Raw genomic sequence first — 72089 nt, forward strand, 5'->3', positions numbered from 1 at the left:
TTAGGTGCCTCCCTCTGGGTATCCGAGTTCCACCAACGTCAGGTGGTCCTTGGTAGTGCTTTCAGGCACGGGTACCTCCTGCTTAGTAACCGGGTTCCAGTAACGTCAGCTGGTCCTCGGTAGTTCCATTGGCTCTTGGACCTTCGGGTAGCCATCCGAGTTCCAGTTCCATCAGCTGTTTCTCGGCATTTTCTCAGCCTTCTTGTACCTTCTGCTACATTTCCAAGTTCAAGAGACTAAACACGATGACCCGGAAGACCACCCCTAAGATGACGACGACACCAGAGACGACAACCACCGTGATGACGAAGACCCTGGAGACGATGACCCTGAAGACCACCCCGATGACGACGACCCCGGAGACGACGACCCTGGAGACGACGACGACCTGGAAGACCGAGAAGCAGAAGAACAAGAGGCTGCAGAACAAAGAGCAGAAGAACATTAAGCATAAGACTAAATATCAGAGCAAAAGATATTATCTAAATTATAAGCAGAAGAAGACTAAGCAGTGTATGGGGGTGAGTCCGTTCCTCCTCGTGGTGCCCCTGGATAAAGCCTGATGCTGCAGGCCAAACTGAACGCGGACAAATGTAACTCTTTTGTGACAGGCAGAACGGAAGGTGTAATCTTCAAACTTTTATAGATAACAACTACGGGAATGCCTGTCACAAATAAGAATATGATGAAGAAGTTGAATATGAAGAAGATAATTGTAAAATAAAAAGAATATGAACAATGTAACAAAAAAAATAATAGGTAGAAGATGAAGAAGAAGATAAATAAGGTGAAGAAGTTGATGTCAAAGAAGCTGATGATGAGGATAATGAAGAAGAAAGTGTGGGAGAAGTAAAAAAGAAGGTGAAGGGCGTGGAAGTAGTGAAACATCAATATCTGACAAAATAAAATAAAAAAAAATAACAGTCAAAATCTTTCTAACGCCGAACGTCATAAAAAAAAATAAAAATCCTGCTATTCTATTTGATTGGGCTAAACCTCTGTGCCTTTAATGTCTCCGCCACCTCCCCCAATACATCCTACATTATTCTTAGTTGTTTTCCTTCATGTAGAATGAACCTACAAGTTTATAAAGGGTTTATTTTAATTCCGATATTTTCATCCCATTGACTTGCATTGGGATCGGGTATCGGTATCGGATTAGATCCGATACTTTGACGGTATCGGCCGATACTTTCCGATACCGATACTTTCCGATATCGGAAGGTATCGCTCAACACTAGTTGAGAGACGTAATATAAAGGAGAAAGCTTGGGATGAACAACCACGATTTATATCTACCTTTAACCACAAATGGAACGAAATGCAGAGTATTCTAGTAAAACACTGGCCTGTTTTAACCACTGACCCGATACTTGGCAGATGTTTGTCTGATCGACCTTTAATGACGGCTCGGAGGAGCAATAATTTTAGGGATATTTTGGTGCATAGCCACTATGTGGCCAAAATACCGGATCCCTTCCGGGCAGGGAGACAAAAAAATGGCTTTTTTCCATGCGGTGGCTGCCTCGCATGTAAGAATCTCACTAGATCTCTAACTTTCTCCTCATCAAATGGCAGGCGGCAATTTCGAATCAACCAATATATAACATGTAGTACAACACATGTTGTATATTATGCAATGTGCACCTGCAAACTTGTCTACATTGGACTAACATCAAGAGAACTACGTGTTCGCATTCGCGAGCACGTACGAGATATTGTAGCAGCACAAGATATTGAGGATGTAGAGAGTTTAAAACCAATTCCAAAACATTTTCGGAAACATCATAAATGTAATCCCAAAGACTTAAAGGCATGGGGTATTGAGAGGATCCATGTTGGCATTAGAGGTGGTGATGCCAAACAAAAACTGGCCCAAAGAGAGTGCCGCTGGATAGCGGTATTAAACACTCTAGCTCCTGCCGGCTTAAACGAAAGCCTGAGCTTTAGCTCCTTTTTATAGTTGTTCTCCAGTTTGTTTTTAAAATGCTTATTTAATTTCTGTGTTGTTGTCTGTTTTTTATTTTTGATGTTATTTTTAATTGTTGTTCTTCTTTGATTTATATACAGTTACCTTTTATTGGGTATGGCGCTCTTGTATACTGTCCCTGTATCATTGGAGATTCAGGACTTGTTCGCTGTTCATGCTGAAGTCTGACCCGCGGTCTGCCTTATATCTTCATCCTGGTACACCATGGCTCATCAATTGGTCTGGAATGAATAAGAAATCGGGAATCTGGTTCAGCACGAGATGCTTTTAAATTCTTATATTATACAAATCAATTTGTTCTTGTTTTTATATTTAAGTGTCACCTTTATGGTCGGCAATTTTTCTTTTTTATCATGGTCACCAACTGTACGTGGTAATATATACATTGTATTTATACACTAATCTGTACATATAACACTCCCTGTGTGGAGTCCTAATTATGGCTTGTGTTATTTATTCCGTCATTTTCATTTTGCACTCACTTTCCCCTTTCCCTCACCTTTTGGTGTTGTTCACCGCCGTATTTTTATTATTCCCCCTTTCTTTTTCTTCTTGTCTGCACTGTTTACTGCGGTCACTCCTCTCCAGTGAAAATCAACATACTATCCCGCCTCCTAATTGAGAGCGGCTGTCATTTGGTCCACTGTGCGCATGCCTAGTGACGTCTTAGTCCCGGGGCATTGTGGGAGGCGCCGCCGGATGACGTTTGCGGTTCAGTGGGGTCAGGTGACTGGCTTGCTGAACCGCGGCGCCATCTTGGATGCCGCTAGCAATGCAGCTCCTGGCAGGGCGACACGCGGCTATGCGCCGGTACAGGTGGACGTACTAAATGTAATTTGGGACATTATAAAATGAAGCGCCGGACAGTTAACTACACTGAGGAAGCAAGCTGACGTGAAACGTGCGTTGGGGCAATGGTGTGGTCCGGTCGTGGTGCCAGTACACGGGTAAGAGTCCGGGGGGAGGCTTTATGGTTTGACATGCGAGATATGAGTCTGTGTACAGGGCTCATGGCATTGGTACATATTTTGCTATACGCTCCCCGTATCTAGACCTATGTTATACTTTGCACAATGCAAGTGACCTATTTGTGGCATTTGGCATCAGACCGATTTCTGCACCATTTTTTGTCTGTGCTACCCCTACTCTTCCAATGTGCTTGATTTTTATCTTCATGTATCTTTATGTATTTGGAAATTATTGGTAAAAATGTTGTAATTTAATAAAATATTTATATAAATGTTTTTTGGACATGAAACTCCATTTCTTTTTTGCTTTATTATCCCCCAACAGGCAGGAAGAAGCAGTGTGGTGGCCACACAAAGAAGGCGTGCATCCATTCCCCGTAACACTAACATGAGGGACATTGCCATTCCAACTGTTAGATCTTCCCGAGTATGGTACCAGCATGATCAGGCACATGGCAGCAAAGCCCCGACTTTGTGGGCCAAACCCCAGGCTCCAGGACCACTGTCTGCATGTGACACCACTGCTTCTTCCACTGTTTTGTGTAGAAGCGAATCCCCAGTCCACTGTGCATGTGAAGATGCCTCTAGCCCTGCACCTGTTGTTGCCCACAGTCAAGCAGCACCATCATCAAGCCCGTCCACGTTCTTGTCCCAGCACAGCCTTCAGTTGTCTATAGCCCAGTCTTTGGAATGCAAGCGGAAATACCCAGCCAATGCCCCACAGGCCACAGTCCAAAATTCTAACATTTCGCTTCTGCTTGCGGTAGAAATGTTGCCTTTTAGGCTCGTTGAGATGGAAGCTTTCTGCAACCAAGGTACTCGGTCCCCAGTGTCCTCTATTTCTCCCAGTGTGCCGTACCGGTATTACATCAGCATGTGTCCCACATTACCCGTGCCCTCAACCATGCTGTTACAGGGAAAGTCCACCTAACCACAGACACATGGACAAGTGCTTGTGGGCAGGGACGGTACATTTCACTGACAGCACACTGGGTTAACATAGTGGAAGCCGGGATCCAGTCGGACCTTGGGATGGAACACATCCTCTCCATGCTGAGGATTGCTGGCCCTACGTCAATCAGGGTTGCCCCCACAGTATACAGCTCCTACACCTCCTCCTTCTCCTCTTCATCCTCCATCTCTGAAATCAACACATCAGTCAGAAGCTGGAAGCACTGCAGCACTGCCTCAGCCAAACGGCAACATGCTGTACTGAAGCTAATTTGCATAGTTGACAAACCGCACAATTCAGAAGAGTTGTGGACAGCACTGAAAGAGCAGTCAGATATTTGGATGACACCGCTGAACCTACAGCCAGGCATGGTTGTGTGTGACAATGGCCATAACCTGGTGGCGGCTCTGAGGCAAGGTGAGCTCACACATGTACCTTGCTTGGACCATGTGCTTAACCTCATGGTTCAACATTTTCTGAAAAGCTACCCGGAGCTGCCGGATCTGCTGGTGAAAGTACGCCGTCTGTCTGCCCATTTTAGAAAGTCAGCTACAGCTTTAGCCGCCCTTGCCGTGCTTCAGCAGCGTTTGCAGCTTCCAGCTCACCGATTGGTGTGTGATGTCCCCACACGCTGTAACTCTACGCTGCATATGTTGGAAAGGATTTTGAGCAGAAGAGGGCAGTTGTTGACTACCAATATCAACAAGGCCGTCGATATTCAGATCAAACTCCATACATAAGACCTCAGAAGTGGACATGAATGTCAGACATATATACCATCCTCCAAAACTTTGAGGACTGCACCAAGATGAGGAGCACCGATGACACCAAAATTAGCTTCACCATCCCACTTCTCAGCATTCTGAAAACCTCTCTGCTCACAATTAAAGAGGATGCATTGCAGGCAGACCACGAGGACATGGAGCAAGGTACCATACAGGGGATTACACTCAGCCCAGCCACATGACTTCTCAAAGTGGATTGGTAGGCAATGAGGAGGAAGAGGAGGAAGAACAGGAGCTACTTTCATGCTCTGTAGATGGTACTACAAACACATCTGTATTAGTGACTATTCAGCGGGGATGGCCTTATGACAGGGAGGAGGATGAGGAGGACAGCATGGTCAGTCGTCCTGTTGGTGAGGACATGGAAGTCTTGCCTGTTAGCAGTCTGGCACACATGGCTGGCTATGTTGCGCTGCATTTCACGTGACCCTTGCATTATAAAAATTTTGGGTGACACTCATTACTGGTTGGTGACACTTCTAGACCTACACTACAAGAAGAACTTTTAATCTCTTCTGCCTGAGGCAGAGAGGTGTACTAAAATGTTGCAGTACCAGAGGGCCCTTGTAGCGGAATTACTTAGAAAATTCCCATGTGAGAACGCTGTTAGCAGATGTCCGAGTTTGTTGTATAACCAAGGAGTCCAAGCGAGAGAGACAGAAGTACAATCCAGCTCAGGCAGGGGAACAATGGCAAAGTTCTGGGACAATTTTCTCAGACTCTCCCATTGTGATGGCACAGAGGCAAGGGGTGCTGTCACAAGAAGTGCAATGTTTGTGAAGATGGTGAGGGAGTACCTTGCAGATCCTACAAACGTCCACTGTGATTCCTCTGTGCCTTTTAATTATTGGGTATCCAAGCTGGACACGTGGCATGAACTGTCTCTCTACGCTTTGGAGGTCCTGGCCTGCCCCGCTGCTAGCGTTCTGTCAGAGCGGGTTTTTAGTGCCGCTGGTAGAATTATAACGGATAAGCGCATCCGCCTGTCAACTGAAAATGCTGACAGGCTGAATCTTATAAAAATGAACAAGGGCTGGATTGGGAAAAACTTCTGTACACCACCAAGTGAATGCATGTAGAGTAGCTGCGGAGACACCATCATGTGTTTCTCAACGCAAGCAGTGAATAGCCAGGCCTTTCCCTGGGAAGGAACAACCATGGGAAGGGCAGTTTCCAATAAAGGAAAACATCCAATAAAGGAAGACCACCTATGCCAAGCATGGTATCCATCCACAGACAGATGTTTCGGGGTTTTTGCCCCTCATCAGTGTGGAGTAGGAATCTGGCTATTAGGAGCAGTGCCTAGTAAAAAGGCTGTAAAGGCATGGATGATTGACCTCGGGGAGACCAAAACATCCAACACCGCGGAGACACCATCATGTGTTTCTCAACGCAGTGATCCAGAACACTGCCCCCAAATATGCAAATGCATGTAGAGTAGCTGCGGAGACACCATCACGTGTTTCTCAATGCAAGCAGTGAATAGCCAGGCCTTTCCCCAGGAAGGAACAACTACGGGAAGGGCAGCATCCAATAAAGGAAATCATCCAATACAGGAAAACCACCTATGCCAACCATGGTATCCATCCACAGACAGCTGTTTTTTTTTTTTCCCTCAGATGGGAAGTTCCACAGTCAGGTAGCCAAAACTATAAAGGAACTCATCTCCCAAAACAGCGTGCCACATACTTAGTGCAACCGCTATTCCCATCATCCTTGGAAAACACAAGAAATTTTTTTCATTAACAACCAAAAAAACACTTCAAGATACATTAACAAAATGTTTCCACTTCTTGGTCTTCCAAATTCCCTCTGCATCCACCTCCCCTCTCCTCCTCTGATCACACACAAAGCAAAAATACAATTTTCCCAAAATAATTTTTATACAGTTTTTAACCTCAATATCCTTCCTTTTAAACATATACACATTCCTCACATCCCACAAAACCTCTTTTATACATGCCATCATCAACCACAATACTCTCTCCTTTTCCCCACACATACCCATTCCAAACATAAAAAGCTCAAAAGACAACAGATTCACCTCACACAGCTCCTTACACAAACAACCCAGACCTGCAATCACACTTCTAGCATACTGACAATTCCAAAACAAATGCCCCACACTCTCACTCCCACCACATCCACTCCTTGGACACCTCTCACTCCTCACTAAACCCCGATTTTTGAGAAACTCCCTCACCGGCAACACCCCATGCAATGACTGCCATACAATCTCACTCTGCCTATTTGTCATACCATTCACACGTACCTTCTTCCATACTTTCTGCACATCATCCCCTCTTACCATTTTAAGATCTGGCAAGAACAGCCTATGGGCTCGTCCTACAATAATGTCACATTCCATCTCTCTACACTCAATCATCTTATATACAGCTTTCTTCTTTTCTAACAATCTCACATCCACATCACACAGTTCATACTTCACTAAAAATTTGTAAACCCACACATACCACACAGGAACCTCAAAAGCCATTGGGCTCCTAAGATCTCTTTCACGCCATTTCAAACGAAACAAGAAATTTCCAAACAAAAACCTGCACATACATGCATACTTCCCATCCATCCTAATCACACCTAATACAAACACCATAATATTCACGCCGAAAAAAACATTCAAATTTGGGAAACCCAGTCCCCCCTTATCCAAACTCTTCATAACAATCTCTCTCCTCGCACGCTCCATACATGAACCCCAAAAAAAGACAAAACAAAACCCTATTTAATCTTCTAATACACATGTAGCTTGGTGGAAAAACCATCGCAACATACAAAAAAATAGGTAACACAACACTCTTAATAACTAAAATTTTACCAAAAAACGTAAGATCCCTCAAACTCCAAAAATTAAACTTACGTTCCACTCTCTCTTTCACATCCACCCAGCTTTCCTCTCCATCCAATTTCTCTGAAAATTTCACACCCAAAACCTTTATCGATCCACTCACCACATTCACTCCAACATAATCGCTCAGACTCCTCCCCCCAAAATTCTTACACTCACTCTTCTCCCAATTCACTTTAAAAGCAGATGCTCCATAAAAATACATAGTTACATAGTCATTAAGGTTGAAGGAAGACTTTAAGTCCATCTAGTTCAACCCATAGCCTAACATGCCCTAACATGTTGATCCAGGGGAAGGCAAAAAAAACCCATGTGGTAAGAGTAAGCTCCACCATGGGGAAAAAAATTCCTTCCCGACCCCACATACGGCAATCAGACTAGTTCCCTGGATCAACGCCTTATCAAGGAATCTAATATATATACCCTGTAACATTATTCTTTTCCAGAAAGGTATCCAGTCCCCTCTTAAATTAAAGTAATGAATCACTCATTACAACATCATACGGCAGAGAGTTCCATAGTCTCACTGCTCTTACAGTAAAGAATCCGCATCTGTTATTATGCTTAAACCTTTTTTCCTCCAGACGTAGAGGATGCCCCCTTGTCCCCGTCACCAGTCTATGATTAAAAAGATCATCAGAAAGGTCTTTGTACTGTCCCCTCATATATTTATACATTAACATAAGATCACCCCTTAGCCTTCGTTTTTCCAAACTAAATAGGTTATTACACTTGGGGCTATCTTGGTATTGCAGACCCCCCAGTCCTCTAATAACCTTGGTCGCTCTTCTCTGCACCCGCTCTAGTTCAGCTATGTCTTTCTTATACACCGGAGACCAGAACTGTGCACAGTATTCTAAGTGTGGTCGAACTAGTGACTTGTATAGAGGTAAAATTATGTTCTCCTCATGAGCATCTATGCCTCTTTTAATGCATCCCATCATTTTATTTGCCTTTGTAGCAGCTGCCTGACACTGGCCACTGAATATGAGTTTGTCATCCACCCATACACCCAGGTCTTTTTCATTGACGGTTTTGCCCAGAGTTTTAGAATTAAGCACATAGTTATACATCTTATTACTTCTACCCAAGTGCATGACCTTACATTTATCCCCATTAAAGCTCATTTGCCATTTATCAGCCCAAGCTTCTAGTTTACATAAATCATCCTGTAATATAAAATTGTCCTCCTCTGTATTCATTACCCTGCAGAGTTTAGTGTCATCTGCAAATATTGAAATTCTACTCTGAATGCCCCTACAAGGTCATTAATAAATATGTTAAAAAGAAGAGGGCCCAATACTGACCCCTGTGGTACCCCACTACTAACCGCGACCCAGTCCGAGTGTGCTCCATTAATAACCACCCTTTGTTTCCTATCCCTGAGCCAGCTCTCAACCCACTTGCACATATTTTCCCCTATCCCCATTATTCTTATTTTATGTATCAACCTTTTGTGTGGCACCGTATCAAAAGCTTTTGAAAAGTCCATATACACTACATCTACTGGGTTCCCTTGGTCCAGTCCGGAACTTACCTCTTCATAGAAGCTGATCAAATTAGTCTGACATGAACAGTCCCTTGTAAACCCGTGCTGATACTGGGTCATGAGGTTATTCCTCTTCAGATATTCCAGTATAGCATCCCTTAGAATGCCCTCCAGGATTTTACCCACAGTAGAGGTTAAGCTTACTGGCCTATAATTTCCGAGTTCAGTTTTTGTCCCCTTTTTGAATATTGGCACCACATTTGCTATACGCCAGTCCTGTGGTACAGACCCTGTTATTATGGACTCTTTAAAAATTAAAAATAATGGTCTATCAATGACTGTACTTAATTCCTGCAGTACTCAGGGGTGTATCCCATCCGGGCCCGGAGATTTGTCAATTTTTGTGATTTTTAGATGCCGCCGTACTTCCTGCTGGGTTAAGCAGGTAACATTTAATTGGGAATTTTTATCACTAGTCATATTGGCTGCCATGGGATTTTCTTTTGTAAATACTGATGAAAAAAAGTCATTTAGCATATTGGCTTTTTCCTCATCCTCATCCACCATTTCACCCAAACTATTTTTAAGGGGGCCAACACTATCATTTTTTAGTTTCTTACTATTTATGTAGTTAAAGAATATTTTGGGGTTATTTTTGCTCTCTCTAGCAATGAGTCTCTCTGTCTCAATCTTTGCTGCCTTGATTTGCTTTTTACAGAATTTATTTAATTAATAGAAACCAACAACTTCACACGCCGTACCGAACACTCTGAATCACACAGCACACACACATCATCCATATAGCCACTCATCTTCCACTCTCTCCCCCCACCCCCGGTTACTTGCACACCCCGAATCACCTTATCTTTTCTTAACAGACATAACAAAGGCTCAATTGCGCAAATAAAAACGATAGGGGACAAAGGACACCCCTGCCGAACACCCGAAAATACATTTACTCTCCTCCCCACATTTCCATTCAACAACACACAACTATAAATATTCTTATACAAACTTCTCACTCTCTCAACAAACTCAGAAGGAAAACCCATCTTCACCAACACACTAAACAAAAAACCATGCGCCAATCTATCATACGCCTTCTCAAAATCCAAACTCAACACATACACCCCTTTCTTACAATTCATGCAGTCCCACAAACAATCTCTCAACATACACAAACTTCCATGTATTCGTCTTCCAGGTACCGCACAACACTGCTCCTCACCCACCACACTCCCAACCATGCCACGCATCCTGTTAGCCAAAAGTTTTGCATAAATCTTATAATCACAATTTAGCAATGTGATTGGCCTCCAATTTTTTAGATTTTTCAAATCACCTTTTTTTGGCAATACCACAACCACCCCTGCACGCATACCATTTGCCACCTCTGCATTCGCCCACATATACTTACATACATCCACAAAATCCTTCCCAATCACATCCCACATCACCCGATAAAATTCCACCGGTAGACCATCCTCCCCCGGTGTTTTATTCAGCGCCATACTGCACACCACCTTCCATACTTCTTCACCCGTCACATCACCCATCAAACTTTCCCTTTCTATCCTATTCAAACTATTTTCCAAAACACTCAACACCTCACCCTCCAAACCTTCATCCCTCCATTCCACAGCATACAAATCATCATAAAACTTTGCCACTTCCTCAAGTCCGCGCCACTAACTTCATTTCCATCCATCCCATTCAAAACACTCATACTTAGTGTTGAGCATTCCGATACCGCAAGTATCGGGTATCGGCCGATACTTAGCGGTATCGGAATTCCGATACCGAGATCCGATACTTGCCGCGTATCGGATACCGGAATCGGAAGTTCCCAGGATTCAAACTGCACAACTTTGTACGAAATCAGCCAATGAGACTGATTCCAAGTGTGGGCACATCCTGTTCAGCATGGAGGGCCTGAAACTACTGGCAAGGCTGTGATTGGCTGCTGAAATGATGTCATGATGCAGTTTAAAAGTCGCTGGCGCCATTTTGCGCTCACTCTGCTGTGAATTCAGTTAGTGACAGGACGCTGTTTGCTGACTGAGGGCCAGTTTAGAGATAGCGATTTGCTTCTTTGTGCTTTTCCAAGGCTAATTTAGCAACCGCTGTGTTCACCTACTAATCACCTTGCTTTTGCCTTGTAGCGCTGTTTTCACAGCGATCTGCAAGGTCTGTGTGTGTGTGTGTGAGTGCAGCCCACTCTCTAGTCTGAGTGCAGCCACATAGGCCATCCATAGCTGGTTGTATTCAGTTCAGGGAGGGTGGTTCATTGCCTCATACTGTTCTCTTTTTTTTTTTTTCCAAGTAGTGTAGTCTGCTGCACATTTTTTCAAAAAATTCCTATTAGTGTCTTTCCACCCGTCTCCAGCTAATTTGTGGAAAAACACTACATAGGATAACGTAGAGGAGGGTTTTTGGGCCTTGCAGCGCAGTTTACGGCTGTCTGCACGGTCTCCGTGTGACTGCAGCTCGCCCTGTAGTCTGTGAGCAGCCATAGCCTGGTTGACTCCAGCTCAGGGTTCATCACTGCGTCATACCGCAAAATCAATTTTCCTTTTGTTTTAAGTAGTGCAGGCTGCTGCACATTTTTTCAAAAAATTCCTATTAGTGTCTTTCCACCCGTCTCCAGCTAACTTGTGGAAAAACACTACATAGGATAACGTAGAGGAGGGTTTTTGGGCCTTGAAGCGCCGTTTACGGCTGTCTGCACGGTCTCCGTGTGACTGCAGCTCTCTCTGTTGTCAGTTCAGCCCCAAAAAAATAAATAAATAATAAAGTTCACCAAACACACCAGTGACACCACTTTACCTTTGTGTAGGCCACATTAGCTCATATTAAAGTCTAGTCCACACTTTAGAAAATTAGTGTTTCTTATACCTGTTAGGAGTTGTTCAGGAATAAGCACACAAAGCCGTTAGTACTTTTCTGCTTATCTTTATCAGTCAACCAAGATGAAGAAGGCAGTGAGTAAGGCACGTGGGCGCGGAGCAGGGAGGGGACGTGGGGATTCTGTGCCTGCTGCGGGCACCGGTGACTCATCAGCACCCACTTTCACCAGGGAACAGTCATTCATGCGCAGCTTTGTCGCAGAGCGCCGTACACCGCTGCTGCGTGAAGACCAAATTGAAGCCGTTGTTGGATGGATGGCAGCTAATGCATCAACTTCAATTAGTGCCACATCCTCTCAGACACAGAGCACTGGAGAGCAGCCATCTGTCTCTTCACCACCTGCCAAATTGCCCAGGCAGACAGAGAGCCCAGGACAGGAGCCGTCTCTACTTCTGTTCTCTGAATCTCTTGGCTTGGAAACAGGGGGCCAGCCAAGCAGCATTGGAGAAATGGAAGAAGAGGCCGGGTGCAGTGATGCCCAACAGCTTTTTCTCTCTTCCTCTGAAGAGGCGGGTGGGCCAGTGCCTCCGGTCACCACATCGCAGGACGCATCCGCTGATGATGACACTCAGGTGCCACTTTCTGGTGCGTGCTCTGCTGCTGAGACTACCCAGGAGGAGCAGTTGGGGGCAGAGGGTAGTGTAGATGATGAGGTCCTTGACCCATCTTGGCGTGAGGGACAGGAAGGTGGTGGGAGCAGCTCTGAGAAAGAGATTCCCCGTACGGCCCAAAGAGGGAGAGGGAGGGGGAAGACTGCGGATCCTGCAGCCTCCGCTTTGGTACCCATTAGGAGCATGTCTCTTCCAAAAGCCAAAAAGGGCGCTCCCAAGACTTGCAGTGCCTGGTCCTTTTTTGACACAGTTGCAGATGACATTTGCTTTGTCAAATGCAAGGTGTGTCATCACAAAGTCAAAAGAGGTCGAAATGTCAGCAACCTCAATACCTCCAACATGTGGAAACATGTGCGCACCAGGCACGCGGCGGAGTTAGAAAAACACACTGAAGAGCTAGGCCAACCAACAGCGACAGCTACCACCTCTTCAGCTCGTGTTGCCTCTTCCTCCAGCTCACACGCAGCTGGTTCGGCTTCCTCCCAGGATCGCCGTGGAAGAACCTCTGGCCTTGTTGTCCAGAGACCCGCTGTAATTCCACCCGCAGCACCACTTTCCCAGTCATCCACACACTCCCAGCCCAGTCTACAGCCATCGGTAGTACAGGCATGGGAGAAAAGGTGGCCTTTCTCGTCAAACCACCCACGAGCACAGGCTCTGACTGCAGGCATTGCCAAACTTCTGTCACTGGAAATGCTGTCATTCAGGCTAGTGGAGACTGACAGCTTCCGTGACTTGATGTCATTGGCAGTCCCACAGTACAATGTGCCCAGCCGCTTTTACTTCAGCAGGCAAGCCGTCCCTGCCCTGCACAAGCATGTGGAGGGACACATAAAACACGCACTACTGAATGCCGTCAGTAGCAAGGTCCACCTCACCACCGATGCGTGGACCAGTCAACATGGACAGGGGCGATACCTTTCCCTCACTGCCCATTGGGTTAATGTCATTGAGCCGGGTACAGACCGTGCAAGTGGCGCAGGACGTGTCCTGCCCACTCCAAGGATTGCAGGAATCCATTCTGTATGCATTGACTCCTCCTCTTACACCAGTTCCTCAGAATCATCGCTGCAGGAGCCGTCACAGTCCACCTCCACATGGACCCGTGATGAACGTTTACCTGTTACGACCGACATGAGCACAGCCATGGCCAAACGTCAACAGGCCGTCTTGAAATTAATTTCTTTGGGGAATCGAAGCCACACAGCGCAGGAGCTCTGGAATGCCATCAAGCAGGAGAGCGATGTGTGGTTTGTGCCAGCGAATCTCCAGCCAGGCATGGTAGTGTGTGATAATGGCCGAAATCTGGTGGCAGCTCTGGGCCTCGGCAACCTCACTCACATCCCATGTCTGGCACATGTGCTCAATTTGGTCATGCAGAGTTTTTTGAGGGACTATCCGGATCTTGATGCACTGCTGCACAAGGTCCGCCTAGAGTGTGCTCACTTGCGGCGTTCTAGAACGGCAAAAGCGCGCATTGCGGCTCTGCAGCGCCGACACCACCTGCCGGAACATCGCATCATATGTGACCTACCTACCAGGTAAAATTCCACGTTACATATGTTGGAGCGGTTGTGTGAGCAGCAGCAAGCTGTAATGGAGTACCAGCTGCATCAGGTGCAAAGAAGTCGCACTCCGCGCCGTTCAGACTTCACAACCACAGAGTGGGCCACTATGAAGGACGTCTGCCAGGTTTTGCGTCCCTTCGATTATTCCACGCGGATGGCGAGTGCAGATGATGCACTAGTCAGCATGACTGTCTCCCTTATCTGCCTGCTTGAAAAATCACTGCAAGCGCTAAGGGATGATGTTGTGGAAGAGGTGTAGGATGAGGATTCACCATTTCCATCATCTTCTGGACAGTCAGCGCCACGTGGTTCCTCACAAACGCGTAGGCAGGGGACAGTTTGTGAGGAGGATGAGGAGGAGTCAATGGAGGAGGAAGACATCCATCCAGAGGAGGGAGTTACACAATTGTCCAGTACTCAGTGTGTACAGCGAGGGTGGGGTGATGACGAGCGGGCAGAGATCACGCCTCCAGCAGGGGATAGCGTTTCTTGGGCAGTTGGCAGTCTGCAGCACATGGTGGATTACATGCTGCAGTGCCTGAGAAACGACCGCCGCATCGCCCACATTCTCAACATGTCTGATTATTGGGTGTTCACCCTCCTCGATCCTCGCTACTGGGACAACGTAGAAAGCCTCATCACACCGTTGAACCGGGAGCGAAAAATGCGGGAGTACCAAGACACACTGGTGAATTCCATCATCTTCTCCATTCCAACTGAGAGAAGTGCTGCTAGTGCATTACAAAGCAGCTCAGTGCGTCCAGGCAGTGGTGGAGGCTCTGCACAAAGAGGGAGCAGAAGCAGTGCCTCTGCCCAAGGCAAGACCAGTATGGCCGAACTGTGGCACAGTTTTCTGTGCCCGCCACAAAAGTCTACACCATCACAGACGGCTCCAGTCAGCAGGAGGCAACGGTTCCGTCAGATGGTGACAGACTACATGTCTTGCCCTCTTGCTGTACTCCCAGACGGCTCTTCACATTTCAAGTTTTGGGTCTCAAAGCTAAATACATGGCCAGAGCTAAGCCAGTATGCATTGGAGGTGCTGGCTTGCCCTGCGGCTAGTGTATTATCGGAACGTGTCTTTAGTGCTGCAGGTGGTGTTCTAACTGACCGTCGCATGCGACTATCCTCCGATAACGTTGACCGGCTTACTTTCCTGAAAATGAACAAGGCCTGGATCTCGCAGGAATTTGCCACTCCTCTTCCTGATTAAATAATTAGGTCACTGTCTACGTTATCCAGGTCTCCTGTTATGTTCATCTTTCTACCACCTGAACTTAAATTCCTGGGCTCCAACACCGCCAGTTGAGGCTCAGAAGTGCCGTCTGCACAGTCAAAACATACGACCCAGTGTTATTGGGTTTCAGTAACGTCAGCTGATCCCCAGCTGTGTAGCCGGCAATGTGTCCTGCGACCGCCACGCTGACACAACAACTGAAATTTAAGGGAACCTGTCCCCCCCCAAGGCGTTTGTTACTGAAAGAGCCACCTTGTGCAGCAGTAATGCTGCACAAGGAAAAGGTAGCTATTTTTGTTTAGCTCCTTGCACACGCAGAACTTAACACTTATAAAATGTGTCCACTGATACCGTAAAACCGTCCCGGAGGTGGGACTTTCCTTCGTAATATGACGCAGCACAGCCGTCATTCCTACCCCCTTGGCGCCGTGCCCCGGCTCCTCAGCGTTGTTTGATTCCGTCCCGGAGCCTGCGCTGTTATGTTATCCCTTGGCCAGGCACACTTAGCGCTGCCCATCTTCTGACATCATTTGTGTCAGGCTGGCTGTGCCTGTGCGGCCGCGCTGGCCGAGAGCCCGCCTCGCAGTGTCTTCTGATTTAATCCCACTGGGGGCCTGAGATCCATGGACATGCGCAGTGCATATCTGAACCTCCACCTCTCACTCATCTCCCTACGGCTTCTTCAGACTGTGCGGTGTCAGCTGGTCCCTAATAGCATGCCACGGCCGTGACACCGCACAGTCTGAAGAAGCCGTAGGGAGGGGAGTGAGAGGCGAGGATATGCACTGCGCATGGCCATGGATCCCAGGCCCGCGGTGGGATTACATTAGACGACACTGCGAGGCGGGCTCTCGGCCAGCGCGGCCGCACAGACGCAGCCAGCCTGACACCAAATGATGTCAGAAGATGGGCAGCGCTAAGTGTGCCTGGCCAAGGGATAACATAACAGCGCAGGCTCCGGGAAGGAATCAAACAACGCTGAGGAGTCGGGGCACGGCGCCAAGGGGGTAGGAATGACGGCTGTGCTGCGTCATATTACGAAGGAAAGTCCCACCTCCGGGACGGTCTCACGGTATCAGGGGACACATTTTATAAGTGTTCAGTTCTGTGTTTGCAAGCAGCATAAAGAAAAGAGCCACCTTTTCCTTTTGCATCCTTTGTGCTGCACAAGCTGGCTCTTTCAGTTACAAACGCCTTGGGGGGGGGTTAAAGGTTCCCTTTAGACTTTCTCCAATCAGGCTTCGGCCTACACTGTGTTCCTCTCCTCCTCCTCCTGTCCCTGGGCTCCAACACCGCTAGTTGTTGCCTGGTAGTGCTGTACGCACAGTCCCAACAGTCCCTCCTCTGTTATTGGGGTTCAGTAACGTCAGCTGTTCCCCAGCTGTGTGTGTGGCAATCCCTCCTATCTCCTCCACCTCCTCCTCCTCCTGTCCCTGGGCTCCAACACCGCTAGTTGTTGCCTGGTAGTGCTGTACGCACAGTCCCAACAGTCCCTCCTCTGTTATTGGGGTTCAGTAACGTCAGCTGTTCCCCAGCTGTGTGTGTGGAAATCCCTCCTATCTCCTCCACCTCCTCCTCCTCCTGTCCCTGGGCTCCAACACCGCTAGTTGTTGCCTGGTAGTGCTGTACGCACAGTCCCAACAGTCCCTCCTCTGTTATTGGGGTTCAGTAACGTCAGCTGTTCCCCAGCTGTGTGTGTGGCAATCCCTCCTATCTCCTCCACCTCCTCCTCCTCCTGTCCCTGGGCTCCAACACCGCTAGTTGTTGCCTGGTAGTGCTGTGCGCACAGTCCCAACAGTCCCTCCTGTGTTATTGGGGTTCAGTAACGTCAGCTGTTCCCCAGCTGTGTGTGTGGCAATCCCTCCTATCTCCTCCACCTCCTCCTCCTCCTGTCCCTGGGCTCCAACACCGCTAGTTGTTGCCTGGTAGTGCTGTACGCACAGTCCCAACAGTCCCTCCTCTGTTATTGGGGTTCAGTAACGTCAGCTGTTCCCCAGCTGTGTGTGTGGCAATCCCTCCTATCTCCTCCACCTCCTCCTCCTCCTGTCCCTGGGCTCCAACACCGCTAGTTGTTGCCTGGCAGTGCGGTACGCACAGTCCCAACAGTCCCTCCTCTGTTATTGGGGTTCAGTAATGTCAGCTGTTCCCCAGCTGTGTGTGTGGCAATCCCTCCTATCTCCTCCACCTCCTCCTCCTCCTGTCCCTGGGCTCCAACACCGCTAGTTGTTGCCTGGTAGTGCTGTACGCACAGTCCCAACAGTCCCTCCTCTGTTATTGGGGTTCAGTAACGTCAGCTGTTCCCCAGCTGTGTGTGTGGCAATCCCTCCTATCTCCTCCACCTCCTCCTCCTCCTGTCCCTGGGCTCCAACACCGCTAGTTGTTGCCTGGTAGTGCTGTACGCACAGAGCCAAACACCTCGCCATTAGTGGGGTTCAGCACCGCCAGCTATTCCGCTGCTGTGTATACGGCAACGTGTACTGCGACCGCCACGCAGGCACAACAAGTTAAATTTAAGGGAACCTGTCCCCCCCCAGGCGTTTGTTACTGAAGGAGCCACTTGTGCAGCAGTAATGATGCAAAGGTAAAAAGTGCCTCTTTTCGTGGTGCTCCTTGCACATGCTGAACCTAACACTTATGAAATGTGTCCCCTCCTACCGTGATACCGTCCGGTAGGTGGAACTTTCCTTTGTGATGTGACGCAGCACAGCCGTCATTCTTACCCCCTTGGCGCCGTGCGCCGCCTCCTCAGCGTTGTTTGAATCTGTCCCGGAGCCTGCGCTGTTAGGTTAGCCCTTGGCCATGCACACATTTTGCGCTGCCCGTCTTCTGACATCATTTGGTGTCAGGCTGGCTGCGCCTGTGCGGCCGCGCTGGACGAGATCCCGCCTCGTAGTGTCTTCTGATTTAATCCCACTGGGGGCCTGAGATCCATGGACATGCGCAGTGCATATCTGAACCTCCACCTCTCACTCATCTCCCTACGGCTTCTTCAGACTGTGCGGTGTCAGCTGGTCCCTAATAGCATGCCACGGCCGTGACACCGCACAGTCCGAAGAAGCCGTAGGGAGGGGAGTGAGAGGTGAGGATATGCACTGCGCATGGCCACGGATCCCAGGCCCGCTGTGGGATTACATTAGACGACACTGCGAGGCGGGATCTCGGCCAGCGCAGCCGCACAGGCGCAACCAGTCTGACACCAAATGATGTCAGAAGACGGGCAGCGCAAAATGTGTGCATAGCCAAGGGCTAACCTAACAGCGCAGGCTCCGGGACTGATTCAAACAACGCTGAGGAGGCGGCGCACGGCACCAAGGGGGTAAGAATGACGGCTGTGCTGCGTCACATCACAAAGGAAAGTTCCACCAACCGGACGGTATCACGGTAGGAGGGGACACTTTTCATAAGTGTTAGGTTCAGCATGTGCAAGGACCATAATTAAAAGAGCTAAGTTTACCTTTTCCAGCATTAGTGCTGTACACGATGGCTCTTTCAGCTACAAACGCCTGGGGGGGGGGGGGTTAAAGGTTCCCTTTCAACTTGCTCCAGTGTAGGCTTCGGCCTACACTCTGCTCCCTCTCCTCCTCCTGCTGACCCTGGGCTCTAACACCGCCAGTTGGGGCCCAGATGTGCTAGCTGCACAGAGAAAAACACCAGCCAATGTGTCAGTGGGGTTCAGCACCGCCAGCTGTTCCCCTGCTGTGTAGCCGGCAATGTGTCCTGCAACAGCCACGCAGACACAAGAACTGAAATGGAAGGGAACCTGTCCCCCCACCCCCAGGTGTTTCTACGTTTTACAGCCACCTTGTACGACAGTAATGCTGCATGTGTGCAAGGTGGCTCAGAAACGTATTCTCCTTGCCCATGTTGAACTGAACACGTCTAAAATGAGTCCTCTGCGACCATTAAAACGTCCCTCAGGTGTGATTTTCCTTTGTATTGACATGCAACAAGCTCCTTGGTAGCGCTGCCCGTCTTCTGGCATCATTGTTTGGCTGCCTGCGCCTCTGCGGCCGCCTTGCCTAACACAACGCCCCTCGATGTCTTATTTATTTGGACTGCGAGGGTGTGATTGATGGGCATGAACGGTGCATTTCTTCGCCTGTCCCTCATCTCCTTCCGCCTTCTTCGGACTGAGCGTCTTCATGGAAGTGGCATGCGATAAGGGATCAGCTGACGCCGCACAGTCTGAAGCGGGTGTAAGGACCCGAGTGTGAGAGGCGAACATATGTACTGCGCCAGGCCATGAATCCCAGCCCCGCAGTGTTTTAACTATGTAAAGACACTGCGGGGCTGGGATTCATGGTCATCGCAAACCGCAACGGCCGACATTACATGATGTCAGAGGATGGGCAGCGCTAACAGCGCAAGGCCAAGGGATAACACGACAGCGCAGACTCCTGTACAGCAAATAACAACGCTCAGGAGGCTGCGCCCAGCACCAAGGTGGGATTCTTGACATCTGTGCTGCGTCTCATTACGAAGGGAACTCTCGCCTCCAACACAGTTTGACTGTATAAAGGGCTAAATGTTATACGTGTTTCATTCAGCGTGTGCAAGGAGAAAAATTAAAAGAGCAACCTTTGACTTGTGCAGCACTACTGCTGCATAAGCTGTGGCTCTTCTAGTTTGGAACACTTGAGGGGGGGTTTAAGGTTACCTTTGAAATTGGTTCAATTAGGCTTCGGCCTACACTCCGCTCCCTCTCCTCCTCCTGCTGACCCTGGGCTCTAACACCGCCAGTTGGGGCCCAGATGTGCTGGCTGCACAGAGCCAAACACCTCGCCAATGTGTCAGTGGGGTTCAGCACCGCCAGCTGTTCCCCTGCTGTGTAGCCGGCAACGTGTCCTGCAACTGCCACGCAGACACAACAGACCCAAAGCTGCCGCCAGTGCAGGCTTCGGCCTACACTCTGCTCCCTCTCCTCCTCCTGCTGACCCTGGGCTCTAACACCGCCAGTTGGGGCCCAGATGTGCTAGCTGCACAGAGAAAAACACCAGCCAATGTGTCAGTGGGGTTCAGCACCGCCAGCTGTTCCCCTGCTGTGCAGCCGGCAACGTGTCCTGCAACAGCCACGCAGACACAAGAACTGAAATTGAAGGGAACCTGTCCCCCCTCCCCGAGGCGTTTGTATGTTTTCCAGCCACCTTGTACAGCAGTAATGCTGCATGTGTGCAAGGTGGCTCATAAACGTATTCTCCTCGCACATGTGGAACTGAAAACACGTCTAAAATGTGTCCTCTGTGTGACCATTTAACCGTCCCGGAGGTGTGACTTTCCTTTGTAATGACACGCTGCAACCCCCTTGGTAGCGCTGCCCGTCTTCTGGCATCATTGTTTGGCTGCCTGCGCCTCTGCGGCCGCCCTGACCCACACAACGCCCCTCGGTGTCTTATTGATATGGACTGCGAGGGTGTGATTGATGGGCATGAGCAGTGCATCAGTTCGCCTGTCCCTCATCTCCTTCCGCCTTCTTCAGACTGTGCGGCTTCATGGCCGTGGCATGTGATAAGGGATCAGCTGACGCCGCACAGTCTGAAGCGGGTGTAAGGACCCGAGTGTGAGAGGCGAACATATGTACTGCGCCAGGCCATGAATCCCAGCCCCGCAGTGTTTTAACTATGTAAAGACCCTGCGGGGCTGGGATTCATGGTCATCGCAAACCGCAACGGCCGACATGAAATGATGTCAGAAGATGGGCAGCGCTAACAGCGCAAGGCCAAGGGATAACACGATAGCGCAGACTCCTGTACAGCAAATAACAACGCTCAGGAGGCTGCGCCCAGCACCAAGGTGGGATTCTTGACATCTGTGCTGCGTCTCATTACGAAGGGAACTCTCGCCTCCAACACAGTTTGACTGTATAAAGGGCTAAATGTTATACGTGTTTAATTCAGCGTGTGCAAGGAGAAAAATTAAAAGAGCAACCTTTGACTTGTGCAGCACTACTGCTGCATAAGCTGTGGCTCTTCTAGTTTGGAGGTGGTCCTTGGTAGTGCTTTCAGGCACGGGTACCTCCTGCTTAGTAACTGGGTTCCAGTAACGTCAGCTGGTCCTCGGTAGTTCCATTGGCTCTTGGACCTTCGGCTACCCATCCGGGTTCCAGCACCGTCAGCTGGTTCTCGGCAGTGTCTTTTGCTCTTGTACCTTCTGCTCCCCATCCTGGTTCCAGTACCGTCAGCTGGTTCCGGGCAGAGCCTTTGGCTTAGGTGCCTCCCTCTGGGTATCCGAGTTCCACCAACGTCAGGTGGTCCTTGGTAGTGCTTTCAGGCACGGGTACCTCCTGCTTAGTAACCGGGTTCCAGTAACGTCAGCTGGTCCTCGGTAGTTCCATTGGCTCTTGGACCTTCGGGTAGCCATCCGAGTTCCAGTTCCATCAGCTGTTTCTCGGCATTTTCTCAGCCTTCTTGTACCTTCTGCTACATTTCCAAGTTCAAGAGACTAAAGACGATGACCCGGAAGACCACCCCTAAGATGACGACGACACCAGAGACGACAACCACCGTGATGATGACGACCCTGGAGACGATGACCCTGAAGACCACCCCGATGACGACGACCCCGGAGACGACGACCCTGGAGACGACGACGACCTGGAAGACCGAGAAGCAGAAGAACAAGAGGCTGCAGAACAAAGAGCAGAAGAACATTAAGCATAACACTAAATATCAGAGCAAAAGATATTATCTAAATTATAAGCAGAAGAAGACTAAGCAGTGTATGGGGGTGAGTCCGTTCCTCCTCGTGGTGCCCCTGGATAAAGCCTGATGCTGCAGGCCAAACTGAACGCGGACAAATGTAACTCTTTTGTGACAGGCAGAACGGAAGGTGTAATCTTCAAACTTTTATAGATAACAACTACGGGAATGCCTGTCACAAATAAGAATATGATGAAGAAGTAGAATATGAAGAAGATAATAGTTAAATAAAAAGAATATGAACAATGTAACAAAAAAAATAATAGGTAGAAGATGAAGAAGAAGATGAATAAGGTTAGTTGATGTCAAAGAAGCTGATGATGAGGATAATGAAGAAGAAAGTGTGGGAGAAGTAAAAAAGAAGGTGAAGGGCGTGGAAGTAGTGAAACATCAATATCTGACAAAATAAATAAAAAATTAACATAGTCAAAATCTTTCTAACGCCGAACGTCATAAAAAAATAAAAATCCTGCTATTCTATTTGATTGGGCTAAACCTCTGTGCCTTTAATGTCTCCGCCACCTCCCCCAATACATCCTACATTATTCTTAGTTGTTTTCCTTCATGTAGAATTAACCTACAAGGAAAGAAAGGGTTTATTTTAATTCCAATATTTTCGTCCCATTGACTTGCATTGGGATCGGGTATCGGTATCGGATTAGATCCGATACTTTGACGGTATCGGCCAATACTTTCCGATACCGATACTTTCCGATATCGGAAGGTATCGCTCAACACTACTCATACTCTGTCTCTTCCCAAAAACTTTCTTAAAGAAAAAACGCGAACACTTCTCATTCTTCTCCAAATTCTCTAATTTGGCCCTATACACAATATTCCTCCCTCTTTCTAACAAAAAATCATTCACTTCTTTTTTCACTTTCACTAAATCTTCACTCACATCCATCCCTCCCACCCTCAACTTATACAACACACTCAATCTTGCATTTAAAAAAACAAACCTTTCTCTCTTTGCAGCCGCACACTTGTACCCGAGTTTTTAAAAAAAACTCTTGGTTTTCCATTTAACCCAATCCCACCATTCACACACATTTCTGAAATCACTCCTGCGCCCACACCACTCTGCATAATGTTTTTCATACTCCTCTCTCACCCCCCCTCCTTCCAACAAACTCACATTCAACTTCCACACACCTTTCCCAGCCACCTCATTAACATGCAAATCCAATTCACACTTCATACACACATGATCCGAAAAAAACACCCTCTCCTGTGCATAACTAACAGGAATCAGATTTTTTGAAACAAAACAATAGTCCAATCTAGACTCCACCCTCCCACTGTCAGAAAAAAACGTATTTAACAACGGAGTTATCTTGCATGCCCGCTGCATATCTTTTAACCCCTTAACGACCGCCGATACGCCTTTTAACGGCGGCCGCTAAGAGTACTTAATCCACAGCGCCGTTAATTAACGGCGCTGTGGAAAAAGTGAATAGCGCCCCCCAGAGTCGGATTTTCTCTGGGGTCTCGGTTGCCGAGGGTAGCCGAGACCCCAGAGAACATGATTCGGGGGGTTTTTACCGACCCCCGAGTTGCGATCGCCGGTAATTAACCGTTTACCGGCGGTCGCAACAAAAAAAAAAAACGCGATTTACCGTTTAATTTCTCTGTCCTCCGATGTGATCGCACATCGGAGGACAGAGAAATTTGGTCCCCGATGGCCCCCAATAGCCCCCCAATACTTACCTACCTCCCCCGGTGCTCCTCGTGTCTCCCCATGGGCGCCGCCATCTTTTTTCCGGGAAAAAATGGCGGGCGCACGCGCAGTGCACCCGCCGCCCGGCACCCGGATGTTCTTTGGGGTCTCGGCTGCCGGGGGTAGCCGAGACCCCAAAGAACATGATCGGGGTCGGTTTGCACCAACCCCTGCTTTGCGATCGCCGGTAATTAACAGTTTACGGCGACCGCAAAAAAAAAAAAAAAAAAGCGATCAGTTATTTCTCTGTCCTCTGATGTGATCGCACATCAGAGGACAGAGAAATAGGGAGATTCGGGGACCCTATCATACTCACCCGGGGTCCCTGGGTCCTCTTCTGTCTTCTCCTGCCAGCCGGCTTTTTCATCATGGCGGGCGCATGCGCAGTGCGCCCGCCATCTGCTGCCATCTGCCGGCCGGCAGGAGAAGACAAGTTGGGGCTAAAATTAGGGTTAGGGTTAGGGTTAGAGTTAGGGTTAGGGTTAGAGTTAGGGTTAGGGTTAGAGTTAGGGTTAGGGTTAGAGTTAGGGTTAGGGTTAGGGTTGGGGCTAAATTTAGGGTTAGGGTTAGGGCTAGGGTTAGGGTTAGGCTACTTTCACACTAGCGTTTTTTGGCTTCCGTCGCAATGCGTTGTTGGAGAAAAAACGCATCCTGCAAAAGTGCTTGCAGGATGCGTTTTTTCTCCATTGGCTTGCATTAGCGACGCATTGCGACGGATTGCCACATGTCGCATCCGTCGTGCGACGGATGCGTCGTGCTTCGGTGGACCGTCGACACAAAAAAAACTACATGTAACTCCGCCCCCGCCTCCCCGCACCTCACAATGGGGCAGCGGATGCGTTGAAAAAACAGCATCCGCTGCACCCGTTGTGCGGCGCTTACAACGCTAGCGTCGGTACGTCGGCCCGACACACTGCGATGGGCCGAGTACGACGCTAGTGTGAAAGTAGCCTTAGGCTTCTTTCACACTTGCGTCGGTACGGGGCGGTCGCAATGCGTCGGCCCGATGTACCGACGCACGTTGTGAAAATTGTGCACAACGTGGGCAGCGGATGCAGTTTTTCAACGCATCCGCTGCCCAGTCTATGTCCTGGGGAGGAGGGGGCAGAGTTACGGCCACGCATCCGCAGAAATGGCGGACGCGACGTACAAAAAAAAGGTTACATTGAACTTTTTTTGTGACGACGGGGGCTAAAGTTATGGTTAGGGTTGGGGCTAAAGTTAGGGTTGGGGCTAAAGTTAGGGTTAGAGTTGGGATTAGGGTTAGGGTTTGGATTAGGGTTGGGATTAGTGTTACGTTTGGGATTAGGGTTGGGATTAGGGTTAGGGTTGGGATTAGGGTTAGGGGTGTGTTGGATTTAGGGTTTTGATTAGGGTTATGGTTAGGGTTGAGATTAGGGCTGTTTTGGGGTTAGGGTTGTGATTATCGTTAGGGTTGTGATTAGGATTATGGATCGGGTTGAGATTAGGGTTAGGGCTGTGTTGGGGTTAGGGTTGGAGCTAGAATTGGGGGGTTTCCACTGTTTAGGTACATCAGGGGGTCTCCAAACACGACAGCCAATTTTGCGCTAAAAAAGTCAAATGGTACTCCCTCCCTTCTGAGCTCTGCCGTGCGCCCAAACAGTGGTTTACCCCCACATATGGGGCATCAGCGTACTCGGGATAAATTGGACAACAACTTTTGGGGTCCAATTTCTCCTGTTACCCTTGTGAAAATAAAAATTTGGGGGCTAAAAAAATCTTTTTTGTGGGAAAAAAAATATTTTTTATTTTCACTACTCTGCATTATAAACTTCTGTGAAGCACTTGGGCATTCAAAGTTCTCACCACATATCTAGATAAGTTCCTTGGGGGGTCTATTTTCCAAAATGGGGTCACTTGTTGGGGGTTTCTACTGTTTAGGTACATTAGGGGTCTGCAAACACAACATAACGCCCGCAGACAATTCTATCAAAGTCTGCATTCCAAAATGGCGCTCCTTCCCTTCCGAGCTCTGCCGTGCGCCCAAACAGTGGTTTACCCCCACATATGGGGTACCAGCATACTCAGGACAAATTGGACAACAACTTTCGGGGTCCAATTTCTCTTGTTACCCTTGTGAAAATAAAAATTTGGGGGCTAAAAAAATCTTTTTTGTGGGATAAAAATATTTTTTATTTTCACTACTCTGCATTATAAACTTCTGTGAAGCACTTGGGCATTCAAAGTTCTCACCACATATCTAGATAAGTTCCTTGGGGGGTCTATTTTCCAAAATGGGGTCACTTGTTGGGGGTTTCTACTGTTTAGGTACATTAGGGGTCTGAAAAGGCAACATTACGCCCGCAGACAATTCTATCAAAGTCTGCATTCCAAAATGGCACTCCTTCCCTTCCGAGCTCTGCCGTGCGCCCAAACAGTGGTTTACCCCCACATATGGGGTACCAGCATACTCAGGACAAATTGGACAACAACTTTTGGGGTCCAATTTCTCTTGTTACCCTTGTGAAAAAAAAATTGGGGGGCTAAAAAATCTTTATTGTTAAAAAATGTATATTTTTTATTTTCACGACTCTGCATTATAAACTTCTGTGATGCACTTGGGCATTCAAAGTTCTCACTACACATCTAGATAAGTTCCATGGGGGGTCTAGTTTCCAAAATGGGGTCACTTTTGGGGGGTTTCTGCTGTTTAGGCACATCAGGGGCTCTCCAAACGCGACATGGCGTCCGATCTCAATTCCAGTCAATTTTGCATTGAAAAGTCAAATGGCGCTCCTTTGCTTCCGAGCTCAGCCATGCGTCCAAACAGTGGTTTACCCCCACATATGGGGTGTCGGCGTACTCAAGACAAATTGTACAACAGCTTCTGGGGTCCATTTTCTCCTGTTACCCTTGGTAAAATAAAAATTTGGAGGCAAAAAGATCATTTTTGTAGAAAAAATGTGATTTTTTTATTTTCACGGCTCTACGTTATAAACTTCTGTGAAGCACCTGGGGGTTTAAAGTGCTCACCACACATCTAGATAAGTTCCTTAAGGGGTCTAGTTTCCAAAATGGTGTCATATGTGGGGGGTCTCTACTGTTTAGGCACATCAGCGGCTCTCCAAACGTGACATGGCGTCCGATCTCAATTCCAGCCAATTCTACATTGAAAAAGTAAAACGACACTCCTTCTCTTCCAAGCTCTGCGGTGCGCCCAAACAGTGGTTTACCCCCATATATGGGGTATCGACGTACTCAGGAGAAATTGCACAACAACTTTTGTGGTCTAATTTCTCCTGTTACCCTTGTGAAAATAAAAATTTGGGGGCAAAAAGATCATTTTTGTAGAAAAAATGAGATTTTTTATTTTCACGGCTCTACGTTATAAACTTCTGTGAAGCACTTGGGGGTTCAAAGTGCTCACCACACATCTAGATAAGTTCCTTAAGGGGTCTAGTTTCCAAAATGGTATCACTTGTGGGGGGTTTCCACTGTTTAGGCACATCAGGGACTCTCCAAACGCGACATGGCATCCGATCTCAATTCCAGCCAATTCTGCATTGAAAAAGTCAAACGGTGCTCCTTCACTTCCAAGCTCTGCGGTGCGCCCAAACAGTGGTTTACCTCCACACATGGGGTATCGACGTACTCAGGAGAAATTGCACAACAACTTTTGTGGTCTAATTTCTCCTGTTACCCTTGTGAAAATAAGAATTTGTGGGCGAAAAAATCATTTTTGTGAAAACAAATGCGATTTTTTATTTTCACGGCTCTACGTTATAAACTTCTGTGAAGCACTTGGGGGTTCAAAGTGCTCACCACACATCTAGATAAGTTCCTTGGGGGGTCTAGTTTCCAAAATGGTGTCACTTGTGGGGGGTTTCCACTGTTTAGGCACATTAGGGGCTCTCCAAACGCGACATGGCGTCCGATCTCAATTCCAGCCAATTCTGCATTGAAACAGTCAAACGGTGCTCCTTCACTTCCAAGCTCTGCGGTGCGCCCAAACAGTGGTTTACCTCCACATATGGGGTATCGGCGTACTCAGGAAAAATTGCACAACAAAATTTGTGGTTAAATTTCTGTTTTTACACTTGTGAAAATTAAAAAAAATGGTTCTGAAGTAAAATGTTTGCAAAAAAAAGTTAAATGTTCATTTTTTTCTTCCACATTGTTTTAGTTCCTGTGAAGTACGTAAAGGGTTAATAAACTTCTTGAATGTGGTTTTGAGCAGCTTGAGGGGTGCAGTTTTTAGAATGGTGTCACACTTGGTTATTTTCTATCATATAGACCCCTCAAAATCACTTCAAAGGTGATGTGGTCCCTAAAAAAAACATGGTGTTGTAAAAATGAGAAATTGCTGGTCAACTTTTAACCCTTATAACTCCCTAACAAAAAAAAAAATTGGTTCCAAAATTGTGCTGATGTAAAGTAGACATGTGAGAAATGTTATTTATTAACTATTTTTTGTGACATATCTCTCTGATTTAAGGGCATAAAAATACAAAGTTTGAAAATTGCAAAATTTTTAAAATTTTCGCCATATTTCCATTTTTTTCATAAATAATTGCAAGTAATATCGAAGAAATGTTACCACTAACTTGAAGTACAACATGTCACGAAAAAACAATCTCAGAATCAGCGGGATCCGATAAAGCGTTCCAGAGTTATAACCTCTTAAAGTGACACTGGTCAGAATTGTAAAAATTGGCTCGGTCATTAAGTACCAAATTGGCTCTGTCACTAAGGGGTTAAACCAAAGTCACTCACCATATCCATTAACACTTTCCCTGATGCATCGACATTCACACTTCCCACATCACAGTTCATATCACCCACTATCACAACAGGCACTCTTCCTGGAATAAAAAACTTAATTTTTTCAAATAAAACTCTACGCTCCTGTTTATCCACAGGCGCATATACATTAATAACGCAAAAACGAACATTTCTAAACTCAAAATTAGCCAACACACACCTTCCAACCTCAATCACCATATAGTCACACAAACTCACATCATTTCCCTTCACCAAAAAACCCACACCATCATTTTTATTACAGGCACTCCCTGACCACACAGACGCACCATGAGGCCATTCACTCCCCTTCACACCATCCACAATCCCACACTCCTGCAGACAAAAAATTCCTGCATTCTGGGTTGCAAAAAAATCCAAAATGGCTGCCCGCCGCAACCTGCTTTTAAAGACCCTCACATTTTGTGATATGATTACAAAACCCATCACATACACAAAAAAATACTAAAGAAAACAACCTACGAACATGACATTACTCAACTTACATGAAAAACACAAAAAAAATAAATAAATTTTTTAAAGGCAAATGCAATGGCAAATGGGACACTTTCGACCTCCAGGCTCCTCTTCTGAGGAAAAAACGCCAATGCTTTCTGGATCAGAATCAAGAATCAACGACGCAGCCATCTCCTCCACCCCAGAAGTGTCAAAATCCATCAAAACACCCAACTCCTCATCTTTGGTAACTGGGGCCTCCTTTTTTTTCTTTTTCTTTTTCACCATAGCACGCTCTTCTTGCTTTGCGGCTCTCCAGAATAACTTGTCCTCCAGCTCCTCCTTCCTCCTTTCAGCCTCCTTGTCCTCCTGCCGTCTATCCCGCCGTCTCTCAACCATGGAGGGCGGAATTACCTCAGCGCTTTGCTGCGCAGATTCCTCGCTTTCCTCCCGCTTCCTCTCCTCCTCCCGTTTCTTAACCTCCTCCTCTCTCTTTTTTTTCTCCTCCTGCCTCCGCTCCTCCTTACGTTTCTTTTCTTCCTCCTCCCGCCTCTCCTCCTCTCTAGTTGGCCTTTTTGGCACACCATATGGACAGTCCTTATGCAGGTGCCCTATATTACCACACTGGTCAAATTGCCTGTTGTGATAGTGGGTGATATGAACTGTGATGTGGGAAGTGTGAATGTCGATGCATCAGGGAAAGTGTTAATGGATATGGTGAGTGATTTTGGTTTAAAAGATATGCAGCGGGCATGCAAGATAACTCCGTTGTTAAATACGTTTTTTTCTGACAGTGGGAGGGTGGAGTCTAGATTGGACTATTGTTTTGTTTCAAAAATCTGATTCCTGTTAGTTATGCACAGGAGAGGGTGTTTTTTTCGGATCATGTGTGTATGAAGTGTGAATTGGATTTGCATGTTAATGAGGTGGCTGGGAAAGGTGTGTGGAAGTTGAATGTGAGTTTGTTGGAAGGAGGGGGGGTGAGAGAGGAGTATGAAAAACATTATGCAGAGTGGTGTGGGTGCAGGAGTGATTTCAGAAAAGTGTGTGAATGGTGGGATTGGGTTAAATGGAAAACCAAGAGTTTTTTTAAAAAAAACTCGGGTACAAGTGTGCGGCTGCAAAGAGAGAAAGGTTTGTTTTTTTAAATGCAAGATTGAGTGTGTTGTATAAGTTGAGGGCGGGAGGGATGGATGTGAGTGAAGATTTAGTGAAAGTGAAAAAAGAAGTGAATGATTTTTTGTTAGAAAGAGGGAGGAATATTGTGTATAGGGCCAAATTAGAGAATTTGGAGAAGAATGAAAAGTGTTCGCGTTTTTTCTTTAAGAAAGTTTTTGGGAAGAGACAGAGTATGAGTGTTTTGAATGGGATGGATGGAAATGAAGTTAGTGGCGCGGACTTGTGTGAGGAAGTGGCAAAGTTTTATGATGATTTGTATGCTGTGAAATGGAGGGATGAAGGTTTGGAGGGTGAGGTGTTGAGTGTTTTGGAAAATAGTTTGAATAGGATAGAAAGGGAAAGTTTGATGGGTGATGTGACGGGTGAAGAAGTATGGAAGGTGGTGTGCAGTATGGCGCTGAATAAAACACCGGGGGAGGATGGTCTACCGGTGGAATTTTATCGGATGATGTGGGATGTGATTGGGAAGGATTTTTTGGATGTATGTAAGTATATGTGGGCGAATACAGAGGTGGCAAATGGTATGCGTGCAGGGGTGGTTGTAGTATTGTCAAAAAAAGGTGATTTGAAAAATCAAAAAAATTGGAGGCCAATCACATTGCTAAATTGTGATTATAAGATTTATGCAAAACTTTTGGCTAACAGGATGCGTGGTGTGGTTGGGAGTGTGGTGGGTGAGGAGCAGTGTTGTGCGGTACCTGGAAGACGAATACATGGAAGTTTTTGTATGTTGAGAGATTGTTTGTGGGACTGCATGAATCGTAAGAAAGGGGTGTATGTGTTGAGTTTGGATTTTGAGAAGGCGTATGATAGATTGGCGCATGGTTTTTTGTTTAGTGTGTTGGTGAAGATGGGTTTTCCTTCTGAGTTTGTTGAGAGAGTGAGAAGTTTGTATAAGAATATTTATAGTTGTGTGTTGTTGAATGGAAATGTGGGGAGGAGAGTAAATGTATTTTCGGGTGTTCGGCAAGGGTGTCCTTTGTCCCCTATCGTTTTTATTTGCGCAATTGAGCCTTTGTTATGTCTGTTAAGAAAAGATAAGGTGATTCGGGGTGTGCAAGTAACCGGGGGTGGGGGGAGAGAGTGGAAGATGAGTAGCTATATAGATGATGTGTGTGTGCTGTGTGATTCAGAGTGTTCGGTACGGCGTGTGAAGTTCTTGGTTTCTATTTTTTGTGGAGTATCTGCTTTTAAAGTGAATTGGGAGAAGAGTGAGTGTAAGAATTTTGGGGGAAGGAGTCTGAGCGATGATGTTGGAGTGAATGTGGTGAGTGGATCGATAAAGGTTTTGGGTGTGAAATTTTTTAGAGAAATTGGATGGAGAGGAAAGCTGGGTGGATGTGAAAGAGAGAGTGGAACGTAAGTTTAATTTTTGGAGTTTGAGGGATCTTACGTTTTTTGGTAAAATTTTAGTTATTAAGAGTGTTGTGTTACCTATTTTTTTGTATGTTGCGATGGTTTTTCCACCAAGCTACATGTGTATTAGAAGATTAAATAGGGTTTTGTTTGTCTTTTTTTGGGGTTCATGTATGGAGCGTGCGAGGAGAGAGATTGTTATGAAGAGTTTGGATAAGGGGGGACTGGGTTTCCCAAATTTGAATGTTTTTTTCGGCATGAATATTATGGTGTTTGTATTAGGTGTGATTAGGATGGATGGGAAGTATGCATGTATGTGCAGGTTTTTGTTTGGAAATTTCTTGTTTCGTTTGAAATGGCGTGAAAGAGATCTTAGGAGCCCAGTGGCTTTTGAGGTTCCTGTGTGGTATGTGTGGGTTTACAAATTTTTAGTGAAGTATGAACTGTGTGATGTGGATGTGAGATTGTTAGAAAAGAAGAAAACTGTATATAAGATGATTGAGTGTAGAGAGATGGAATGTGACATTATTGTAGGACGAGCCCATAGGCTGTTCTTGCCAGATTTTAAAATGGTAAGAGGGGATGATGTGCAGAAAGTATGGAAGAAGGTACGTGTGAATGGTATGACAAATAGGCAGAGTGAGATTGCATGGCAGTCATTGCATGGGGTGTTGCCGGTGAGGGAGTTTCTCAAAAATCGGGGTTTAGTGAGGAGTGAGAGGTGTCCAAGGAGTGGATGTGGTGGGCGTGAGAGTGTGGTGCATTTGTCTTGGAATTGTCAGTATGCTAGAAGTGTGATTGCAGGTCTGGGTCGTTTGTGTAAGGAGCTGTGTGAGGTGAATCTGTTGTCTTTTGAGCTTTTTATGTTTGGATTGGGTATGTGTGGGGAAAAGGAGAGAGTATTGTGGTTGATGATGGCATGTATAAAAGAGGTTTTGTGGGATGTGAGGAATGTGTATGTGTTTAAGAGGAAGGATATTGAGGTTAAAAACTGTATAAAAATTATTTTGGGAAAATTGTATTTTTGCTTTGTGTGTGATCAGAGGAGAAGAGGGGAGGTGGATGCAGAGGGAATTTGGAAGACTAAAAAGTGGAAACATTTTGTTAATGTATCTTGAAGTGTTTTTTGGTTGTTAATAAAAAAAAATTTCTTGTGTTTTCCAAGGATGATGGGAATAGCGGTTGCACTAAGTATGTGACACGCTGTTTTGGGAGATGAGTTCCTTATAGTTTTGGTTACCTGACTGTGGAACTTCCCATCTGAGGGGAAAAAAAAAAAAAAAGCTGTCTGTGGATGGATACCATGCTTGGCATAGGTGGTCTTCCTTTATTGGATGTTTTCCTTTATTTGATGCTGCCCTTCCCGTGGTTGTTCCTTCCCGGGGAAAGGCCTGGCTATTCACTGCTTGCGTTGAGAAACACGTGATGGTGTCTCCGCAGCTACTCTACATGCTTTTGCATATTTGGGGGCAGTGTTCTGGATCACTGCGTTGAGAAACACGTGATGGTGTCTCAGCGGTGTTGGATGTTTTGGTCTCCCCGAGGTCAATCATCCGTGCCTTTACAGCCTTTTTACTAGGCACTGCTCCTAATAGTCAGTTTCCTACTCCACACTGATGAGGGGCAAAAACCCCGAAACAGCTGTCTGTGGATGGATACCATGCTTGGCATAGGTGGTCTTTCTTTATTGGATGTTTTCCTTTATTTGATGCTGCCCTTCCCGTGGTTGTTCCTTCCTGGGGAAAGGCCTAGCTATTCACTGCTTGCGTTGAGAAACACGTGATGGTGTCTCCGCAGCTACTCTACATGCTTTTGCATATTTGGGGGCAGTGTTCTGAATCACTGCGTTGAGAAACACGTGATGGTGTCTCCGCGGTGTTGGATGTTTTGGTCTCCCCGAGGTCAATCGTCCGTGCCTTTACACCACCAAGTGAAAAAAGTGAAACATAACCTCAAATGCATTCTGTTTTGGGGACGTGTATTCTCATGCACCTCTTCACAACCACACATGGGTATACGCTTCCAGATTTGGTCTGTTTGTTCTTATCCTCCTCCTTATCCTCATCCTCATCATCCAGATCCACTAGATCACCAGGGTTAGCGTGCTCTGTACTGTTATAAGCCGGTGAATATTGGGCAAGGGGGCTGTGACGGCACTATTTTATTTATTATAAAAAGGACCCCCATTGGGACCGGGCAAATGTTTGTCAGCTCATGCACTCCATTAGAAGTCTTAGAGACCCACACCCCTAGCTCCTTTTTGTGTTGCCTGGTTGCTCACATTGGACACAATACACTTCATATAAATATGATAAAGCAATGCTGTTAGCTTGGCTCAGCAGTTCATTACAAATATTTTTTTGTCCACTATATTAGTTTCTCTCCTTGAGAGCCATAACTTTGGCTGCTTCAAATGTACAAATGGTGAATATACAAGTGGTGATTTGGAATCCAGGTTAAAATACTGTATACCGAATGCATTCAGACAATCACATAGCTGCATTTCTTGTAAAACATTTACAGATGTGACAGACAATGCTCATAGTGACACAATCTTGAGAAATGTTTGTTTATTCACTTCACAAGCAGTTCTAAGCCTCTATATGTTTGCTGTTTGCCATTGTAAAACATTAAGGTTTACTGAAACTCTGCCTGTGGTGGTTTGATCTAAATCCTTGTGGCTTTATATTCCAGGGGTTTATGGCCCCTCTTCTGATGACTCCATGATATCTCAGTTTCATACAACCTTGAAACCTGGCTGTTGTGAATTCCGTTCTTGGGCTCCATCCTGTGGCTATGAATGGTATTTTTAGGAGTTCTGCTCTTGGGCTCCCTCTGGTGGTTTCGAGTGGAACTTAGCAGCTGCCTTCACTAATCGGTTCCCTGGCCTTGTTATTTAACTGGGCTCTAGTCTGTAGTCAATGCCAGCTGTCAATGTTTTCCTGTTGGATTCAGTCCTCTCCTGGAAGTACTCTGTTGGCCAGTCCATTTCAGCTTAAGATAAGTTCTGCTAGTTCTTGGGTGTATCCCTGCTTTTGACCTTCTGTTCAGGTTTAAGTTATGTCTCTTTTGTCCAGCTTGTCATTATGAAATATTCAGGCTAGTTGGAAGCTCTGGGGTGCAGATTTGCCCCTCCACACCGTGAGTCGGTGTGGAGGTTATTTTTGTAAACTCTGCGTGGATTTTAGTTTTTATACTGACCGCACAGTATCCTTTTCTATCTCTGTCTATTTAGATAGTGTTGGCCTCCTTTGCTGAAATCTATTTTCATTTCTGAGTTTGTCATTTCCCTCTCCACTCACCGTTAATATTTGTGGGGGGCTATCTTTCCTTTTGGGGGTTTCTCTGAGGCGAGATAGTTTTCCGTTTCCATCTTCAGGGGTAGTTAGTTCTTAGGCTGTGTCGAGGCGTCTAGGCAGAGATAGGAACGTCCCACGGCTATTTCTAGTGTTGGTGTTAAGAGTAGGGATTGCGGTCAGTAAAGCTACCACCTCCTCAGAGCTTGTACATTTTACCCACCAGGTCATTTCTGTGCTGCTCCGTAATCACCAGATCATAACTGTGATTGTTGTCGGTGGAGCTGCCACCTCCTCGGAGCTTGTCCATGATTGGTTTTACCCACCAGGTCATCTCAGTGCTACTCCGTAACCACCAGGTCATAACACCTGGCCATGTGAAGGGCTGGGTGAAACTAGAGTTACTACATAGTGTAAATCCCTATATAAGACCAGGGAAACATAAGTAAGACAGATGCCAAAACTGGGGTACTGTTAAATATGCTTATTTCGCACATTTATTTAATCAGGACTCTTTACCAGGTGCGTTACTCTTAAAGAAAAATGTTATGATATTTTCATAAAAAATGTAGCGGTTTATTGAATTGTCCACAGAAAAATCACATTGCAGCAAAACATAAAATAGTTACGAACAGATTATCCATTTGTTCATATCAGCGCTTGTTCCTCATCGTTTCTGAGATGGAGTAGAAGTCATCTTTCTGTCATGGAGTAGAATCATGGCTACCAGCTGTTCATTCCTTGTGTGTTCTCTGTAGTCTGTGGAGAAGGCCCAAGGTGACAGGCCCCACATGACAGCCCCCTCCACCTCCTAAGAGACATTATTTATATGTCCCACAGACCACGTGTTCTCTCTATATGGTGTTAACTTATACTCTGAGCTTTATATACAGAAATAGCTTTTGTAACGTCAGCGAAAGACAATGTGTTCAGTACAGAATTGAGAATAAGTATAATTCAATTAATAATTAATATTTAACAGGTACCTGTACATGTATAGTGTGCTGATACCTGCATAATTGGGGATGCCCATGCAGTGTAGGTAATCTCCCAGGGGTTCTCAGTCATGGTGTTGCTTCTCTGAGACGGATGATGTTTAGAAGCCTCTTGTTGATGTAAGTATACTGTATGTAGTTAATCTTTATATATACGTAATCACTATATGTATTTAATCCTTATATGTACTTATTAACCTTTGTATGTTTGTTAACATATACAAAAGTGTATGCACTCACACTATTCAATCATACTATTCCTTGAATTTTGTACATTGCAATAAAATTGCGTTGTATTGCAAGTATTAGCCTTCTTTAAAGCCGCATCTGAACCTTAGTGTTAAAAACATGGCAAATAAAATTGCCAAATTTTCCTGTAAATAATTCTGCAAAGAGGGAACCATCATACCATTAAAAAATACAAGTGGATTTTCATGGGCCCATCCAGTATGTGGGTTCCAAGGCGTAATGGGGTGCATATGACTATGCAGCAGGGCTGGCCTTGCTGCCAATGTGTAAAACAAAGGATTATGGGAGTGCAAAATGAATATTGTGAAGTGGATTTTCATGGGCCCATCCAGTATCTGGTTCCAAGGCGTAATGGGGTGCATATGACTATGCAGCAGTGCTGGCCTTGCTGCCAATGTGTAAAACAAAGGAATAAGGGCGTACAAAATGAATATTTTGAAGAGGATTTGCATGGGCCCATCCAGTATGTGGGCTCAAAGGCTTATTGGGGTGCATATGAATTGGCAGCAGGGCAGGCCTTGCATTCAATGCAACAATTTTTCAGGAGGCCCTCCTGGACATCTTGTGAAACGGGTATTGTGGTGCGTCATAATTCTTGGCAGCCCATCCACTCACAGGATAGGCTACAACCATTTTAGGAGACCCACTGTTTAATAATGGCCCTTTAAGAAGATTAATGCCGCCTGATGCACCAGTAAAAATAGGCTCTGTGACTTTAAGAGACCCTCCTTCATGAATGAAACAAGATGGGTCTGCTTATGTGTCACACACCACATGGCCAGCTAGGGTTGTTAAATGTTACAATGACATTTCCAAGTGAATGCATTTGTAGTGGTTGAAAGCAATGTTAAAGTTGAAAAATGATTCAAAAAAGCTGCGTCTGAACTAAGCCTAAGTGGGGGAGGAAATTTTCAGTCTGGGGTTAATTATTTGGCCTTACAGGCAAATCATTAACCTTAACATATTTCCCAGAAAAATCGGTTTTGGTTTAGTTTTAGTGTGTTTTTTTGTGGCACCGGGAAAAATGGCATGAATCTTGGAAAAAATTGTTTAAAGCTGTGAACTAGGAGTCAGGAATGCTTCCAGGGGCGATCCCCATGATGTTCCTGTGTCATTTGAGCAGTGTTTCCATCATTTTCGGATGGTTTTAAACCTTAAAAGGACCCCCAGGGGGGATCACGGTAAAAATAGTCGGGTCTCCCATAGATTTACATTGGGCTCGTTGTTCTGGCCGAGTACTCGAGTATTCCAATCTGCTTGACCCGCCCAATGAGCAGCCGAGCATTTTAGTGCTCGCTCATCACTACTAATGATGATAAATATCATCCACCTGTGTGTAATCAAGTCTCCGTATAAATGCACCTGCTCTGTGATAGTCTCAGGGTTCTGTTTGAAGCATAGAGAGCATCATGAAGACCAAGGAACACAACAGGCAGGTCCGTGATACTGTTGTGGAGAAGTTTAAAGCTGGATTTGGATACAAAATGATTTCCAAAACTTTAAACATCCCAAGGAGCACTGTGCAAGCGATCATATTGAAATGGAAGGAGTATCATGCCACTGCAAATCTACCAAGACCCGGCCATCCCTCTAAACTTTCATCTCAAACAAGGAGAAGACTGATCAGAGATGCAGCCAAGAGGCCCATGTTCACTCTGAATGAACTGCAGAGATCTACAGCTAAGGTGGGACAGTCTGTCCATAGGACAACAATCAGTCATACACTGCACAAATCTGGCCTTTATGGAAGAGTGGCAAGAAGAAAGCCATTTCTCAAAAATATCCATAAAAAGTGTTGTTTAATGTTTGCAACAAGCCACCTGGGAGACACACCAAACATGTGGAAGAAGGTGCTCTGGTCAGATGAAACCAAAATCGAACTTTTTGGCAACAATGCCAAACAATATGTTTGGCATAAAGGCAACACAGCTCATCACCCTGAACACACCATCTCTATTGTCAAAAATGGTGGTGGCAGCATCATGGTTCTGGCCTGCTTTTCTTCAGCAGGGACAGGGAAGATGGTTAAAATTGATGGGAAGATGGATGGAGCCAAATACAGGACCATTCTTGAAGAAAACCTGTTGGAGTCTGCAAAAGACCTGAGACTGGGACAGAGATTTGTCTTCCAACAAGACAATGATCCCAAACATAAAGCAAAATCTACAATGGAATGGTTCACAAATAAACGTATCCAGGTGTTAGAATGGCCAAATCAAAGTCCAGACCTCAATCCAATTGAGAATCTGTGGAAAGAGCTGAAAACTGCTGTTCACTGTTCACAAACGATCTCCATCAAACGTCACTGAGCTCGAGCTGTTTGCCAAGGAAGAATGGGCAAGAATTTCAGTCTCTCGATGTACAAAACTGATAGAGACATACCCCAAGCAACTTGCAGCTGTAATCGCAGCAAAGGTGGCGCAACAAAGTATTAATTTAAAGGAACCGAATAATATTGCACGCCCCACTTTTCAGTTTTTGAATTTCCACAACAATTTAAAATAACCAATACATTTTGTTCAACTTCACAATTCTGTTCCACTTGTTGTTGATTCTTCACCAAAAATTTACATTTGGTATCTTTATGTTTGAAGCATGATATGTGGGAAAAGGTTGCAAAGTTCCAGGGGGCCGAATACTTTCGCAAGGCACTGTAGCTTGAGCGCTTTGTCCCTGCGGACTGCTGGGTAGACTTGGACAAGGCAGATTTTTGAACAGGATCTTCCTCTTGTGAGTCCCTTACAGATCTCCGTACATTGAGAGGTGACCACAGGGGTGTCTTTGTCTGTGTTCTTCTTCCCATTGTGCTCCTCTGCTTGTGACAACACTCGTGGAGACGGTCCAGGGTGCAAGGCTGTGTTGTGATCCGTGCTGCTGCATTCTGCACATTTCATGCTATCTTCACAGTTCCTGGCGAGATGAGAGGTTGTGGCACAGCATTTGAAGCAGATGTTGTTTTCCTTGAGGAAACCTTTGCGATCCTCCAAAGACTTCTCCCTGAAGGCTCTGCATTTCAGTAGAGGATGTGTTTTACTGCGCAGAGGACACTGCTTACTGACACCTTGAGGTTTGTTGTCTTCTGGAGGGGGCTTACTTGTATTGTGAGGAGGACCTGTGGAAACAATATTAGTTTTGTGGCCTGCCACGGGTGTCTTACTGGGTTTGACACCGGGGGCAGTGGAACATGACAGAGTGAAGTCAAAACTAGGGTCATTTCTGATTCTAACTTGTTGGGTGACAAATTCTACAAATACAGTGAAAGTGTAACGCCGGTGTCTTTGTGCCTTGTTTCTGCCACCCAGTGGGGCCTTGTGCCCTGGCCTGTACCTGTGTCTCTTGTTTCAGCCACCCAGTGGGGATTTGTACCCTGGTCTGAGTCCTTGTTTCTGTGTCTTGTTTCCCCGGCATTACTCTGCATGACTGTGCTCTTACCCTTTGCTCCTTTCCCCCTAACCAGCTGGGATACTGTTGACTGTTACCTGTATGAATGCTGCTCAGTTCCCTGCTGTGCTAAATTGCCATACATATGTTGTAAGGTCTTTGCTCCGCTGCACGACCATCCATGTGTGCGGTCCCTGGCTGCCACTGTGGAAGCTATCAGCGGTTTGCGAGGTCCTCTGCAGCTGGTGCATTACTATCCACGTGTGCCCAGGCTTGCAGACTCTGCCAGGTGCCTTAAGCCGCAGTTCCTGTGCTTGCTATGTTGTACTGGTTTCTGTCTGTGCTTAGGGTGCGCACAGCAACACCTTCCCCACTTTTATTAGGGGCAGTGTGTGTGCTTGAATTGCTGAGGGGCAGCTCCTATTTAAAGTTCCTCTTCCCTGTTGGGCATTGCCAGAGCTTCTCATTAGGTTTCTTAACCTAGCCATGTGTGTTTGGTCCTCCTGGTTGCTCTTGGTCTGCTTGGTCTGCTATCAATTCTAGGGAAGCTGATGTTTTTGTCCCTGGACCTGACCTGTCTATGTGTTGGTACCATGTCCTTGCCCTTGAATCTCGTTTCCTGCTGTGTGATTTTCCTGAAGTCCTTCCATGCCTTGAACCATGTGGAGCGCCCCCAGTGGTAGGGCAATGGGGTACTCGGTATCGGGTTTGTTACTTCGCAGGGGGGATGTCATTGTGGCTGACCCGGTCCGTGGCCCTTGTGGGACATCCAATAAAAAGGTTTGGGGAAATTGTTTGTGACGCCACCTGGGGTGATGGTGTGGCAGCCAGATGGTGTACTTTCCCACAGGTGAAGTGTGTCCCCAGGGCTTCCCAGTAGATAGATGGTAGCATGATGGTGAGAGGTGCGGTAAAGAATGAGGACACAAGTTTGCAGTCTTTTACCTGATTTACTGTAGACTTCAGGGATTCGCAGTCCAGAGCACCAGATCACAGGGCAGGCAGAGTGTGGCTGGTTTGGAGGCAAATCCACAGTCCCCTTATCCAGGTGGAAATCAGTAGCCTTCCCTTGCACTGCAGTGTTGTAGGTCCTTACTGCCTATGGCTTCACATAAGGTCCTCACAGACGTAATGTCTCTCTCTGTCCCCCATATAGGATAGGACATAACCCGTATGACTGGTGGTTTGAGGCGTTTTACAGGGACTCTATCATGCCCCAGCCTCTGTGCGTTGCCACCGTGCCTCCTGGGTGTAGATGCAGGCAGGTAACTTGCAATTAGCTGTCCTGCCTGTTGTGAATTTGCTTTTTGCTCCCTCTAGTGGTTACTAGTTTTTTGACTCTGGTTTTTCTGTCTTTCCTTTTATCCGCACCTGGGTTGTTAGTTAGGGGTGTTGCTATATAAGCTCCCTGGACCTTCAGTTCAATGCCTGGCAACGTAGTTATCAGAGCTAGTCTGCTGTGCTCTTGTCTACTGATCCTGGTTCCAGTTATATCAGCTAAGTCTGCCTTTTGCTTTTTGCTATTTGTTTTGGTTTTGTATTTTTGTCCAGCTTGTTCCTAATCTATATCCTGACCTTTGCTGGAAGCTCTAGGGGGCTGGTGTTCTCCCCCCGGACCGTTAGACGGTTCGGGGGTTCTTGAATTTCCAGTGTGGATTTTGATAGGGTTTTTGTTGACCATATAAGTTACCTTTCTTTATTCTGCTATCAGTAAGCGGGCCTCTCTGTGCTAAACCTGGTTCATTTCTGTGTTTGTCATTTCCTCTTACCTCACCGTCATTATTTGTGGGGGGCTTCTATCCAGCTTTGGGGTCCCCTTCTCTGGAGGCAAGAAAGGTCTTTGTTTTCCTCTACTAGGGGTAGCTAGATTCTCCGGCTGGCGCGTGTCATCTAGAATCAACGTAGGAATGATCCCCGGCTACTTCTAGTGTTGGCGTTAGGAGTAGATATATGGTCAACCCAGTTACCACTGCCCTATGAGCTGGATTTTTGTATTCTGCAGACTTCCACGTTCCTCTGAGACCCTCGCCATTGGGGTCATAACAGTTTGCCAGGCCAGTATTAAATGTTTAATGCATTGCAGAAGAGGGATTATAAGAAAGAAGATTCTGAGTTTTTTTTCTCTCCTTCCCCTTTACCTCAGAGTGGCTATGCTTGCTGCAGACATGAATGTCCAGACCTTGATTACAAATGTGGACCAGCTGGCTACTCGTGTGCAGGGCATACAAGACTATGTTATCAGAAATCCTAGGTCAGAACCTAAAATACCGATTCCTGAACTGTTTTCCGGAGACAGGTTAAAGTTTAGGAATTTCGTGAATAATTGTAAATTGTTTTTGTCCCTGAGACCCTGTTCATCAGGAGATTCTGCTCAGCAAGTAAAGATTGTTATTTCGTTCTTACGGGGCGACCCTCAGGATTGGGCTTTTTCGCTGGCGCCAGGAGATCCGGCATTGGCTGATCTTGATGCGTTTTTTCTGGCGCTCGGTTTACTTTATGAGGAACCCAATCTTGAGATTCAGGCAGAAAAGGCCTTGCTGTCTATGTCTCAGGGGCAGGACGAGGCTGAAGTGTATTGCCAAAAATTTCGGAAATGGTCCGTGCTGACACATTGGAACGAGTGTGCACTGGCCGCTAATTTTAGAAATGGCCTTTCTGAAGCCATTAAGAATGTTATGGTGGGTTTTCCCATTCCCACAGGTCTGAATGATACTATGGCACTGGCTATTCAAATTGACCGGCGGTTGCGGGAGCGCAAAACCGCAAATTCCCTCATGGTGTTGTCTGAACAGACACCTAATTCGGTGCAATGTGATAGAAAAACCGCAAATTCCCTCATGGTGTTGTCTGAACAGACACCTGATTTAATGCAATGTGATAGAATCCTGACTAGAAATGAGCGGAAAATTCATAGACGCCGGAATGGCTTGTGCTACTACTGTGGTGATTCTACACATGTTATCTCAGCATGCTCTAAACGTATAGCTAAGGTTGTTAGTCCTGTCACCGTTGGTAATTTGCAACCTAAATTTATTCTGTCTGTAACTTTGATTTGCTCACTGTCATCTTATCCTGTCATGGCGTTTGTAGATTCAGGTGCTGCCCTGAGTCTCATGGATCTCTCATTTGCTAAGCGCTGTGGATTTACTCTTGAACCATTAGAAAATCCTATTCCTCTTAGGGGTATTGATGCTACACCATTGGCAGCAAATAAACCGCAGTATTGGACTCAGGTTACCATGTGCATGACTCCTGAACACCGCGAGGTGATACGTTTCCTGGTTTTACATAAAATGCATGATTTGGTCGTTTTAGGGCTGCCATGGTTACAGACCCATAATCCAGTCCTGGACTGGAAGGCTATGTCAGTCTCAAGTTGGGGCTGTCGTGGTATTCATGAGGATTCCCTGCCTGTGTCTATTGCTTCTTCTACGCCTTCGGAAGTTCCGGAGTATTTGTCTGATTATCAGGATGTCTTCAGTGAGTCTGAGTCCAGTGCACTGCCTCCTCATAGGGACTGTGACTGTGCTATAGATTTGATCCCAGGCAGTAAATTTCCTAAGGGAAGACTGTTTAATCTGTCGGTACCTGAACATACCGCTATGCGTTCATATATCAAGGAGTCTCTGGAAAAAGGACATATTGTCCGTCTTCTTCCCCTCTTGGTGCGGGATTCTTTTTTGTGGCAAAAAAGGACGGATCTTTGAGACCTTGTATTGATTATCGGCTTTTAAATAAGATCACTGTCAAATTTCAGTATCCTTTACCGCTGTTGTCTGACTTGTTTGCCCGGATTAAGGGTGCCAAGTGGTTCACCAAGATAGACCTTCGTGGTGCGTACAACCTTGTGCGCATTAAGCAAGGTGATGAATGGAAAACCGCATTCAATACGCCCGAAGGTCATTTTGAGTACTTGGTGATGCCTTTTGGGCTCTCCAATGCGCCTTCAGTTTTTCAGTCCTTTATGCATGACATTTTCCGGAAGTATCTGGATAAATTTTTGATTGTTTATCTGGATGATATTTTGGTTTTTTCTGATAATTGGGATTCGCATGTGGAGCAGGTCAGGTTGGTCTTTAAAATTTTGCGTGAAAATTCTTTGTTTGTCAAGGGCTCAAAGTGTCTCTTTGGTGTACAGAAGGTTCCCTTTTTGGGGTTCATTTTTTCCCCTTCTGCTGTGGAGATGGACCCAGTCAAGGTCCGAGCTATTCTTGATTGGACTCAGCCCTCGTCAGTTAAGAGTCTTCAGAAGTTCTTGGGCTTCGCTAACTTCTACCGTCGTTTTATCGCTAATTTTTCTAGCATTGTGAAACCTTTGACGGATATGACCAAGAAGGGCTCCGATGTAGCTAACTGGGCTCCTGCTGCCGTGGAGGCTTTCCAGGAGTTGAAACGCCGGTTTACTTCGGCGCCTGTTTTGTGCCAGCCTGACGTCTCACTTCCCTTTCAGGTTGAGGTGGATGCTTCGGAGATTGGGGCAGGGGCCGTTTTGTCGCAGAGAGGCCCTGGTTGCTCTGTTATGAAACCTTGTGCCTTTTTCTCTAGGAAGTTTTCGCCTGCCGAGCGAAATTATGATGTGGGCAATCGGGAGTTGTTGGCCATGAAATGGGCATTTGAGGAGTGGCGTCATTGGCTCGAGGGTGCTAAGCATCGTGTGGTGGTCTTGACTGATCACAAAAATCTGATGTATCTCGAGTCTGCTAAACGCCTTAATCCGAGACAGGCCCGCTGGTCATTGTTTTTCTCCCGCTTTGATTTTGTTGTCTCGTATTTACCAGGTTCAAAGAATGTGAAGGCCGATGCTCTTTCTAGGAGCTTTGTGCCTGATGCTCCTGGAGTTGCTGATCCTGTTGGTATTCTTAAAGATGGAGTTATCTTGTCAGCTATTTCTCCGGATCTGCGACGTGTGTTGCAGAGATTTCAGGCTGATAGGCCTGAGTCTTGTCCACCTGACAGACTGTTTGTTCCGGATAAGTGGACCAGCAGAGTCATTTCCGAGGTTCATTCCTCGGTGTTGGCAGGTCACCCGGGAATTTTTGGCACCAGAGATCTGGTGGCCAGGTCCTTTTGGTGGCCTTCCTTGTCAAGAGATGTGCGGTCATTTGTGCAGTCCTGTGGGACTTGTGCTCGAGCTAAGCCTTGCTGTTCTCGTGCCAGCGGTTTGCTCTTGCCCTTGCCTGTCCCGAAGAGACCTTGGACACATATCTCCATGGATTTCATTTCTGATCTTCCGCTATCTCAGGGCATGTCCGTTATCTGGGTGATATGTGATCGCTTCTCCAAGATGGTCCATTTGGTTCCTTTGCCTAAGCTGCCTTCCGCTTCCGATCTGGTTCCTGTGTTTTTCCAGAACGTGGTTCGTTTGCACGGCATCCCTGAGAATATTGTGTCAGACAGAGGATCCCAGTTCGTTTCCAGGTTCTGGCGATCCTTTTGTAGTAGGATGGGCATTGATTTGTCGTTTTCATCTGCTTTCCATCCTCAGACTAATGGACAGACGGAGCGAACCAATCAGACTTTGGAGGCTTATTTGAGGTGTTTTGTCTCTGCTGATCAGGACGATTGGGTGACATTCTTGCCGTTGGCTGAGTTTGCCCTTAATAATCGGGCTAGTTCCGCCACCTTGGTTTCGCCTTTTTTCTGCAACTCTGGTTTCCATCCTCGCTTTTCTTCGGGTCATGTGGAGCCTTCTGACTGTCCTGGGGTGGATTCTGTGGTGGATAGGTTGCAGCAGATCTGGAATCATGTGGTGGACAACTTGAAGTTGTCACAGGAGAAGGCTCAGCGCTTTGCCAACCGCCGCCGCGGTGTGGGTCCCCGACTACGCGTTGGGGATTTGGTGTGGCTTTCTTCCCGCTTTGTTCCTATGAAGGTCTCCTCTCCCAAATTTAAACCTCGTTTTATTGGGCCTTACAAGATATTGGAAATCCTTAATCCTGTATCTTTTCGTCTGGATCTTCCTGTGTCGTTTGCTATTCACAATGTATTTCATAGGTCCTTGTTGCGGCGGTACATTGTGCCTGTAGTTCCTTCTGCTGAGCCTCCTGCTCCGGTGTTGGTTGAGGGCGAGTTGGAGTACGTGGTGGAGAAGATCTTGGATTCTCGCCTCTCCAGGCGGAGGCTTCAGTACCTGGTCAAGTGGAAGGGCTATGGTCAGGAGGATAATTCCTGGGTGGTCGCCTCTGATGTTCATGCGGCCGATTTAGTTCGTGCCTTTCATGCCGCTCATCCTGATCGCCCTGGTGGTCGTGGTGAGGGTTCGGTGACCCCTCACTAAGGGGGGGGTACTGTTGTGAATTTGCTTTTTGCTCCCTCTAGTGGTTACTAGTTTTTTGACTCTGGTTTTTCTGTCTTTCCTTTTATCCGCACCTGGGTCGTTAGTTAGGGGTGTTGCTATATAAGCTCCCTGGACCTTCAGTTCAATGCCTGGCAACGTAGTTATCAGAGCTAGTCTGCTGTGCTCTTGTCTACTGATCCTGGTTCCAGTTATATCAGCTAAGTCTGCCTTTTGCTTTTTGCTATTTGTTTTGGTTTTGTATTTTTGTCCAGCTTGTTCCTAATCTATATCCTGACCTTTGCTGGAAGCTCTAGGGGGCTGGTGTTCTCCCCCCGGACCGTTAGACGGTTCGGGGGTTCTTGAATTTCCAGTGTGGATTTTGATAGGGTTTTTGTTGACCATATAAGTTACCTTTCTTTATTCTGCTATCAGTAAGCGGGCCTCTCTGTGCTAAACCTGGTTCATTTCTGTGTTTGTCATTTCCTCTTACCTCACCGTCATTATTTGTGGGGGGCTTCTATCCAGCTTTGGGGTCCCCTTCTCTGGAGGCAAGAAAGGTCTTTGTTTTCCTCTACTAGGGGTAGCTAGATTCTCCGGCTGGCGCGTGTCATCTAGAATCAACGTAGGAATGATCCCCGGCTACTTCTAGTGTTGGCGTTAGGAGTAGATATATGGTCAACCCAGTTACCACTGCCCTATGAGCTGGATTTTTGTATTCTGCAGACTTCCACGTTCCTCTGAGACCCTCGCCATTGGGGTCATAACACCTGCCGGTCTCTGGAGCAAAGTATAGAGATCCTTACTCCCTCGGTGTTCCGGCTACCGGGATTCTGTGCCTCAGAAGGAGGCAGCACAGCTGTGCAGGGCTGGTCCCCCTCTGGTATCCACTCCTTTGCTAAGACTTCCTTCACGCTCGCTACAATACAGTACTTCCTTCTGTGTGTCTCTTTCTTGGATGCTGCAGCTCTCAGGGCATGCAAAACTCCATGGACCCTCGTCCTCCTCAGACTTCAGTCTGGAGCTGGCTGGAACTCACTCCAGCCAGCCCTAACTGGATCAGCTCCAGCCAGGTACTAACTTTCCCTCCAAACTACCAGTTTTACATATCTGTATGTGGGGAGTGCCCTAGTGAATAGAGCACAGGCTCTCCCTGGTGGCTGGAGTGTGAAATGTGTTGGGTGTTTGTGCTACCTGGATACAGTTATCCTTCTTTGCCTTCAAATGGAATATCACTCTCCCCGAGAGGAAAACGACATCACTGTGACAACCAGGACCCTGGGGAGCCGCACATGTACCCAGAGACTGTGAACTTTCTGTAACCTGTGTCTTGAGAATAAACCTGTGTTCGTCTTCTGAAGATGGAGTCCGAAGTTTCTGCTGAGCACTTACTATTCTGTGGTCAGCTTATTTTGTGAAGCTTGCTCCATCCAGCTCTGGTCCGTTGATGCAGTGCTTGCACCAGACAGCTCGAGTTCCTTTCTAGGTCAAGCCTGATGTCCTGCCGGAGTCCCTGATGTCCTGCCGGAGTCCCTGATGTCCTGCCGTAGTCCCTGATGTCCTGCCGGAGTCCCTGATGTCCTGCCGGAGTCCCTGATGTCCTGCCAGAGTCACTGATGTCCTGCCAATGTCCCTGATGTCCTGAGCCTGGAGCCGTGTCTGTTGTCCGGAGTCCAGATGCCTTGCCTTCTGTGTTCCTGGTAGTCCAGCCTGTGTCTCAGAGTCAGTTCCCACTCGTGTTCCTGGATGGGCTCCTCCTCCGTGTTTCTGGGGAGTCTCCAGTCTGACGGCTCTGCGTATGTGTCCTGGATCTGACCAGCTGATGTCTTGAGCTTCCATGTTGGTGTTCCTAGATCCATGCTGTCCATGTCTTGCCGTGTCCCGATGTCTTGTTTGTGCCCTGCGGTTCATCCTGTGAGGACGTCTGTCCGAGGTCGGTGTCCGATGTTCTCCTGTTGAGGACTGAGAGAGAGGTTCTCCTGATATTCTCATGCCAGTTGACCCTGGACTGCATTAACTCGTGAGGTCCTCTTGCCATCGTGTAATGTCTGCCGTCCTGTGATGTTTCGCCCTTCCTTGATATGCGGAATCGGGAGCCTAACATTATGTCCTGTGTTCTGTGTTATGAATTTGTTTAAGTAAACTTTGTTTCTTCATACCTGAATTGTGCAGTGTCATCTAGTCCTTCAATTCACCACCTTGTCTACATGCTCAGCTGCCACAGACCCCGGTCGCTGCCCTTCCCTAGTGTCACGGATCCCACTGTCCTGCCATCAATATGTCACGGATCCCACCGACTGTCAGGGACCCCTCCAATATGTCATGTTTCACAGGGAAGATACCTTTATCTTCCCCACCACTCTCACCAATTTGTCACGAACTGGGGTTGTTTGGTTGCCCCTGGTTCCTTCTGAAGGGGATTTATCTATATCCCACTTCCCAGTTCTGGTTTGGAATGTGCAGCTCTCTGGCGCCCCCCTTACCCTCAGGTCAGACTAGGTACTGCACCTAGGGTAATTAGACGCCAGAAAGGCTGCCTGCTGTGTACTGGCTATTGTGCACACAACAGCGAGGGTGATATGACTACTCCCACTCAGGCAGGAACAATAATTATCAACGCCGCCGTCGCTACAAAGCCTCCCAAACGCACAGAACAAAGTATGCTGCCACCAGCTCCAATTTCCTAAGGATTAATGGGCCCAGAACCAACCCAAATCAGTAGCGTAATTCTCTTCAGAGGACACAACAGTTTGTTTAGAGCATGGAGAGACAAGCTAGTAAATTATATATTTTACTCAAAAAAAAAGGTAGGCAGCGTTTACAAAGTTATAAAAGATATTATAAAGAAGACAAAATCATGTGTACAATACAAATACAAATAAACAGGGATTAAAATTGAAAGAAGAACACTTACATTTTGTTCAGATCATTTTATCTTTTGACTGTTAGTGTGCAAAGGAGGGTAGTCACATCTAGATGCATACCACATATCTAGACAGCAGCTAGACCTCGGACACAAGACACTCCCAGAATCCTGTCTCACTAAGTTATTCTAGCCCAAAACCCAGGCACTCCCCCTGTGGTGACATCACTTAGAGGCTGACACCTCCCCTTTACCCAGAGCTATGTTAACTATTTTTATGCTTAACTTGCTGTGTGAACCGTGCCTAAGTATGACACCATGCTCATGATGTTCCCCATGTCAAGGGCGTTCTTTTAAGTGTGAACACGGAGTAATTACGTGCACCGCTTACTGAGAAATCTGCACTTTTCACTCGTTGCGTTTAGCTGCTAGCGCTTTCAGTGAGTGATAGATCTATCGATGGACATCCGGAATATATAGTTCTTATAACCCTAGCCCCGATAGGTGCCCCTATATATCACATTAATAGAACAAAGAATCTCAACAAAGAAAGTACCAGTTTTGGCTGGCATTACGCGGGACGAGGGAATGAGTACTTTTAGGGAGAATGGTTTGCTTGCAGCATAGAACCGTAAAAATTCTTCTGGGAGGGGGAAATGAGGGGTTTAGGATTCACACACACACACACACACACACAGCAGGCAGAGTGAGAAGAGGGGAGGTTGGAATGGCCCACTGCGTGTGTCTTGTAAAGTTAGGTAGATACTCAAACATGCCATATTCACATTATCGTGACACCTAGTCTCGGTAGGCCTGGATCTCTCTCTGTGGTCCAGTGGGTCCACATTCCATTACCACCTGGGATGCATGCCCTACATTGTCGTGGCCTGGTGGCGTGTGAGGGTAAGCTTACTAAGCTAAGCTAAGCCTTGTCTTTTTCCTCTCCACTGTCCCCTTCCCCTCTTCGTGTGGGAGCGTGACAGAAAGGAGGGAATGGTACGTTGTGAGTTTGCTTATACCGTGAACCATGTGTAACCCACTTTTCTTGTAAGTTGTAAGGAAGGTTCTGTACTATCAGATTGACACCCCTAGCAGTGTCTAAGAATGCCAATCCAGGCAAGTGTCCTTCCTCCTTGGCAACCTGTAACTCTATCATAAATGACTCAATTATCTAAGCTTTTGATAACCTTTGGACCCTATCTTAGGGAAATCATCAATTCTTTTGGATAAAGCATGCTCTATGACTTCTATGAACACATAGCATTCATCAACTCTTTCTTTTGGCATGCTCGACCGACTCACTTCCGAGCCACTTTACCAGGAGATCTAACTCCTCACTACTAGAAAGGTCCAGTCCCTGAATGGTGTTCTGGAACAAGGCTCGCCATGATCTATAGTTTTCAGCTTTATCAGTGAACTTTACATGTCCTTTTGTAACCAGTTCTCGGCTGGCAAAGAACTTTGTAAAGTCAATGGTGGCTTGGTCACTGCTGGTATGAGCCATTGTGGTATAGTCATGTCTATCACCATACCTCCTGTGAGATGCTCCTGGCTTCAGATAGTCTGCATAGTACCTTTCTGGTGAAGAAGGTGTCTCTTTAAGGCGGGACAGGAGCTGTACCTTCTGCTCGGTGGAACAGTTGCTGGTGGCAACAACTCTTTCAGTAAACAGACTGTATGGATTCTTAAGTCTATATGTATTGAAATGATGAACAGCGGACGATAATGGGTAAAAACTACAAGGAAATAACAGCATGTCAGTACTTTGCACATTACAGCGTGATACAAATTGCAATAAAATGAATAACAGGGACATTATAGAGATGGCACATAACAGAATAACACAGAGATACAGTTATCATGGCTATCTAAAGCGAGTTCAGGCAGCCAGCCTTGTACTACTTATACAGACATGCATATATCTGCATACAGAGAAAAAAGCAATATGATACAAAGCACAACATGCCTAACTACACAATATGCTACAAGGTGGCTGCATCACTGTTCTAACAGAAACATGTAGGTACATTTGACTCTCACTCGAATCCGCTTGTCAGGAGCAGTGATTTGTAGGGAGAGAGAATCAGGAACACATGTGCAACCCTCCGTCAGGCGCAATAGATCTGACAGGCACACAGTAATTAGTTTCACTTCTCTCGCCTTGCCCACTTATCAGAAAACCCCACCCCTCCTAGTTATCTCCTGACTCTACAGGCTCTGTGAAACCTGATATCACAGTGACTCAGCAGACCTTCTAGTGAGCAGATATCAACACTTTGGCTTCTCAGGCACATTGCGCCTGATTTCAACACAAATTGAAAGGTTAGTATTTTCTTTTTTTATTCATCACAATTGTGTATTTAGCTTGTTTTATGAAGGATTAATGCTAAGTTAGTGTACATAAGTACTGTTTTCTTAGACAAAAGGAGGGTGGCTTCTAAGGCACATTGCGCCCTAACACATACTCTTTCTCTCTTGCTTCAGATTTTCTGCTGCAATGGCCAGAAAACAGTATGATTCATCTAAACCCCTTCATTGAGAAGAAATGAAGATTTTTTTGTTAGAAGATGATGAGGAAGAACCAGCAGTAACTGAGGATTTAGAGGAATCTAGTGACATTTCATCTGAAGATGAGGTAGCAGAATGTAACACTGATTCTGGAACAGAGCAGGATGGTGATGACACTGATACAGAGGAAACAGACACAGATCTAGCTTATTATTTGGGCAAAGATAAAAATACAAAGTGGAACAAAAAGGCACCCAAGAACAAACAGCGCAGAGAATCCCACAATATTATTACACACCTTCCTGGAGTTATTGGAAGTGCTAGAAAAGCTAAAACTGCAGTGGAATGTTGGAGTAATCTAATTACAGATAGCATGTTGGAAACTACTGTTCGGTTCACTAACCAGTATATTGACACAATCAAAGAGCAATTCTCCAGAGAGAGGGACATCAAAAACACTGATGTGATTGAACTCAAGGCATTTATTGGATTGTTATACCTAGCTGGTGCTTTCAGAGCAAATAGGCAAAGTTTGGAGGAGCTGTGGGGGACAGACGGTGATGGCATCGAAAAATTCAGCCTTGTGATGAATCTGAAACGATTCAAAGTCCTGATCCGTTGCCTCCGTTTCGATGATCGAAGTACCCGGACAGAACGAAAAGGTTATGACCGGCTTGCACCAATTCGGGACATATTTCAACAATTTATTATGAATTGTCAAAAAAGCTATTGCCCGGGGCAAAACCTCACTATTGATGAGATGCTTCCAGGTTTCCTTGGAAGATGTGGTTTTCGGCAATATATACCATCGAAGCCAAACAAATATGGAATTAAAATTTTTGCCATGGTTGATGCAAGGATGATGTACACTATGAACATGGAAGTTTATTGTGGAAGACAGCCACCAGGTCCTTTCAATGTGAGCAACAAGCCTAGTGATGTGGTAAAGAGAATTGCTGAGCCAATGTTTGGATCTGGTCGAAATATCACTGCTGACAACTGGTTTACTGACTTTGATCTGATTGATTTTTTAAAAACGAAAAAACTGTCATATGTGGGAACTGTTAGAAGAAACAAAAGGCAGTTGCCGCCAGATTTTCTATATACAAAAGGCAAACAACAGTATAGCACTATGTTTGGGTTCAGTAATGGAAAGATTTTAGTTTCTTACATCCCACGCGAGAGGAAAAATGTGATTTTGGTCTCTTCATTACATAATGATTACACCATTGATCCAGAGTCTGGGGAGCTAAGGAAACCAGAAATCATAACTTTTTATAATTTGACCAAAAGCGGCGTTGACACTGCTGACCAAATGTGTGGCAATTTCAATGTAAGTCGAAATACCAAACGCTGGCCGATGGTAATCTTCTTTACAATGCTGAATGTGGGTGGCATCAACTCACAAGTAATTTACCTCGGTAATGAACTTAAACAAATGCACAGAAGAATGTACCTAAAACAATTGGCTAATGAACTGGTGAGTGGAGAGCTAAGCCTAAGAAGTACAAAGACGGTTGGAATGCCCCTTGCCCTGCAACACCGGTTGAAGAGATATCGTCCCACGGACGTTCCAGAACAAACACCGACTCTACCACCTTCTAAAAGACGCAGTTGTACTACCTGCTCATTTGTATCTGGTTTCAGAAGGCTTTCTAAATATGACTGCAAAATATGTAAAGAATCAATCTGCCTTTCCCATGCAACTTTCGTCTGCCAGCCTTGCTTTTCTAAGTGTACCTGTGCTGCTTCTGCTGCAATTGAAACCACTGAAGATGAGTAGAAAATAATTAAGTAACATCTAAGTGCAATATCCTTTAAGTTTTTTTCCATAATTTTATATTTAACCCCTTCATGACCCAGCCTATTTTGGCCTTAATGACCTTGCCATTTTTTGCAATTCTGACCAGTGTCCCTTTATGAGGTAATAACTCAGGAACGCTTCAACGGATCCTTGCGGTTCTGAGATTGTTTTTTCGTGACATATTGGGCTTCATGTTAGTGGTAAATTTAGGTCGATAATTTCTGAGTTTATTTGTGAAAAAAACGGAAATTTGGCGAAAATTTTGAAAATTTCGCAATTTTCACATTTTGAATTTTTATTCTGTTAAACCAGAGAGTTATGTGACACAAAATAGTTAATAAATAACATTTCCCACATGTCTACTTTACATCAGCACAATTTTGGAAAGAATTTTTTTTTTGCTAGGAAGTTATAAGGGTTAAAATTTGACCAGTGATTTCTCATTTTTACAACAAAATTTACAAAACCATTTTTTTTAGGGACCACCTCACATTTGAAGTCATTTTGAGGGTTCTATATGGCTGAAAATACCCAAAAGTGACACCATTCTAAAAACTGCACCCCTCAAGGTGCTCAAAACCACATTCAAGAAGTTTATTAACCCTTCAGGTGTTTCACAACAGCAGAAGCAACATGGAAGGAAAAAGTGAACATTTAACTTTTTAGTCACAAAAATGATCTTTTAGCAACAATATTTTTATTTTCCCAAGGGTAAAAGGAGAAACTGGACCACAAAAGTTGTTGTCCAATTTGTCCTGAGTACGTTGATACCTCATATGTGGGGGTAAACCACTGTTTGTGGGCACGGCAGGGCTCGGAAGCGAAGGAGCGCCATTTGACTTTTTCAATGAAAAATTGGCTCCAATCTTTAGCGGACACCATGTCGCGTTTGGAGAGCCCCCGTGTGCCTAAACATTGGAGCTCCCCCACAAGTGACCCCAGTTTGGAAACTAGACGCCCCAAGGAACTTATCTAGATGCATAGTGAGCACTTTAATCCCCCAGGTGCTTCACAAATTGATCCGTAAAAATGAAAAAGTACTTTTTTTTCACAAAAATTTTTTTTAGCCTCAATTTTTTCATTTTCACATGGGCAACAGGATAAAATGGATCCTAAAATTTGTTGGGCAATTTCTCCTGAGTACGCCGATACCTCATATGTGGGGGTAAACCACTGTTTGGGTGCACGGCAAGGCTCGGAAGGGAAGGCGCGCCATTTGACTTTTTGAATGAAAAATTATCTCCATCGTTAGCGGACACCATGTCGCGTTTGGAGAGACCCTGTGTGCCTAAACATTGAAGCTCCCCCACATGTGACCCCATTTTGGAAACTAGACCCCCCAAGGAACTTATCTAGATGCATAGTGAGCACTTTAAACTCTCAGGTGCTTGACAAATTGATCCGTAAAAAATGAAAAAGTACTTTTTTTTCACAAAAAAATTTTTTTAGCCTCAATTTTTTCATTTTCACATGGGCAACAGGATAAAATGGATCCTAAAATTTGTTGGGCAATTTCTCTTGAGTACGCCGATACCTCATATGTGGGGGTAAACCACTGTTTGGGTGCACGGCAAGGCTTGGAAGGGAAGGCGCGCCATTTGACTTTTTCAATGGAAAATTAGCTCCAATCGTTAGTGGACACCATGTTGCGTTCGGAGAGCCCCTGTGTGCCTAAACATTAGAGCTCCCCTACAAGTGACCCCATTTTGGAAACTAGACCCCCCAAGGAACTAATCTAGATGTATAGTGAGCACTTAAAACCCCCAGGTGCTTCACAGAAGTTTATAACGCAGAGCCATGAAAATAAAAAAATATTTTTCTTTCCTCAAAAATGATTTTTAGCCCGGAGTTTTTTATTTTCCCAAGGATAATAGGAGAAATTGGTCCCCAAATGTTGTTGTCCAGTTTGTCCTGAGTACGATGATACCCCATATGTGGGGGTAAACCACTGTTTGGGCGCACGGCAGGGCTCGGAAGGGAAGGCACGCCATTTGGCTTTTTGAATGGAAAATTAGCTCCAATCATTAGCGGACACCATGTCGCGTTTGGAGAGCCCCTGTGTGCCTAAACATTGGAGCTCCCACACAAGTGACCCCATTTTGGAAACTAGACCTCCCAAGGAACTAATCTAGATGTGTGGTGAGCACTTTGAACCCTCAAGTGCTTCACAGAAGTTTATAACGCAGAGCCATGAAAATATAAAATTATTTTTCTTTCCTCAAAAATGATTTTTTAACCCACAATTTTTTATTTTCCCAAGGGTAACAGGAGAAATTGGACCCCAAAAGTTGTTGTGCAGTTTCTCCTGAGTACGCTGATACCCCATATGTGGGGGTAAACCACTGTTTTGGCACACGTCGGGGAGCGGAAGGGAAGTAGTGACGTTTTGAAATGCAGACTTTAATGGAATGCTCTGCGGGCGTCACGTTGCGTTTGCAGAGCCCCTGATGTGCCTAAACAGTAGGAACTCCCCACAATTGACCCCACTTTGGAAACTAGACCCCCAAGGGAACTTATCTAGATGTGTGGTGAGCACTTTGAACCCCCAAGTGCTTCACAGAAGTTTATAACGCAGAGACGTGAAAATAAAAAATGTGTTTTCTTTCCTCAAAAATATTTTTTTAGCCCAGAATTTTTTAATTTTCCCAAGGGTAACAGGAAAAATTTGACCCCAAAAGTTGTTGTCCAGTTTCTCCTGAGTACGCTGATACCCCATGTGTGGGGGTAAACCACTGTTTGGGCACATGGCGGGGCTCGGAAGGGAAGTAGTGACGATTTGGAATGCAGACTTTGATGGAATGGTCTGCGGGAATCATGTTATGTTTGCAGAGCCCCTGATGTGCCTAAACAGTAGAAACCCCCCACAAGTGACCCCATTTTGGAAACTAGACCCCCCAAGGAACTTATCTAGATGTGTGGTGAGCACGTTCAACCCCCAAGTGCTTCACAGAAGTTTACAACGCAGAGCCGTGAAAATAAAAAATCATTTTTCTTTCCTCAAAAAAGATGTTTTAGCAAACAATTGTTTATTTTCACAAGGGTAACAGGAGAAATTGGACCCCAATATTTGTTGCCCAGTTTGTTGTGAGTACGCTGGTACCCCATATGTGGGGGTAAACCACTGTTTGGGCGCACGTCAGGGCTCGGAAGGGAAGTAGTGACATTTGAAATGCAGACTTTGATGGAATGGTCTGCGGGCGTCACGTTGCATTTGCAGAGCCCCTGATGTGCCTAAACAGTAGAACATTTTGGAAACTAGACCCCAAAAGGATCTTATCTAGATGTGTGGTGAGCACTTTCAACCCCCAAGTGTTTCACATAAGTTTATAACGTAGAGCCGTGAAAATAAAAAATAATTGTTCTTTCCTCAAAATTATGTTTTAGCAAGTAATTTTTTATTTTTGCAAGGGTAACAGGAGAAATTGGACCCCAATAGTTGTTGCCCAGTTTGTCCTGAGTACGCTGGTATCCCATATGTGGGGGTAAACCACTGTTTGGGCGCACGTCGGGGCTTGGAAGGGAGGGCGCACCATTTGACTTTTTGAACGCAAGATTGGCTGGAATCATTGGTGGCGCCATGTTGCGTTTGGAGACCCCTGATGTGCCTAAACAGTGGAAACCCCTCAATTCTAACTTCAACACTAACCCCAACACACCCCTAACCCTAATCCCAACTGTAGCCATAACCCTAATCACAACCCTAACCCCAACACACCCCTAACCACAACCCTAACCCCAACACACCCGTAACCCTAAATTCAACCCTAATCCTAACCCTAATCCCAACCCTACCCACAACTGTAACCCCAACACAACCCTAACCCTATCCTTAACCCTAACCACAAGCCTAATCTTAACCCTATTTCCAACCCTAGCCCTAATTCCAACCCTAAGGGTACCGTCTCACATAACGATTTACAAACGTTCACGACCACCGATACGACCTGGCCGTGATCGTTGGAAAGTCGTTGTGTGGTCGCTGGGGAGCTGTCACACAGACCGCTCTCCAGCGACCAACGATGACAAGGTCCCGGGTAACCAGGGTAAACATCGGGTTACTAAGCGCAGGGCCGCGCTTAGTAACCCGATGTTTACCGTGGTTACCAGCGTAAAAGTAAAAAAAAAAAACGTACATACTCACATTTTGGTGTCCTTCAGGTCCCTTGCCGTCTGCTTCCCGCTCTGACTGAGTGCCGCCGTACAGTGAGAGCAGAGCGCAGCGGTGACGTCACTGCTGTGCTGTGCTCTCACTTTCCGGCCGGCAGACAGTCAGAGCGGGAAGCAGACGGCAAGGGACCTGAAGGACACCGAAATGTGAGTATGTACATTTTTTTTTTTTACTTTTACGCTGGTAACCACGGTAAACATCGGGTTACTAAGCGCGGCCCTGCGCTTAGTAACCCGATGTTTACCCTGGTTACAAGTGAACGCATCGCTGGATAGCTGTCACACACAACGATCCAGCGATGACAGCGGGAGATCCAGCGACAAAAGAAAGTTCCAAACGATCTGCTACGACGTACGATTCTCAGCAGGGTCCCTGATCGCTGCTGCGTGTCAGACACAGCGATATCGTATGGATATCCCTGGAACGTCACAGATCGTACCGTCGTAGCGATCAAAGTGCCACTGTGAGACGGTACCCTAACTCTAATTCCAACCCTAACCCTAAGGCTATGTGCCCACTTTGCGGATTCGTGTGAGATTTTTCCGCACCATTTTTGAAAAATCCGCAGGTAAAAGGCACTGCGTTTTACCTACAGATTTACAGCGGATTTTTAGTGTTTTTTTGTGCGGATTTCACCTGCGGATTCCTATTGAGGAACAGGTGTAAAACGCTGCGGAATCCGCACAAAATTGACATGCTGCGGAAAATACAACACAGCGTTTCCGCACGGTATTTTCCGCACCATGGGCACAGCGGATTTGGTTTTCCATAGGTGTATATGGTACTGTAAACCTGATGGAAAACTGCTACGAATTCGCAGCGGCCAATCCGCTGCGGATCCGCGGCCAATCCGCTGCTGATCCGCGGCCGATCCGCTGCGGATCCGCGGCCGATCCGCTGCGGATCCGCGGCAATCCGCTGCGGATTCGCAGCCAAATCCGCACTGTGTGCACATGCCCTAACCCTACCCCTAACCCTAACCCTACCCCTAATTCTAACCCTAATTCTAACCCTAGTTCTAACCCTAACCCTAGCAGAAAAAAATATATATATTTTATTTATTTTTATTATTGTCCCTATGGGGTTGATAAAGGGGGGTCATTTACTTTTTTTTCATTTTGATCACTGCGATAGGCTATATCGCAGTGATCAAAATACTTCTGAAATGAATCTGCCAGCCGGCAGACTCTGCGGGCGCAGTGCGCATGCGCCCGCCATATTGGAAAATGGCGGCGCCCATGGAGAAGCCGGACGGACATCGGGAGGCCCGGTAAGTATGAAGGGGGGGTGATCGGATCACGGGGGGGGGACCGGAGCACAGGGGGGGGGGACCGGAGCACAGGGAGGGGGCACCGGAGCACGGGGGGAGCGGACAGGAGGACGGAGGAGCGGACAGAACGAATTAGGGGGGCGGACCGCGCACCGGAGCACTGGGGGGGCGATCGGTGGGGTGGGGTGGGGGCAGATTAGGTTTTCCAGCCATGGCCGATGATATTGCAGCATCGGCCATGGCTGGATTGTAATATTTCACCGTTTTTTTGGGTGAAATATTACAAATCGCTCTGATTGGCAGTTTCACTTTCAACAGCCAATCAGAGCGATCGTAGCCTCGGGGGGGTGAAGCCACCCCCCCTGGGCTGAAGCACCACTCCCCCTGTCTCTGCAGATCGGGTGAAATCGGAGTTAACCCCTTCACCCGATCTGCAGGGACGCGATCATTCTGTGACACAGCATATGCGTCACAGGTCGGGAAGGCACCGACTTTCATGACGCATACGCTGTGTCACAGGTCGGGAAGGGGTTAAGCAATAGTTAAGTAAAGATAACTGGAGCCTATTTGGCGGTACTACCGAAAAGTGGTACTTTTAGTTTTAATAAGTTTATGGTTAATAAATGGGTTTTTTTTGCATCTGATTTGGTGTAATCTCTTTTAATACATTCCTATGAAGGTCACTGACTACTTCTATAGTCCTGAAATTGAAATATGTAGCTACTATAGGTGGTTTTCTGACCTGTGCTTGTCAGGCACATTGCGCCTGAACTGACGAGAATCTATATTGCGCCTGACGAAGGGGTAAGACTCAAAGTTCCGGGGTTTGGGGGGAAATGTCTGCAAGTCTTCTTGCCTGGGGAAACTAAGGGGGCGGTTCTAATCTAGGAACAGGATAAATGGGTAACTAATGACATCTAATGGTTATAACTGGTACTTCATTATGAAAATTGCATGCTGCTCATAAATGGGCAGAACAATGGGTATGGCTTGAACTTTCTCGCTGACTTGCAAAATGTACATCAAATGGATAAATGGCCTGAAATGAATCAAAACCAAATCAAGGACCCTATTTATTGGCTCCTCAACAAGTTCTACCCTCCCATCTTTCCGTGCTGGTATTTTGGTATTGCAGCTTTGTGTCAAACATGTCAGACAGGCTTACTTTCAACACATCTGAGTGGGTTATTTTCCACTGGGTTTTGGTTTGGGGAGCCTTACCCAGTGATTGTGGATCTGAGAAGGCGAAGACGAATGTGAGTACATCCGCTTCTGAGGCAACGGCTGACTAAGGCCCGTTTCACATTTGGGGTTGTATCCGCAGCGTCTTGTCTGCAACCACACACATGCAAAAACGCATGCTTACACAGCGTTTTTATCCGCATCAGCTTACGCATGACGGCAAAAAAAATGCGCATGCGTCGATATTTCAAGGAGGGCCTGTCTCAATGGGCATGTTTAAATCAGTTCCTGGATATGCGCAGTCCGAAGTACGCAAGCGCATGCATACGTAAAGACGTGCGTACCCATGCGTTCCCATAGACAGTAATGCGTTTTTTTTAACACACTCTTCCGCATGCGCACGCCTGCACATATTTGACGGAATTTTGCCTCCTCAAAAATTGCAACATGGTGCGTTAGCCGCGCCCTGCCACACACCGCGAAAAGACGCATGCTTAAGCAAATACAGGCGAACGCATGCAAAGGCATGAAACTGCGTCCACAATGTAAAAGATATGAAATCAAGACGCATGTTGATGTATGCGTCAGAAACACTGCGGACACAACCGCAAATGTGAAACCGGCCTAAAGGACATTTCCACAGTCAGTATGCTTCACTACGCAGCCATCCTGACAAGTTCTACCCGTGTTGTCGGATGAGCGTGCCCACATTTGACATTCTTCTGGAGACGCCCTGGGATCACCTTCAAGGACACCAAGATGCGCAAGTGTATTTCCCCAGAGAAGCGTCTTTTACTTACATTACGGTATGTATTCACCCTCTATGTTCCTAACTTTTGTTTTACTATTTTCTTAATACCCTGTTCCCTTCCTTTGGTTTGAATTGTTTGTTCCCTTTTTTCAAGTTAAATTGCTTAATTACATTTTGCCTGTGACATTCCCTGCTGTTTGTAATTTATATATGTTACGTAGGCATTAAATTGTGTTGTCACTTGTTGAGCCAGGGCTTAGTTTGCACTATCCATAACTTTTATGATGTCCTAAACTGTTAAGATGATGCATGGATATGTCCTTTTATATATTTTTTCTTTTTTTAAGATTCCTATCCACTGGACTCTCCTATGCAGCACTTCATCTTGAGTTTTTAATTGGGAAATCCACCATCACAGGCATTGTCCATTGTACGTGCTTAGAAATATGGTCCCGACTCCATCAATCGGTAATGCCTGAGCCCAGAAAACAAGACAGGCTGCGGATAGCCCATGGCTTTGAGGAAACGTGCCAGTTTCCAAACTGTTCGCAAGCCGCCAAACTCAGGGTCCCAATATTATAATTACAAACAATTTTTTTCTGTAGTTCTGTTGGCCCTGGTTTATAATTGTAGATATTGGAGCCTATGGAAGAACTGGAGACTCCAGAGTCTATAGAGTCTTCCATAAAGGGTCGGCGGCTGCTCAGTAATGACTTCGACCTCCAACCCCCACATCAGCTACCAGGGTCTACTAAGGAAGCGGTGCCTTATGTGATGGTTGCTGATGAGGCCTTTCAATTGAACCACAACTTCATGAGGCACTATCCACATAGCAGCCGGACCACCAATTTTCGCCTATCCCAGGCACGTCGATTGGTGGAGTGTGCATTTGGCATTCTCTGTGCCAAATGGCAGGTCCTGCAGTTAGCCATTCAACTTATTGAAGGAAACGTGAATGTGGTTATTAAAGCCTGTGTGATACTCCACAACTTCACCAGAATCCATGACTGTACAGCAAATGATGGTGATGATGGTGCCGATGGAAATAGTGGCATGGCTACTACACATGTACAGTGCCTGCAAGTAGTATTCAACCCCCTGCAGATTTAGCAGGTTTACACATTTGGAATTAACTTGGCATTGTGACATTTGGACTGTAGATCAGCCTGGAAGTGTGAAATGCACTGCAGCAAAAAAGAATGTTATTTCTTGGTTTATTTTTTTTTTTTAAATTGTGAAAAGTTTTTTCAGAGGGTCATTTATTATTCAACCCCTCAACCCACCAGAATTCTGTTTGGTTCCCCTAAAGTATTAAGAAGTATTTCAGGCACAAAGAACAATGAGCTTCACATGTTTGGATTAATTATCTCTTTTTCCAGCCTTTTCTGACTATTTAAGACCCTCCCCAAACTTGTGAACAGCACTCATACATTGTCAACATGGGAAAGACAAAGGAGCATTCCAAGGCCATCAGAGACAAGATCGTGGAGGGTCACAAGGCTGGCAAGGGGTACAAAACCCTTTCCAAGGAGTTGGGCCTACCTGTCTCCACTGTTGGGAGCATCATCCAGAAGTGGAAGGCTTATGGAACTACTGTTAGCCTTCCACAGCCTGGACAGCCTTTGAAAGTTTCCTCCCGTGCCGAAGCCAGGCTTGTCCGAAGAGTCAAGGCTAACCCAAGGACAACAAGGAAGGAGCTCCGGGAAGATCTCATGGCAGTGGGGACATTGGTTTCAGTCAATACCATAAGTAACGTACTCCACCGCAATGGTCTCCGTTCCAGACGAGCCCGTAAGGTACCTTTACTTTCAAAGCGTCATGTCAAGGCTCGTCTACAGTTTGCTCATGATCACTTGGAGGACTCTGAGACTGACTGGTTCAAGGTTCTCTGGTCTGATGAGACCAAGATCGAGATCTTTGGTGCCAACCACACATGTGATGTTTGGAGACTGGATGGCACTGCATACGATCCCAAGAATACCATCCCTACAGTCAAGCATGGTGGTGGCAGCATCATGCTGTGGGGCTGTTTCTCAGCCAAGGGGCCTGGCCATCTGGTCCGCATCCATGGGAAGATGGATAGCACGGCCTACCTGGAGATTTTGGCCAAGAACCTCCGCTCCTCCATCAAGGATCTTAAGATGGGTCGTCATTTCATCTTCCAACAAGACAACGACCCAAAGCACACAGCCAAGAAAACCAAGGCCTGGTTCAAGAGGCAAAAAATCAAGGTGTTGCAGTGGCCTAGTCAGTCTCCTGACCTTAACCCAATTGAAAACTTGTGGAAGGAGCTCAAGATTAAAGTCCACATGAGACACCCAAAGAACCTAGATAACTTGGAAAAGATCTGCATGGAGGAGTGGGCCAAGATAACTCCAGAGACCTGTGCCGGCCTGATCAGGTCTTATAAAAGACGATTATTAGCTGTAATTGCAAACAAAGGTTATTCCACAAAATATTAAACCTAGGGGTTGAATAATAATTGACCCACACTTTTATGTTTAAAATTTATAAAAATTTAACTGAGCAACAAAACTTTTTGGTTTGTAAGATTTATGCATCTGTTAATAAATCCTGCTCTTGTTTGAAGTTTGAAGGTTCTAACTTATTTGCATCTTATTAAACCTGCTAAATCTGCAGGGGGTTGAATACTACTTGTAGGCATTGTACATCATCCACGTCGTCAGCCCTCTGGACTTACTCCATGGCAAGACAATGCAGTGTCTATGTTATGATTTTTTTTGTAAAATAAACTTATGTTACTGTTTGAAGTGTGTGATGTTTTGGCCTAATAATGTTCTCATTGTGAAACTAAACACATCATCTATATATTTGTTAAGTGTAAAATAAAGAATTAAAATAAAAAATATCGCTATACTTACCCTCTGACGGGCCCTGGTAATAACCGGGAACCTTCCTTCCTTAGAATCAGCCTTCCAGGACCCTGCGGTGACGTCACGGTGACGTCGCGGCTTGTGATTGGTCGCGCGGCCGCCCAAGTGACCGCTCGCGCGACCAATCACAAGCCGCGACGTCACCGTGACGTCACCGAAGGTCCTGGAAGGGCTGATTCTTAGGAAGGAAGGCTGCCGGAACGAAGCCGAGGGTGAGTATATTCCTATTAGTTATATACTCACCCTCGGACACGCCCTGCTTCTTTCCGGCAGCCTTCCTTCCTAAGAATCAGCCCTTCCAGGACCTTCGGTGACGTCGCGGCTTGTGATTGGTCACACGAGCGGACACATGGGCGGCCGCGCGACCAATCACAAGCCGCGACGTCACCGTGACGTCACCGCAGGGTCCTGGAAGGCTGATTCTAAGGAAGGAAGGTTCCCGGTTAGTACCAGGGCCCGTCAGAGCGTAAGTATAGCGATATTTTTTATTTTAATTCTTTATTTTACACTTAAATATGGATCCCAGGGCATGAAGGAGAGTTTCCGCTCCTTCAGACCCTGGGAACCATTGGAAACCCAACGCACTGCATTGGGTTTCGAGTTTCGGCCGACCCCGACCCCGACTTTTTTATAGGATCGGCCGATTTCACTCGACCCGACTTTTGAAAAAGTCGGGTTTCGTGAAACCCGACCCGATCCTATAAAAGTAAAGGTCGCTCAACCCTAGGCAGGACACGTCCTGCGCCACTTGCACGATCTGTACCCGGCTCAACGACATTAACCCAATGGGCAGTGAGGGAAAGGTATCGCCCCTGTCCATGTTGACTGGTCCACGCATCGGTGGTGAGGTGGACCTTGCTACTGACGGCGTTCAGTAGCGCGTGTTTTATGTGTCCCTCCACATGCTTGTGCAGGGCAGGGACAGCTTGCCTGCTGAAGTAAAAGCGGCTGGGCACATTGTACTGTGGGACTGCCAATGACATCAAGTCACGGAAGCTGTCAGTCTCCACCAGCCTGAATGACAGCATTTCCAGTGACAGAAGTTTGGCAATGCCTGCAGTCAGAGCCTGTGCTCGTGGGTGGTTTGACGAGAAAGGCCGCCTTTTCTCCCATGCCTGTACTACCGATGGCTGTAGACTGGGCTGGGAGTGTGTGGATGACTGGGAAAGTGGTGCTGCGGGTGGAATTACAGTGGGTCTCTGGACAACAGGGCCAGAGGTTCTTCCACGGCGATCCTGGGAGGAAGCCGAACCAGCTGCGTGTGAGCTGGAGGAAGAGGCAACACGAGCTGAAGAGGTGGTAGCTGCCGCTGTTGGTTGGCCTAGCTCTTCAGTGTGTTTTTCTAACTCCGCCACGTGCCTGTTGCGCACATGTTTCCACATGTTGGAGGTATTGAGGTTGCTGACATTTCGACCTCTTTTGACTTTGTGATGACACACCTTGCATTTGACATAGCAAATGTCATCTGCAACTGTGTCAAAAAAGGGCTAGACACTGCAAGTCTTGGGAGCGCCCTTTTTGGCTTTTGGAACAGACATGCTCCTAACGGGTGCCAAAGTGGAGGCTACAGGCTGCGCAGTCTTCCCCCTCCCTCTACCTCTTTGGCACGTTCTAGGAATCTCTTCCTCGGAGCTGCTCCCACCACCTTCCTGTCCCTCACGCCACAATGGGTCAAGGACCTCATCATCTACACTACCCTCTGCCACCAACTGCTCCTCCTGGGTAGTCTCAGCAGCAGAGCACGCACCAGAAAGTGGCACCTGAGTGTCATCATAAGCGGATGCGGCCTGCGATGTGGTGACCGGAGGCACTGGCCCACCCGCCTCTTCAGACTCAGAGAGAAAAAGCTGTTGGGCATCACTGCACCCTGCCTCTTCTTCCATTTCTCCAATGCTGCTTAGCTGGCCCCCTGTTTCCAAGCCAAGAGATTCAGAGAACAGAAGTAGAGACGGCTCCTGTCCTGGGCTCTCTGTCTGCCTGGCCAATATGGCAGGTGGTGAAGAGACAGATGGCTGCTCTCCAGTGCTCTGTGTCTGAGAGGATGTGGCACTAATTGAAGTCGATGCGTTAGCTGCCATCCATCCGACAACGGCTTCAATTTGGTCTTCACGCAGCAGCGGTGTACGGCGCTCTGCGACAAAGCTGCGCATGAAGGACTGTTCCCTGGTGAAACTGGGTGCTGAGGAGTCACCGGTGCCCGCAGCTGGCACAGAATCCCCACGTCCTCTCCCTGCTCCGCGCCCACGCCCACGTGCCTTACTCCCTGCCTTCTTCATCTTGGTTGACTGATAAAGATAAGCAGAAAAGTACTAATGGCTTTGTGTGCTTATTCCTGAACAGCTCCGAGTCCTAACAGGTATAGGAAACACTAATTTTCTAAAGTGTGGACTAGACTTTAATATGAGCTAATGTGGCCTACACAAATGTAAAGTGGTGTGTTTGGTGAACTTTATTATTTATTTATTTTTTGGGGGCTGAACTGACAACAGAGAGAGCTGCAGTCACACGGAGACCGTGCAGACAGCCGTAAACGGCGCTGCAAGGCCCAAAAAACCTCCTCTACTTTATCCTATGTAGTGTTTTTCCACAAGTTAGCTGGATACGGGTGGAAAGACACTAATAGGAATTTTTTGAAAAAATGTGCAGCAGCCTGCACTACTTAAAACAAAAGGAAAATTGATTTTACGGTATGATGCAGTGAACAACCCTGAGCTGGATACAACCAGGCTATGGCTGCTCACAGACTACAGGGTGAGCTGCAGTCACATGGAGACCGTGCAGACAGCCGTAAACGGCGCTGCAAGGCCCAAAAAACCTCCTCTACTTTATCCTATGTAGTGTTTTTCCACAAGTTAGCTGGATACGGGTGGAAAGACACTATTAGGAATTTTTTTAAAAAAATGTGCAGCAGCCTGCACTACTTAAAACAAAAGGAAAATTGATTTTACGGTATGACGCAGTGAAGAACCCTGAGCTGGATACAACCAGGCTGTGGCTGCTCACAGACTACAGGGCGAGCTGCAGTCACACGGAGACCGTGCAGACAGCCGTAATCGGCGCTGCAAGGCCCAAAAAACCTCCTCTACTTTATCCTATGTAGTGTTTTTCCACAAGTTAGCTGGATACGGGTGGAAAGTCACTAATAGGAGTTATTAGAAAAAATGAGCAGCAGACTACACTACTTGAAAAAAAAAAAAAAAAAGAACAGTATGAGGCAATGAACCACCCTCCCTGAACTGAATACAACCAGCTATGGATGGCCTATGGCTGCACACAGACTGGAGAGTGGGCTGCACTCACACACACAGACCTTGCAGATCGCTGTGAAAACAGCGCTGCAAGGCAAAAGCAAGGTGATTAGTAGGTGAACACTGCGGTTGCTAAATTAGCCTTGGAAAAGCACAAAGAAGCAAATCGCTATCTCTAAACTGGCCCTCAGACAGCAAACAGTGTCCTGTCACTAACTGAATTCACAGCAGAGTGAGCGAAAAATGGTGCCAGCGACTTTTAAACTGCATCATGACATCATTTCAGCAGCCAATCACAGCCTTGCCAGTAGTTTCATGCCCTCCATGCTGAACAGGATGTGTCCACACTTGGAATCATTCTCATTGGCTGATTTCGTGCAAATTTGTGCAGTTTGAATCCTGGGAACTTCCGATTCCGGTATCCGATACGCGGCAAGTATCGGATCTCGGTATCGGAATTCCGATACCGCTAAGTATCGGCCGATACCCGATACTTGCGGTATCGGAATGCTCAACACTATTCACAAATAAAAAGGTGGCATACCTAGGTACAGGGGTGGGCTCCTCTGCTGACTTGCAGACAGTGGTAGTTGGTGCAAAGTATTAACTGGTGTAAATGTAGGACAGGGCCCCTGAATATTTTTACTATCAACAATCATGTATCAACAATCATGTCAACAAATGGTATTGGCAGTGCCATTGAAGGATTTAACAGCACAGACTAAAAGTGGTGGAGCAGTGAGAGGTAATTTTGCAAGTGGTAGAGCACTGTTTGAGCTGGGGGGGAACACTCTCTCGTGGGCGGCGGTACTGGCCAAGGGCCCCTCATGTTACGATGATGTGTCTGACGTTGGGTGTGCACCACCACCGCCAGAGACACTTCATTGTACTATGAGGGACCCTGTGCCAGTGCCGTCACCCAAAAGTGGGCAAACCCACCTGTTCAGCCAAACGGCACTCGCATGGGGGCTTGCGCCAAGTGGTGACCACGGCCCCGTGGGGGGAGTCAGCCCATTTAGGGAGGTGTAAAAATGGCCTATGGTGGACATACAGCAGCTGCAAATGGAGAAATTGGAGCAGTCAGTAAGATGAGTCCAAAAGCAAGACCTTTTTACAGGAAAGCTAGGTGTCAGCAGGGAAAGGTGGGGCAAAATTATTAGAAATCCATGATTGGTTCATTTTAATGAAGGTTACATCATCAACATTTTGGGTAGCCAGACGAGTCCTTTTTTCGGTCAGTATTGAACCAGCAGCACTGAAGACTCTTTCTGATAGCACACTAGCAGCTGGGCAAGCAAGCTCCTGTAAAGCATATTATGCCAATTCAGGCCAGGTGTCTATTTTGGATGCCCAGTATTCAAATGGGAATGAAGTGTGAGGGAGAACATCGATGAGGGAGGAAAAATAGTTAGTAGCCATACTGGACAAATGTTGTCTCCTGTCACTTTGAATTGATGCTGCAGTACCTGTCGTGTTTGCGGTCATTGCGAAATCACTCCACAACCTGGTCATAAAACCCCTCTGTCCAACGCCACTTCTGATTTGTGCACTTCTAACACCTCTGCCATGTTGCCCCCTGCAGCTCGTGTGAGAACCATCACCGCCACTGTGTGCTGGGAATGCCTGAACAAAGCGGTCTACAAGAGTTGCTTGTTTGGTAGCCAATATTTGCTCAAGGTTCTCATGTGGCATGATATTTTGCAATTTCCCTTTATAGCGTGGATCCAGGAGGCAGGCCAACCAGTAATCATCATCGGTCATCATTTTGAGAATGCGGGGGTCCCTTTTTAGGATACGCAAGGCATAATCTGCCATGTGGGCCAATGTTCCAGGTGTCAATTCACTGCTTGTGCTGGGTTGAGGAGCACTTTCTGGCAAATCAACATCACTTGTCTCCCTCAAAAACCCTGTACCTGACCTTGCAAAGCCACAAGTTTCTATTCCCCCCTGAGAAGCTTCCTCCTCCCATAAATATTCATCCTAATCATCCTCCTCGTCCTCCTCCTCTTCGTCCGCCACCTCGTCCAGGAGACTTCCCTGAGCAGACAATGGCTGACTGTCATCAAGGCTTCCCTCGTCCTCGGCTGCAGATGCCTGCTCCTTTATGTGCGTCAAACTTTGCATAAGCAGACGCATTAGGGGGATGCTCATGCTTATGATGGCGTCGTCTGCACTAACCAGGCGTGTGCATTCCTCAAAACACTGAAAGACTTGACACAGGTGTTGTAGCTTCGACCACTGCACACCTGACAACTCCATGTCTGCCATCCAACTGCCTGCCCGTGTATGTGTATCCTCCCCCAAATACATAACAGCACGCCTCTGTTCGCACAGCCTCTGAAGCATGTGCAGTGTGGAGTTCCACCTTGTTGCAACGTCGATGATTAGGCGATGCTGGGGAAGGTTCAAAGACCGCTGATAGTTCTGCATACGGCTGGAGTGTACAGGCGAACGGCAGATATGCGAGCAAAGTCTGCGCACTTTGAGGAGCAGGTCGGGTAACGCCGGATAACTTTTCAGGAAGCACTGCACCACGAGGTTCAAGGTGTGAGCCAGGCAAGGAATGTGTTTCAGTTGTGAAAGGGCTATGGCAGCCATAAAATTCCTTCCGTTATCACTCACTACCTTGCCTGCCTCAAGATGTACACTGACCAGCAATGACTGAGTTTCTTGCTGCAAGAACTCGGCCAGAACTTCAGCGGTGTGTCTGTTGTCGCCCAAACACTTCATTTCCAACACAGCCTGCTGACGCTTACCACTAGCTTTTCCATAATGGGACACCTCGTGTGCAACACTGGCAGCTGCGGATGGAGTGGTCGTGCGACTGCGGTCTGTGGACGAGCTCTCACTTCTGCTGGAGGAGGAGGAGGAGGAGGGGTGGTGAACGCCTACAGCCAACTGTTTCCTAGACCGTGGGCTAGGCAGAACTGTCCCACTATAGCTGTCCCCTGTGGACCCTGCATCCAGCACATTAAGCCAGTGTGCCGTGATGGACACGTAACGTCCCTGGCCATGCCTACTGGTCCATGCATCTGTTGTGAGGTGCACCTTTCTACTGACAGATTGCCTGAGTGCATGGACAATGAGGTCTTTGACATGCTGGTGGAGGGCTGGGATGGCTTTTCTCGCAAAGAAGTGTCGACTGGGTAGGTCATAGCGTGGCACTGCTTTGGCCATCAGGGCTTTGAAAGCTTCGCTTTCAACCAACCGGTAGGGCATCATCTCTAACGAGATTAGTCTAGCAATGTGGGCGTTCAAACCCTGTGTACGCGGATGAGAGGCTGAGTACTTCCTTTTCCTAACGAGAGTCTCTTGTAGGGTGAGCTGGACTGGAGAGCTGCATATGGTGGAACTAGCGGGGGTGGTGGTGGATACGGCAGTCTGAGAGAGGGTTGGTGATGGTATTCTTGCTGTTGGCCTACATACAGTGTTTCCTCCCAAGAACCTGGTGATTCCCTGACTGCTTTGGCCTTGCGACGATACCTCCACATTTGCTGCAGGTGGTGTCGTAAATGGTGGGCTTACAGTGAGGGAAGGAATGTAGCGTTGCTGACTAGCTTCATTGTGAGCGGGTGCAACAACGTTACGGGATGTTTGGTAGTTAGTCCAGGCTTGCAAGTGCATGGTGGTTAAATGTCTACGCATGCAAGTTGTATTTAAATTTTTTACATTCTGACCTCTGCTAAAGGTCCTTGAGCATTTCTTACAGATCAGAAGATCAAAAACAGAAAAATGCGGCAGCACTCACCCAGTTGTGGTCCAGTTCTTTATTTAGAACATGAGTAAATACAGCTTTTCGGTCCGAGGGAGTGCAGTTGGATGGGAGGTGAGCAGGTGAATGACGACAGCTGTTTCGCGCTGATCCAAGCGCTTCTACAGGTCTGGAAACAGGGGAAGTGACGCCGGCTTAAGACAGGTGAGTTAGAACAACCCACTCCTGCCTCGCTGTACGCCCACAAACCCTGTTCCAATAGAAACAGGTGCATATTAAACAACATGTGAATTAAAATAAAACAAAATGCAAATACAAAAACCCTGAATGACAGAACCTGGGACGAGCCCCAGGAAGGACAAAACATCATATCTATCAAACTTTTGTTCTAAACGCATATTCCACTTTATCAGGATTAATATCCACTACCTAAACACAGAAATAGCCAATTATATAGACATATTAGTATCCCTGATTTTTGTTCTAATTTTTTACATTCTGACCTCTGCTAAAGGTCCTTGAGCATTTCTTACAGATCACTTTGCACTGATCATTCGGATCTTGGTTAAAAAATTGCCAGACTGCACTCTTCCTACTATCGAATACCTTTTAAGGCATTGCACACTGTGCTACTTTAACCAGATGGCCACGCTGTCCTACAACTGTTTTTTGTTTTGACACACGTTTTTTGCCAGATACTGGCCTGCCAGATGAAAGCTGTTGCGATGTTGATGCCTGCTGCGGCTCGTCCTCCTCCTCCGCTTCAGAGCTACTGCCAGCAGCACCCTGTTCCCCCAATGGCTGCCAATTGGGGTCAACAACTGGGTCATCTATCACTTCCTCTTCTATGTCCTGTGCACCTTCCTCTGTGTCACTGTGTAAGCCGGTGCTATAGCGTTCGGGACAGGGCACCATAGTCTCATCAGGGTCATATTCTGGCTCAGTACACTGCGAGGGCAATGTTGTGATCTGAGTCAATGGAACAGCATAATAATCTAGCTGTGGCTGTGCATCTGTGCACTCCATGTCCGATTCATCTTGTAATGGGTATGGCCTGTTAACAATTTCCCTTTCTAACCCAGGCACGGTATGTGTAAAGAGCTCCATGGAGTAACCTGTTGTGTCTCCTGACGCATCCTTCACTGTTGTTCTGGGTGAAGGACACAAGGAAGCGACTTGTTCCTGACCGGGAGCATCCACTAACGACGTGCTGCTTTTAAATTTTGCACTTTCCGAAGAGGAGGCGAAAGAGCTAGAGGCAGAGGCAGCAAGGAAAGCCAAAACTTTTTCCTGCTGCTCCGGCTTTAAAAGCGGTTTTCCTACTCCCAGAAAAGGGAGCATTCAAGGCCTTGTGTAGCCAGACGATGACGCTGGCTCAACAACTCGAGACTTAGGGGCTATATTGCTTTTCCCACGACCACCTGATGCTCCACGACCACCACCACTACCCCAGCTGGCAATGAACGCCCACGGCCACGACCTCTTCCACCAGACTTCCTCATTCTTGGAAAAATATAACCAAAGTAACAACGTTAGTTAGTTAATTAACGGCGCTGTGGAAAAAGTGAATAGCACCCCCCAGAGACGGATTTTCTCTGGGGTCTCGGTTGCCGGGGGTAGCCGAGACTCCAGAGAACATGATTCGGGTCGGTTTTTACCGACCCCCGGTGTTATGGTTCTCAATGGCAAGAGAACATAGCCCAGCAAACATACAAACTAGCTCTTGGAAGGATGGAAACTAAACTGACCATGAACTAAACCTGCCGCACAACTAACAGTAGCCGGGTAGCGTAGCCTGCGTTTTATCCCTAGACGCCCAGCGCCGGCCGGAGGACTAACTAATCCTGGCAGAGGAAAATATAGTCCTGGCTCACCTCTAGAGAAATTTCCCCGAAAGGCAGACAGAGGCCCCCACAAATATTGGCGGTGATTTTAGATGAAATGACAAACGTAG

Source organism: Ranitomeya variabilis, chromosome 6 (genome assembly GCF_051348905.1).
Source record: "Ranitomeya variabilis isolate aRanVar5 chromosome 6, aRanVar5.hap1, whole genome shotgun sequence".
Taxonomy (NCBI): Eukaryota; Metazoa; Chordata; class Amphibia; order Anura; family Dendrobatidae; genus Ranitomeya; species Ranitomeya variabilis.